At 51.0% G+C, this 66,875-nt stretch overlaps 1 protein-coding gene across 2 annotated transcripts; it reads right to left on the minus strand.

Moving 5' to 3' along the window:
* Positions 1-15,008: 15,008 nt before the first annotated feature.
* KY (kyphoscoliosis peptidase) lies at positions 15,009-58,587 on the minus strand. Of its 2 annotated transcripts, XM_046646588.1 has the most exons (11): positions 58,259-58,587; positions 54,936-54,998; positions 51,094-51,156; positions 40,798-40,872; positions 38,652-38,714; positions 35,667-35,749; positions 33,012-33,120; positions 31,855-31,972; positions 24,045-24,233; positions 22,510-22,700; positions 15,009-19,409 (listed from the first exon to the last, which is right to left on the minus strand). In XM_046646588.1, the coding sequence occupies exons 1-11, from the start codon at positions 58,392-58,394 to the stop codon at positions 18,514-18,516; spliced, it is 1,986 nt and encodes a 661-aa protein (XP_046502544.1). In that variant the 5' UTR covers positions 58,395-58,587; the 3' UTR covers positions 15,009-18,513. The 2 variants fall into 2 exon arrangements, with proteins under 2 accessions (XP_046502544.1, XP_046502552.1); XM_046646596.1 differs by lacking the exons at positions 38,652-38,714; positions 40,798-40,872; positions 51,094-51,156; positions 54,936-54,998; positions 58,259-58,587 and adding an exon at positions 37,635-37,807.
* Between the last annotated feature and the right edge of the window lie 8,288 nt (positions 58,588-66,875).

Below are 66,875 nucleotides of genomic sequence, written 5' to 3' on the forward strand. Positions count from 1 at the left end.
GTACTGCACCCATGTGGATTGGTCTGAGGGGATTTCTGTGTCTCAGACTGTTCCAAGCTTCTGCTTAAAATATGTAGGATACAAGCCCTGCTTCTGAAATTTCCTCAGTACGTATTGACTGGGATGGACAATGACGGACTCCATAGTCACTGGATGTACCTGCGGAGTCAGGAGGCGCTATGTACTTCCTTAAATTTATATTGTGTTGTTTAAAGTTGAAGTAGTTAACTGATTGTCTAAATGGTCAGAACATTTGATTGTAATGTAATCTCTCAGCTTCATTTTTCAAAAAGATATGCCAGATATTAGCATGTGTCATAACTAAATTTGAGTTAGTTTCTTAATACACATTTTGGAAAATCTCTCAGTGATCAGCGTACCCAAATGAGATGAAAAGATGAGGGTGCTGTCGTCTGCTTTTGGTGTTTACAGATAATGTGTTGTTGGCTGAGCTATCTCATTCCTCTTGGCCTGGGTTCCCAGTGAAGTTTTGCCTGGATTTCTGTGCAGATTTTCGCTGAGGAGGACAAAGGTGAGTTCCCGTTGTAGGTTGGACACTACCTTTCCAAGGAGCCTCATTTGGTCTCAACAAGTCTAGGAGGCAGTGGGTGTCATTGATCCCATGTGACAAGGAGGATTTAAGTGGCTTGTCCAGGGTTCCAAACCCCGGGCTCTTTGTAGCAGAGCTAAGGGTAGAGACTGCAGGCAGAGGACCCTGTTCCTAATCCTGGCTCTGCCCCTTATTAGCTTTATGGCCTTGGGCAAGTTAATTAACCTCTCCTCGCCTCAGTTCTCTCCTCTGTAAAGTGGGGGAAATCAAAATCCTACCCTCCTCAAAGCGTTTTTGTGAAGATTAGATTAACGTGTGTAAAACACTCAGAATGTCTACTTAACTCCAAAAAATTCTACCTTCTCTCTCAAACACAGACACATAACACCTGGTAGCCTATGGGTGATGGTTATCTGTCTGCAAAACACCCTTGAGTCCAGTACCTAAAAGTTACGGGTGAGAAAAATAGCAATAAAATAAGCTGTGTCTGTCGTTGAGAACATACGTCAAACAGTTGTTGTGAATGGCAGTCAAGTGCAGAATGGCAAGTTTAGGAGAAGAAATTTGTTGACTTGTTCTAAGGCGCTTTGAGATAGTGTACCAGAAGGCGTCAGAAAGGAACAAGCAGTGGAATCAGAGCAAAGGGGAAATGAGGGCTGGAAATGTTGATTGACAAATGAACGTCTAGTCCAGTCCAGTTGCTGGAGGCAGGCAGCAGCGTTACCTTTGAGCTTCTTAAGGGCGAAAGCAGAGAAGGGGACATTATTACTCACAAGCTTTGGGGCCGGCCTCGTGACCTAGTGATTAAGTTTGGTGTGCTTCGCTGAGTAGCCCGGGTTCTGTTCCCAGGTGTGGACCTACGCCATCGGTGGCCATGCTGTGGCGGTGAGCCACATACAAAATAGAGGAAGACTGGCACAGATGTTAGCTCAGTGACACTCTTCCTTAGGAAAAAAAAAAAGCTTTATGGTGCCCACAAGATCAAAACAGACCCTGGGTTCAAGAGAAGCGTATCTTTTTCTGAGTGTGTATGAGCATTTGGCTAGGTGCACAGCATGAGAGGCCCTGCAGCGTTTTGAACTGATGATAATAAGAGCCTGTACAGCTGCCTTATGGTGGGCTTCAGTGCGGCTGACAGCCTAAGGCTGAAGTGTAGTTCAGAGGAACTAGTTCTGAGACGGTCCCACACATGACGGCGCAGAGCTCTCGTGGCCTGGCTGGATGGAAGGGGGAAAGTTAGAGCAATGATGGACTGCAGGCCTTGAAAGCAATATTCTATAAAAGCTATTTCACCACAATGCCATCCATTCTGATAATTTGGACAGTTCACTCTTTTCGTCTGTGGGAGCCTAGAATTTGGGAATTTTATGTTGCCCATGAAGACCAGGTTTGAATGATTTGACAGTACAATCAGAAGTAAGTTTGTAAACCTCTTACGAAAAGAAAGAACCTAATCAAGGCAGTGCTTGAGTGGTGGAAGGTCCAGGAACTCCCTGATATTAAATGCAAAGTATGTACATATGTGTGTGTGCAGTCTTCTGTGGGAGAGTGTCCATAGTATTCATCAGACTCTTGAAGATATCTGTTAGCCAAAAAGAGATTAAGAACCACAACTTCAGGAACTGGAGTTCTTCCAGAAGGGGGTTGTTTCTGGGGTGGGGCCAGGGGGGTTGGGTGGAGAGAAAATTGGAGGAGCCTGACCAGTTCCTGTTGGGGCTGAGTTTTAAAGCACAGTTGAATAGTCATTAAAAATTCAAGCTTTTCAATAATAAAAAGACACCCCAATTTAAAATTGGGCTAAGGATCTGAATAGACATTTCTCTAAAGAAGATACACAAATAGCTAATAAGCACATGAAAAGATGCTCTACATCATTAATCATCAGGGAAATGCAACTCAAAACCACATGAGATGCCACTTCACACCCTCTATGATAAAAAATGGACAATCATTGTTGATGAGGATGTGGACAAATTGCAACACTCACACCTTGCTGATGGGAATTTAAAATGCTGCAAGCACTTTGGAAAACAGTTTGGCATTTCCTCAAAAAGTTAAGCTTAGAGTTACCATATTACCCAGCAATACCATCCCTAAGTATATGCCCAAAGTCAATGAAAACATATGCCCATGCAAAAAGTTGTACAGGAATGTTCACAGCAGCATTATTCATAATAGCCCCAAAGTGGAGACAACCCAAATGTCCATCAACTGACCGATAGATGAACAAAATGTGATCCATCCAAACAATGGAATATTATTTGGGAATAAAAAAGGAATGAAATACTGATGCTATAACGTGGATGAACCTTGAAAACATTATGCTAAGGGGAAGAAGCCAGTCACAAAAGACCACATATGTATGGTGCCGTTTATCTGAAATGTCCATGATAGGCAAGTCTATACAGACGGAAAGTAGATTGGTGGCTGCCTAGGGTTGGGGGGTGTGGGCAGATTGGAGAGTGAAGACTAAAGGATATGGGGTTTCTTTTCGGGATGATGAAAATGTTCTAAAATTGATGGTGGTGATCTGCACTACTCTGAAAATAATACAACTAAAAGTTATTGAATTGTATAATTTAAATGGGTGAATTATATGGTATGTAAATTATATCTTAATAAAGCTGTTACCAAAAAAAGCCTCTGATGCATAGCAACGTCTAGAAAGATTCAAGTTTATATTCAGAAAACATCGCAGCACATGCTAGTCTAAAGTGTGATATTTTCCACTCGCAGTGCATGATCAGGCATCACAGTGGTGCCCCTCTTTAGAGAGTGGGTGATCTGGCTCTGAATCACTGCTTGTGGGTGGGGCCATTCTGTACAAGTACCCTGGGGAAGGGCTTGGCCAGCAGCCGGGCGCACTGCAGGGCTCCTGCTCCCCGTGCAGCGCAGCGCGGTCTTGTCCTGCCCTCAAGGAAGGCAGTTTCCAGAGTTACTGAGGGCCCTGGCAGCAGAGTCCATAGTAACCAGCCAGGCAGAGTTTCTTGGCTAAGTATATTGTAGGGAGGGGTTGCAGGAATGTTTGGCACTAACCTCAGTGGTGAGGAGGACTGTGTACAGGACGTTTTAGAGACAGTTACAGACCACTGATGGCGCAATGTGGGCATAAGGGACCTCTGCCCTACGACTGCTCGACAAGTCCCCCAATATCACCACCAACATGCCTGGGCAAAACAGAAAGAAAAGCCAGGAGCATCACATAAACCTGCTTCGCTGCTTCAGCTCTGGAAAACACGTCAGCTGAGACACCGCTTGACACTAGTTTGCCCAGTGCCTTTATGGAGGAGCCCCTCCTTTGGGAGGCATCCAGTGTGGACGAGCGAATTGCCAGTTCCCAGAGCTGTCCTGAGTCCTATGGCACTGGCTTGGGGAAACAATGTGGACATCTTGGTGGGCCACGTCCTGGATTTGTCTTGCCCCTGATGTACAGCATAAATGAAAACAACCTGCCAGTCCCTGAATCTTTCTGCAATCTAGGACATATATTTCAGATCCTCAGGCTAAAATTAAATGCCACATGCAAGGCATGAAGTGTTTTCTACCACTGAGTCCCATCAGCCATGATTGAGCGTAGCCCTCGCTCCCAGCAGGAGCGTGTACTCCAAGTGTGCAGGTCATTGTGTCACCCAACAGAGAGGTGGCTGGGGCAGGAGTCCAGTGACTTCCCTGGTGACCCCCTCCTGGTTGACAGGCCCCTCAGCCCAGTGTGGACCCTAGCAGCAGCCTGTTCATATTAATAAGCACTGGACCACGAGTAAAGGATGGGAAAGGGTCTAGATCGCTGATACATTCAACCTGCTACCCCTTGCATGAACTACCATTTGTAGACTAAAAAGGGGTCCCCTGATCTCTTTATTTTGCTCCAAATAAGTTTAACACATTTTTTAACAACAACGAACAATTCTAGCATCTTCCCAGTCTCAGTCATTCCTTAAATCCACATTTCTCAAACTGTTTTCCAGAGATCTGAAAATTTTCAAAGTGTTAATAAGTCTTCCTTAGAAATATGTGAAAGCACAATGGAAAATCCTGCACATCATATTCCCTGGGGCCAGGATGGAATTGGGAGAGCTGCCTCTCTTCTTCCCACTGGCTGCCATCCCTCCACCCCTCTCCCTGACGGCCTCCACTCTTGCTTCCCCAATCACTGAACCTTTTGTGTGCCAGGGACTTCTGTCGCAGAGTGGTGAAGCCTAGAGACCCCTCAGAATAATGAGTAGGTCCATAAAATAGAATACATAAGTTTCAAAGGAAAACCAATTATATCGACATTCAGTTATCAAAACCTAATTAAAACCAAGACCGTGGTGTGGTATTGTATATGCATCCTTATTAACTCATTGCATACCAATACCGAGTGGCAGTTCTGTGACTTACTATGCTTTTGAAGCAGTGGCGTATGAAAACAGTATTTCAAGATGTCAGCAACAACTGTAATGAGCTATGAAAATATCTGTGATTCCTATTGGAATAGAGCCCCAGGTACTGCCAGCACTGCTGTGCTTTATAACCTCTCTTCCTAATGGAATAAAAGCTATATTTCAGTTAGTATTGAAAATAAGGATGTCAATTTTCCCATCCAAGTTCATGGAGCCCTAAATTCTATCCTTGGACCACTTGGTAGGGGTTCTGTGGACTCCAGTTAAGAATTTGGAGGATTATGGGGCCGGCCCCGTGGCCTGGGGTTAAGTTCACGCGCTCCGCTGCGGCGGCCCAGGGTTTCGCTGGTTTGGATCCTGGGCATGGACATGGCAGTGCTCGTCACACCACGTTGAGGCGGCATCCCATATGCCACAACTAGAAGGACCTGCAACTAAGATATACAACTATGTACCAGGGGGGATTTGGGGAGATAAAGCAGAAGAAAAAAAAAAAGAATTTGGAGGGTTAGAACTTCTTCGTGCTTTTCCTCGTACCTGGTTAGTCTGGTTCTCCGTGAACACTCACTGGTGAAGAGGGGGCAGTATTTGTGCTTAGTGTCACCGACCTACACAAGGGAAACTTTTTTTTATTCATGGCGTATCTTTGGGCATCTTGAAGAACCAGTGCTGTGCATTTGACAGGTCTGAGCATTCCACCTGGGTCATTGGGAGACCCTGGGGTCTTGGAAGCCCTCAGCATTTGGGGTAGGCAGGTCAAGCCTAGGATGGTCAGTGCTCCTAGCCTGGAGCTCCTCGGAGGGAAGCCAGGTTTGGCCAAGCAGCCCACAGTCCCTATAGGTGACAAGCCCAATTAGTGATATGTGGCACCATGGGTTTGTTACATGTCACCAAGGAGAAGCTGGACCACTCGGACATCTCCTTCGACAGAGCTGCAGAGGGTGCTGCTGCCCACTGTGGACAAGGGGCCCATGGCATCCTGGAGGAGCTGGTGTTCTGTGTGCCCAGGGACAAATTTTGCAGTCCAGGCGCAGCCACTGCGGACTGCAGGGCAAGGGACAGGTGGGGGTGGCTGGTGCAGGGGGGCCAGGTGTTCCTGTGGGTGGAACTCTAGACCGCCGCCGCAAATCTCAGTCTTTACAGAACAATCCAATAGTCTCTGAATCCTTCTGGACTCTCAAGACATGTATTTTGGAGCCTTGGCCTAAAATTAAATACTACAAACAAGGCAAAAAATATTACCCAGCAATAGTCAGATAATTGTAGCTGTCTGCTAGTATATCCTGCTGCCTCTCACCCCAGGCCAGCTACAGGGTGACCGCTCCAATAAGAAACAGAAGTTCTCCAAATTTTGAGTTATTTCTTAAAACTAGATCTAAAAATGTTTGCTTGGATTCAAAATCTATCCATAATAATACTGGAAACTTCAACAATACCAGAAACTTCAACCATAAATTGTCAATGAAAGAAGAGGAATTGCAATGTTTTTAAATACAATTTGTATTTAAATGTTTATTTGTATTTAAACTTAAATTTAAGTTACAATTTCCAAATTAATTCTATAAAGAGAATTATCACTACTCTGCAAAGTTTCCCATCAAAGCGAACTATGAAGAATTTAAAGACATTGTTAATTAAAAACATCTTGACTAGGAATTTTGTGTAACAATTTCAAACATAAATCCCAATATACAAAGTTAAGATCACAAAAGAAAGCTCAGGGTTTTCATTAAAAGCTTTTGAAAAGATCACATTGGAAGTGTTACATAAATTCAACGTCTTTCCTAATACTCACATTTTATTTTCATCATAATAATTACATATCATAGAGAAAATGTAATGAGTCTCATCCCATATAGACGCCCTTACATCCTCTCCTGTGTACCCAGAGGTTGTGCAAATATTATTGTCTCTGCTTTTCATGGGAAGTCCTCTCTCACCCGTTCAGCCATGAGACGAGAAGATCGTGGTGGTGAGGGCCCGGCGTGGGTTCATGTGTGTTGTAGGCCAGCCCTTCCTCCTCTTCCTTTGTGCCTCAGCTAAAATATTTCTGCAGGTAAAATCTATTTTGATTAACGGTTAAACATATGTGGGCTACTCAGACGACAGTTCATCCGTTTATTCATTCATCAAACATTTAATCAAGCAAACCCCTCATCTCAGAAGACTGAGCTCCTGCTATTCCCTGAAGATGCCAGGATAGGCAACACAGACCCCAGCTCCCTTCATGTTCGCACAACCTCTGAAGAGTTTGCATGGCGGGTGCAGTAACACACCTGTGCCCTCAACAATTTGCATCACCAATGCTAAAAGGTAGCCCAGTGCCCAGGGCGATGGGCCCAGTGAAATGAGTCTAAGAGAGGGAGCCTCAAAGCCAGCTTGCACTCAGCAGCTGTACGCCCTTGGGCAGTTTCTTCATATGCAGAATGTAGACTCTGATCCTGCTCCACCAAGCTGTCATCAGGCCAGGTGAGATGCTGAATAGGGAAGAGAATCCAGAGCTATAGTTGGGGCCTCGCAGGTAACATCAGTCACTGAAGAGGGTGGCTGTGGGAAAGATTCCACTTGGGGTCAGACAGCTGTCCTCAGGGTCTGGGAGACAATCAGAGAGGCAGGCGTGGAGCTGCCTGGACGGCCAGTCTGTCCAAAGGGGGCGCTACAACTCGTTCCCCGTGGAAGTGCTCACAGGCTTCTTGAGAAAAGCTGGCCAGTCAGATTTTAATGCAATTTTCCTGATTTTTAAACGTTGGCACCAATTAACTTTTTTTTTTTTTTAACACTGTGCAAGCTGAACGAAGTTTGCGACCTCCACCCACACCAGTGTTGGGGAGATAAGGATGCCCTGGGGCCAGGGTCCATGACCACAGGCAAGGCCACCAGGAGAGCGGGTGAGGAGGACAGCGGGAGGAGAGCCCATCTTCCTTTGTCTGTAGGCTCCAAGGGACACCGGTGCCACAGAGGCTGGCCACCCACCATTTGCTGTTCCTTCCATCCTCCAGGGAGAATGGGGCTCATTTACAGTAGAGTGACTTCTATTAAGAGCTAAAACTATAACATTTCTAGAAAAAAAACAGAAAACTTTTATGACCCTGGGTTAGGCAAAGATTCTTTTTTTAAAATGGTGGCATGGATGATGTGTCTCCCCCTGGATTTAACAAATGCTGACATTTCATCATACATGCTTCAAAACTTAAATATGTAAAAGATTGCCAAGAACTTCTTTGTGGCCCTTTCTAATTCTGTGCCCTTTCTTCTATCTCCAGAAGCATATGCTATCCTGGTGATGGTGTTAGCACTTCACAACCATATTTTTGTACTTGTACACGTCCACAGAGAACACATAGCATGATTTCCTGTATTATAATTGTATTTCTATACACTAGAAGCAAACAATTAGAGAATGAACTTAAAAATTGGTACCATTTACCGCATCCTGAAAAACACACCTGTAAAACCCAGAAATATATTTAATACAAGATATGCAAGACTCTACAAAAATCAACTAAACATTACTGGGAGAAAGTAAGAATTTGCTCCCTCATCCTCTAAAGGGAGAGATGAGAAATAGAGAACGGGGTTGGAAAGGCACCAGGTGTCCAAATACAGCATCTAACATGTCAGTATTCGACATTTATGTTATTAAAACCATGTAAATATCAATATATAGTATACTATGACTAAATTGACTCTTTTGGTACAATTTGCCTCCATAGAATTAACATTTGCTGTGTTTTCTGCATACCAAATAGTCCCCCAAACTCCTCATTGTCACTATAAAATTCCCCCAATAAAGGCAACTGCATCAGGTCACCCATTTGTTGGTCCCATTTTACTTCTTTCTGTGACATGCCTCCTGGACTGGTCTGCCCTGCTCCTTTCTAGACTGTTCCTCCTGCTGGCTGCACAGCCACATCCCATGACTGCTTCCCTTTGTCCCTCCTTTGTCGGAGCTTCCTGGCCCCAAGTGTACCCCATTCTTGGTTTATGTCCCTCGTGGGTTTGAGCACTCCACCAGAGAAATGGCTCACACGAGGCGGATTTTCTTTGAGATCTTGAATGTCTGCAAATATTTTTATTCTGCTCTCACCCTTGAGAGATTTTAACTAAGTGTAGAGCTCCAGGTTGGAAGTCGTTTTCCTGTAGAACATTGAAGGCATTGCTCAACTGTCTTCTCATTTCCAGTGTTTTCGTGAAGAGCGAAGCCATTCTGACTCCTGACCCTTTGCAGGTCACTTGTTTTATTTCTTCTCTGGAGGACCTGTTTGTCCCCAGTGTTCTTTAATTCACAATCACGAGCCTTAGAATGGCTCTGTTTTCATGCATCGTGTGTCCTGCAATCCTGGGAAATTCTTTTGAATGATGTGTTTAATAATTTAATCCTCAGTGGTTCCTGGCACAAACTAGGCACTATGATAAGTGTTTGCTAATATTGTTATTCTCTTCCTGGAACGCCTATTAGTCAGACATTTTCCTCAGCTCTGGGGATCTTTGGAGGTCCTTTCATTTTAAGGATTGAAATACTAAAATGCCTATTAGTCACCTATTGCTGGGTAACAAATTACCTTTCAATGTAGCAGCTTCAAAGAACAAACTTTCATCATCTCACAGTTTCCGTGGGTCAGGAATTCAGGAGTGGTATAAGCGGGTGGTTCTGCCTCAGGGTTCCTCATGAGGTTCCAGTCAAGAGGTTGGCCGGCGCTGCAGAATCTGCAGAAGGATCAGCTTCCAAGATGGTTACCACATGGCTTTTGGCGGGAGGCCTCGGTTCCTTACCACGTGGCCCCTCTCCAGAGGGCTGCTTGAGAGTCTTTACAGCAAGGTGGCTCACTCTCTCTAGAGCCAGTGACCTGAGAGAGGACGAGGAGCAGGTGGTAGTGCCTTATATGTCCTAATCTTGAACATCACAAGCTATTATTTCCATCACATTCTATGTGTTAGAAGAGTCACCAAGTATAGCTCCCACTTAAGGGGATGGGTTTTATGAAGGGAGGAGTACCAAAGAATTCGTGGACATGTTTTTAAACCATCACAAATGACATTGGCAACGAGAGGTGGTCATATGTGGTCCAGGTCCTTTCCCTGGAGTGCTGCCCACAGATAGCAGTGTGGGGCTTTTTCTTGGGTTGGTCAGTTTTCCAAGAGAGGAACACTCAGCCTTTGCTTGGAGGATAGAAGCCAGGCAGGCTTGGGGCAGGGAGTGGGATAAGGGCTTGGGGTCACTCAGGATGTGGATTGTATTGTTATTAACCATGACTTGTCTTCCTGTGGTGTCAGAGGTTGGTTTGCAGCCTCGCTCAAGTGCGAGATTATGCTCTTCTTTCTCTGTCTTTGGGCTCCCCTTCCCTGTTGAGGTATATTGCAGCTGTTTACCCAGCCCCGAGAACCCCCCGACTAGAGCTGGGCTTTGTGCTGGTGGCTCAGAGCTCCTGCCACATAGTGGTCCTGGAATACAGCAGATGCATTTCTGAGCCGGTGGGTGGATGGGCTCAACTGCTCTCATGTAAGGCAGTTACGTATTGGGAGGGCCTTTTAGCAGAGCTGCCCAATAATGGAATAGCTGCCTGTGGAGTAGTGAGCTCCCGGTCTCTGGAAGAATTCTAGGGGAGGCAGGGTGGCCAAGTGTTGGAGACCAGACTTCTTTTAGAGGCTGGAATCAGTGATGGCTATGATTGCATGAGAGGCCTGTGACCTTTGGATTCTTCAGGGAACAACACATGACACTTCAATATCATTCTCATAATGCTAATGACATTCATTCTCATAATAACAACTGTGGTGTGGCAGTGACGAGGGCTGACCTCACTGAGTACCTCCTCTGTGCCGGGCCTGTTGCATTCACTGTCTCGGTGTCCACTCATTCAAACCCTGGAAGGTGCTATGATCATCCCCATGTTACTACTGAGGAAGCTGAGACAGGAGGTTGAGTAACTTACCAAAGGCAGTGGGAGGTGGCAGAGCTGGGGTCAGCTCCAGGAGGCTGATTCAGGGTTTATACCAGCCTGCTGCTGTCCCACAGGTCTGAGCCCCACGTCTCCCCAACCTAACGACAGCCAGGGCTCTGCGAGGAGGGGTCCCTGGGTCAAATCAGCATTTACAGAGGGAGACTGAGGCTTCAGTCTTACACTAATGGCTCCTGACTGAGCAAGACAGCACACAAACAGGGACCAGCGGCCACGAGGGCATCTTTCCAGAGAGAAGCCCTTTGACTTCTTTTTAAAATGGACTTTCAACACTCTTGTTGAGCTTTAAAAATGTCAAGTGACGCTTTTACTGACAGAGTGGATTTCCTCCCGCCGTCAGCTGAACGTGCTCTCTCCGCTCTTTTCCTCCTGGGAGATGGCCAAGGGGATCTGATGCTGATGAAATGGATGCCAACGGGTTCATGGTGCCCACACTCGCCCCAGTCCCGAGGGCGGGACCATCACAAAGGATGTCGGGGGCAGGGACAGCCTCCAAGTGTCTCTGGCATCTTGGCTACATTTAATTTTTTATAATATAATAGCATGCTAATTTTCAGATCCCCTTGGTGTCCACATACATACAAATACATGTAGGGAGCAGCAAAGTGTGCACTGGGCGACCTTAATCCCGTGGTCATGTGGGTTCCTCATTTTCCCTCATCTTCATTCTTTGTCCACATGGGAGCTGCCAGGCGCACACTCCTAACACCTGCACTCCCTTCTTCATGCAGTCGGATTGTTCCTGGACGTTCACCCAGAGGGGTGGGGCTGCCCCTCCGCCCTCACGCCACAAGTCTCTCCACGGTGCTCCCTGCCACCCTGTTGGGGGGCGTCTCTGCCTCGGTCCCCGCACAGCCAGGGTGAAATGATGGCTGATTCCTTGTGTCACGGAGGCAGTCAGCCGTCCCCCCATGGAAACAAAGCAATCTCAGCACAAGCTGGGAGCGGCCGGTCCCCCGAGAAGAAGGGCACTCCTCCGGTCCATCGATCGGTTGCCCTGACTGCTTCCCGGTGGCAAAAACCACGAGCACTCCCAGCCGGGGGGCAATTTTTATCTTCCTGTAAATATACTTTTCCCACAGGGGCAAAGGAGCTCACTGCCCGGCATAGCCTTTTTTAGTTAGTTGGGAAAAAGAAGGAATGAATATTTAGGATGTTGTCACTCAACAGTTTTTTTTAGTCAACAGCCATATAAATAAATCCAGTGAAGGATTAATTCATTTTTGAAACGATAAATTGACGTTTCCTTCAAAAATTTACTGATCCACTTATTCTAAATGCAAGGTATTGTTTGATCATGGAGATGAAACAGCAAATAAGTTCTGCATGGGCTCCTTCTTCCTGGGGCAACATGCCAGCCTGTGTTTGTGTGCTCCAAGTGGGGATGTTGAGTGCATCCTCCCAGAGCCCAGAGCGGATCAGGAGGCCTCCAGCGTACCCTGGGACCTATGGTTTGGGAGTTGACTGGTTGTCAGTCAGTCGGTGGGCCAGGTTGCTGGGAAGCCAGTGCTCACATCTGTCTGAATAATCTCCTTCGTTATTGTGGTCTTAGCCTGATTTGGCTGCCTTTAACTCAGGATTGGCAAATACGTGGCATACCTCCCCCTTCAACCAAGCGTCTATGGATCACCAGCTAATCACAACACTCTTTCCTGCTAAGCTCAGTGTGACTTCAGAATCCTTCTTAACCCAGTGGACCACGCAGCAAGGACCAAACATCTGGGCAGCTGGTTTAAGGAGAGACATGAAAACACTCGGCTGGCCCTGTCCAGGTTTCCTTCTCATTCTCCAACCCTCATGACTCACCTTTGCCCCTGGAAACACCAGGAGCCTCAAGGCTCTTGGTCGTTTTTACTCCTCATCCTGCAGGTGCTTCTCTGTAGAGGACTGGCCTTGAGGACAGCCATGTTCAAAGCAGCCACCAGCTTGGAGCATCACTTGAGCACCATTTCCTGAAACACCAGCTCTCCTGAAGATAGTCCCACATACTCAGGCTTCGCTGGGGTAGAAAATATTTATGCGTTTTGATCTTAAATAACCAAAGATTTGCCATTTCGGGGCTCTTTCCTAAGAAAACAGGTTCTCCTGGGCAGGTGTATTTCCTGGGCTCTGTTTGGGTGGCTGTGGGGGATACTGGCAGACGCCTTTAGCGATACTGATCCACTCCTAAACAGAAGCACCAAGTTTAAGTAAAGAATCGCCTTCCAACAGGGTCCTGGGGGGGTGTGGATCTGGGGCAGGAATCATAACTAGATAGACGGAAGGCAATTCCCCAGACTATTCACAGCCAAAGAGTCTCTGACTGTCCTCTGCCACCCACCTGCCCCTTCCCTGGCAGGGCGGCCCTTCTCTGTGGATAATCTGACTTACGAGGTGTAGCTTGCTCACCTTCAGGCTCTACCACTCATCCAGCTGTGGTTCTATGAGCCATCCTACCCACTACCACCTAGGAGTGAAGACCTCGGCCCCTTGCCTCTTCAGAGTCCAGAGAAAGGAGGCGACTCTGGGAGTTTTTCCTGCCTCCCCATTAAATCCATTTTTTGTTTGAAGACCCGTCTTTTCCATCAGTGCCTGACACAAATTATGCCTTCTTCAGAGATGGCCAACTTGTTCCGGAAGGCTTTCATGGAAATCTTGTCTTAACACAACCCAGTAGTCCTGGCATTCATATAAGAAGAAACATGGAGAGTCATGGGGCAGGTGGGGGTTCATGGCATCACAGGAAGCAACCACAACAGTGGAGCTGAGAGATGATGAAGGCCTGGGTCGCAGCAAAGGCCGTGGGAATGGAGCAGACGTGGATTGGGAGATAGGTCAGATATGCGACACAGCCAGAGTAGACCAGATTCCATCACTGAGAGGGATGGAGGAGTCATTGGTGGCCACCATGGTACCTGGGGGATGGAGATATGTTTACCGGTAATTTGGGGGAGAAAAGTGACTTGGGTTCAGTATCTTTTGACTCAGGGATGCTTGGACAACACCCAACAGAGGGCATCCCAGGCGCCCCGTGACTTTCAGTTTTCTTTAGTTCTGCTTGCAGAGTCAGAGAGAAGCAACATCCTGTCAGGGACTGTTGCGTCCTCTTTGGTCCCTCTGCTGGGTTTTCTCCAGCCCCTTGGCCTCAGGCAAGAGAGGAGCCAGCAGCACAGTCTGCTGGGGGCTGCAGGGCAGGCTCTTAACACAGCAGGACCCTTCAGATGCTCTGCAACTGACACTCCCAGGTCTACCGCCTGCCAGCATCTGTTCACGGAGACACAGCATCACACACTCTCCGGACTGGAAGGGACAGTAGAGGTCACCCATTCCAGCCTCGGGGTGGCATTTGCAGACTGTTCTAATAACTCAAGAGTTCCTCCTTCTATTATGCAGGAGACTGTTTCTTCTGACATCCTCTTACTACGCTGTTATTGACATGGTCCACCACAGACCTCCTGCCTAAGGAGAGGCGTGCTGGGGCTCAGGTTTATGCCTCTAGCAGTGAGGGACACGATAAGGCCATATTTGGGAACACAAGTTCTTTTTGTCTTTCACACCACAGCTACGGAATGGTCTCCACGGTGACAGCAGCTTCTTGGAGGTGTCTAGATTTTCATTTTCTATATTCCCCTAAATGTCTAATTTATGAATAATCTGTTTAGATAACCTGCTGGCAAGTTTCTGCATGTATACGAATATCAAGAAATAGCTATATATATATATTTAAAACAATAAAAAAGTACAGTGATAGGCACTTGTGGCACATTTGTTTTTCTCCCACTAAAAACAGAAATTAGGAATTAGGATTGACTTTAAAATTTTTAAGTTAAACAAGATTCAATGAAAGAAACACTGCCTTCATGTTCTTCAAAGGCGTGTGAGCAGAGAGGGGCTGGAGCTAACCCAATTATGTTTTCTTTAATGTGAAAAAGCTATTTGCCTGACATCCCATTTGCATCTCACCATCACATTCAAAGGGCTGGGACATTGATTTTTTTTTTTTTTCTGTGGATTCTTTTGAACATGAAAGTGTTTTTCCCTGTTTTCTCCCCCCTTGTGAGAGCAGTGGTAAGAATGGATCGATAATTACATTGTTGGATAAAAATGAATATAAATTTTATTGAAAAACAACACCAGCAACAATGTGGGGAAAGCATAGTCAACAGCCACCGGCCCACGCAACTCAGTGCACACGTTATGAAAAGTAATCACCTCTCAAGAGTTCCAACTACTTACTCCAAATGAAAAGAAATTACAGACCTCAGATAAACCGATGTGGGACTCGGATGCACACCAGCTTAGAACGCTTTGCCAATGGCGGAGGGCGTGGCCCCACCGTTCACCTGTGTCCGCTGTGGACCATCTAGTGCATTTCAAGGGCTAACTGGCTTGGGCAGAACGTCCTCCTTCCAATGAGCTGGCCTCTCAAGCCCTAGACCACTGGGAAAACGCTTCTACTTTTCAAGTCCTTTGAGAAGAGGATTTCACAAACTTTCTTGGCAACTTGTCCCTCCTGCTTAACAACAGGAAAGAGTTCTTTAAGTCTAGCCTAAATCCTTCATGCTTCAGTTAATCTATTCACTTCCTTTTAAACTCAGCAGGCTGTGTGGGACGGGTTTGTCCTGGTGGGACATTGTAACATATGGGGAACTCACAATGATCGTAATCGGATTGAAAGTGGAGTCCTGCGGTGCCGGTGGCGCCTCCGAAACCAGTTGAAAAGAAGTCGCTTGCAGCCGTGGTGGTGGCCCATCTGGCCTAGCGCTTCCCCCATCCCGGACTCTCTGCATCCCCTTCTGCCTGTGGCCTGAGGGTTGCCACCCTAGGACCTGCCAGCAAAAGCTGCCTGAGTTCGCTCAGTTTCAGTCCTTCACTGGCACAGCAATGAGCGTGGTCAAAGCCGTCCCACCTAGTCCCGTATCCAGTGTTTCCGTTTCAAGATGGGATTTCCGGGCAAAGCACTCCCAAATCCTCTTACATTCCACGTCTTCTCACCATGCCGGGCTCGCCTCACAGTCTGTGCGTGGCAGCGATGTGCTCCGCGTACACACGAGGAAGCGCTGAGAGGCCACAAGAAAGCACCCAGTGAATTTAACATAAACGTCCCAAGACCATTTTGCAATTTTGGCGTAAAAACCTTGGTGACCGATTCAGCCTCGCGGAGGGGAGCAGCGCCGGCAGCTCCGCACGTTGGGCACCAGAGGGCGCCCGCCCCCTTCCACCGGCCGCCGGGACTCATCGACCGGGAAACAAAGATGGGCTTCAAAATGCAAGAAAAGATTTCAAAATGCAAACCCGAATTCTACCCTGAGCAGCACGCGTGTAAAAATTCATGAAGATTGGATTTCATTTCATGTATTTTTACTTAGGGGAAAGAAATGCAGGTGATTTTCTGACTGTGCCTGCAGCTGTCTTTACAAAGGGCTACCTGGTTGAACACTGGGGAGCGGCGCGGATGCGCTGCGGGCGCTTTGAGCGCTGGGCCTCGCTCGGGTTCTCGTGACAGCTCCTGCTTTGCTGGGTGGCATCCTCTGCACGCTCCACAATGTATTGACTAATTATACTGTTTTTGAAAAGATGTATGGAAGGCACTTATTTTGATGAAACACAGCACACTTCTTTCAGTTTATAAAATGGAAGGTGTGAGAAAAGGCTGTTTTCAGGGTGTAAAATCTCCCCTAGTTTCCGAGTCGTGGTTCACAGTGGTCCCGCCTCTGGGGCTTCTGTGCATTTTCCAGGTGCGAGGGACGTGGTGCCCAATGCCTGGATGGCAGAGCTTGCCGGATGGCGCTGGACACAGGCCAGGGCAGGTCAGCCCCCATAGGGGTGCTCCCCTTGGGTTCCAGGGCCCCCAGCCTGGTGGAGGACGGGCACCGCTGTAACGTCGATCTGGGAAAGGTCCATGCTGGTGGCAGTGGGGACCATTGGGGGAGGGACCCCAGGGAGATGCTGGAGCGAAGTGTTGGGAGCCTGGAACTTCAGATAGGCCTGGGTAACCAATGGAGGCTGCTGCCCCCCACCCTGAGCTCTGGGAGGCAGGGGCAGGGCCCCCTTGGTTTCCTCCGTAGGCCCAGCATCTAGCACATGCCTGGTACTTATTAAGTGCCCATGAATGTGTGTTGGATACACAAAGGTGAGGAGGAAGGCAGAGGCGGCTGTGAGGATCCCTGGCTGATCCTGGCTATAGCTGAGCCTGGGGGCATTTGCAGCACCAGTGGGGGGCAGAGTGCTGGGCAGTGTCAGCTGTCAGGGGCTGCAGAGCTGGAGAAGCCAGGAGGTCAGCAGGGACAATCTCAGGGGTCTCTGTGTGCTGGGAGCGTGTTGCAGCGGCCACGCACGGCCTCTCGATCCTTCCCTCTCTGCTGCCCTGCCAGAGCCAGCCTTTCTGCTGTTGCCATGGCAACACCAGCCTGAGGTGCTGCTGAGGGTTAGCTGGGCAGCCCAGGCTTCTGGGGCCTGAGCCCCACAGAAGGCGGGACCCCGGGGGTCTCTCTTGTCAGAGAAAAGGAGGGAGGAAGATAGGATAAGGACAAGCACAAAAACTGCTCCCAGGGCAGGTGGAGGCCCCCAGCTGTGGTGTTGGTGGCAGGGACTCCTGGGGGCCGGCAGAGCCCTGTTATCATGGGAGGCTCCTGGGCACTGCAGTTTGCACTATACCCTTGCCTGGCCTCCCTGCCCAGGTCTTTATTTTGGGTTGTTGACGAGGCTCCCCAAGGCCTAGCAGGCATCTTGGGGCACCCTGTGAAGGACGTAGGTGGGTCCCAGAGGCCCAGGCTCTGAGGGCGCCTGGAAGGCCACCCCAGACCTTAGACTGAACTAACTGCTCAGCAGGCTCCTCTGGAAGCCGAGCTGGAGGTCTTATCCCTTAGACTCAGGTGGCAGGATGGCCATGGGGTCCCTCCACCCCTTGGTCCCCCACCCAGGACACTCATGAGTGGGCACTGGCTGCTCTTTGCTTTAGAGTCTCCCCATAACTTTCTGTTGCCACATTCCCAGTACACACAGGGACTCTGAGGGCCCCCAGCCCCCAGCCAGGGGTGGTTGGCTAGCTTCCTCTCCACACCTTCTTTTTCCTAGGGCTCTTAAAGAGCAAGAAGCGCCCAATGAAGAGGCAGCAGGAATGTGGACGATGGTCAGGTCTGGGGAAAATGACAGTCCAACCGTCCCTGGGGTCCAGGAGGTGGTGAGAAACGCTGTGATGCTACATGAAAGGGGCGCTATGATTCCAGATGACTCAGCCTGGCAAATCACGTCCCTCTCGGCACGGAGGAGAATTCTCGAATCATGGCGTGACAAGCCTGCCGCCTGGGCACTGTCCCTGCTTTCCCACATCGACGCTACGACAACAGCATGAGCACGAGAAGGGGCACCTGGGCAGTGTGGACAGTTTACAATACCTTGGATTTACATAGCACCTGTTTCTTCTAAAGGTCCTTTGCCTCTGTCCCCTTGGCCGTTGCCACAACTGAGTGAAGCCATCAGAACACAAACATCACAGCTCCTGCGGCAGAGCAGGGAAACTGAGGCAGAGGCCTAGAAGTGATTTCATGCAGACTCAGTGGTGTCCAGGGATCTCTGCACGTCCCTTGGGCCCTCTCCGGGCAGGCCTGGCCCTCTGGGAGGTGTGACGGGACACAGGCCCTCACTGGGCGTTCACTTTATACTTCAGGATATAGGAGTAGAAGTTGTGGTTGGCGTTCTCCAGCACCATGACATAGACTTCCTGGCAGCCGGCCGTGCTGCAGCTGCCCTCCCAGTAGCCCTCGCTGTTCAGGGTCAGAGGCCACGTGTCCTGCCCCTTCACTAGGGCTTTGGCGATACCGTGCAGCTTCAGTTTGAATGGGACGTTCCGGTTGGCAGGAAGCACGCCCGTCAGAGGCTCCAGCAGCTCATTGTCCTGCCCCCAGTTGCCAAAGCTCTCGGGGAACATGGGCCAGTTCACCTTGGTGTTGGTGCAGCACAGGAGATAATTGAAGACGAAGATGTAGTTGCCCGCTTCCTGCCTCTTCTTGACGAAGATCTTGAGGGCAAACTTGCCGGCGTGAGGCAGCTGGACCTTCAGCTCTGTCCGCTTCTCCCGCTGCAGCTGGAAAATGTAGCGCCGCTGTGTCTCCTCTGTGATGAGGCCGTCGTCCCCGTGCAGGGAAGCCAGGACACTGATGCCCTCCTCGACGCCGAAGCTCACGGAGCAGCGCCCATCGCTCGTGTGGATGATGGGGTGAGGGTGGGAGGGCTTCGTGATGCCCATCTGCTCCGAGAACCAGCTGGGGCCCACGGGCTGGTGCAGCTCAGCTGGCAGCTGGACCGTGTCATCCACGTAGTTACACTTGAGCGTGTACTCCAGCACCGAGCTGTAGATGTCAGAGTTGCCTTTGGCAAAGATTTGCAGCTTGTGGGTGCCCACGGTGGGAGGGTACACTTCCAGCTTCATCCCATTCTTCCTGAGGCTCAGCAGCCCGTGCTCCTGCTTGCCATTGAGCATAAACATGAAGAGCGTCGGGGCACAGCTCTCAATGGTCACCATGGCCTTCCCGTTCACTGCGGAGAGAAAGCCGAGGTCAGGGGACATGGGTCCAGCCGGTGCTGACGTGCTGGCAAGTGCTTAACAACTGGCTCTCTGGGGGAAAAAAGTCCTGACTGGTAGTGTTTGCTCATTTCTGTGGTGTAAATACTTTCACCAGGAAATTTAAGCAACCAGTGTGACGTCACTCTGAGCATGACATAAGCCAGCTGCAGCACACCACAGGAAGGGTCCCCCATCCTCTTTAGAACCTCCAAAGGAAAGCGACCAAGAACAATAGTCCTGTTCTCCTCTCGGTCGAACCCTTCCTCTCCCCTCACTTCCTCTCCAAGGCAGCTCAGTGGCAGAAGCCGTCTCAGCCCTCAACTGCTCAGGGTCCCTCCTGATCCAGCTCACATCTGAGGTGGTTGTGAGGTCCCCGTGCCATTCACTGCCCAGCACCTCCACACAGCACCCAAGGGGTCCCGTGAAAACATCCACCCATCACCCCTGGGCTCACGTCTGTGGGTCACATCAAACTGGAGACCAGTGGAGAGGCCTGCCCCCTCCTGTATCCTTCCCGGGGCCACAGAGCATCCTCTCGCATCCTCCAGGGGCACACTCCCTCACACCCCAGGGCCCTCACACACACTCTTCCCTCCACTGCCTTCCCCCAAGCCTGGATAAGACCTCAACATGATGTCCTGACTGCAAAGAAGCCCTTCCCAACTCATCAGACCAGGCTGAGGCCCCAGAAGCCTCTCTCCCAGCCCTGCAGCTCCCTCAGGGAACTCAGCCCCATTGTAAGGAGTTAGTTTTATGCAATGTCAGTCCTCGCTGCTGGGCGTGGGCACTACGGGGAAGGGCCAGCCTGCCTCCTCTCCTTCCTTGTCTCAGTGCCTGGCCGGGTGCCCCAGAGGGTCCTTGGCAAAGGCGAGCTGAACGGCTAGGAAAACTTGAAGTAAAGGGCTGGCGACCCTGGGCCTCTGTAGGAGCCCGTGACCTGCTCTGCACCCTCTCTCTCCTCCCCTCAGCCCTTCTTAGCTCCCGCTTTCCCTGGCTCTCATCTGCCCCTCCCGTGTCCTCCTTCCCTGCCTCTTGCCCCCCTCAGTTTCCCTCTTCTGCTTCCTTCCCAGCCCCACTCTTCACCTAACTAGCTCCAACAAAGAGATATTCTACATATGCATCATGAGTCCAGAATCAAATTTTAGACTACTGCACATTAAGAAACCCAGTGTTTCACAGACGAATGGATAAAGACGATGTGGTACATATATACAATGGAATACTACTCAGCTGCAAAACAGAACAAACTCATTCCATTTGCAATAACATGGATGGACCTTGAGAGAATTATGTTAAGTGAAATAAGCCAGCGAGAGAAGGATAATCTGTGTATGACTCCACTCATATGAGGAATTTAAAACTATGGACCAAGAACAGTTTAGTGGCTACCGGGGAAAGGTGGGGTGGGGGGTGGGCACAAAGGGTGAAGTGGTGCACCTACAACATGACTGACAAACATTAATGTACAATTGAAATTTCACAAGATTGTAACCTATCAATAACTCAACTAAAAAAAAAAAAAAAAGGAAACCCAGTGTTTCCATTTCTGTGTCTCTCGAAAAGGCAAACTCTGCTCAGTGGCATTAGTCTGACGCTGGTGCACCCTGGTCCCTGCTTCCGTGTCGTTCTGTGGCCACAACAGACAGGACAGGTTTCCATCTGACGTAAGGCAGGAAACGCATTCGAAAGAGAGCACCCTCGTGCTGTCATTTTGGGAGCAGGAGCCGCCAGGTATTTGTAGTTTTAAAAAGTATTCCAGAGCTCAGCAGCCTGGTTCAGGGAACCGTCGTGAGGTGGAAGGGACAAGTCAGCTGGCACTAACGTGGGTGCCCCTGTGCTCCCCGGGGTCCACGTCACCCCATCGTGTGGAGTGGGGATCCCTGGGGTTCTGGGCCCATCCACAGGCACCCCTGTGCTAACAGCCAATGAGAGCTCAGCCTTCCTTCCTGGAAGGACACAGGCCCCCTGGTGGCAGAGATGGTGCAGACAGGCAGTCCCTGGAGGAAGATGGGGGTGCACTGACCCCCACAGGAGTCCGGGCTGTGGGCCCAGCCCCGGACCAGGCCCCAGGGCCTTGGAGATGCATAAGACACGGTCCGCTGGAGACAGCTTTGCGAGGCCCACAATCACAGTTCTGGGCCCCCATATGCCTCATAGTGCACAAACACACCCAGCTAGCTGCCTGCGGCCCCCGTGGGAGGCAGGGAGCACATGTCAGTCCAGGCCAGCCTTGGGGACAGCTCAGCTTGGTGTCCTGCACTGCCTGGCCCCAGGGAAGCTGCCTGCAAATGGCTGATCCTGCCTCCAGGAAGGAGGGGAGGAGCAACCAGCAGAGTCCACAGGCATCCGGGAGGTGAGAGAAGGGCACTGAGGAGGTCATGCTCTCTGGGGGACCTTGGCTCAGAGGATGGAGGGCTTGCTGTGCCCTTTCTGGAACACATCCGCCCTTGTCTACCACGATGACGATGCTCTCCCCCAGCTCCCAAGACCCAGCTATGGACCACCTCCCTAAGAAAGCCCCCTCCCACCCTCTGTCCTGGGAGACTCCCGGGGCTCCCGACCAGCTGGTTAGCCTACATACACACAGATCCCACCTCTGCTAGGCCAACACACACTCTCCGCCAGGAGCTGGGAGGAGAACACGGCAGGCTAGTGAGCTTCTCGTGGACACCTGGCCTGGGAGGTGGGTGTGGCCAGGGTAGAGGCAGGGTGCTCCCTGCGGTGTGAGCTGAGAGAGACTCACCGAGGGCACTGCCAGCCCGGCCCCCTGATGTGGACTGTGAGTGCATGCAGCCCCCAGGGGCCAGGGAAACCCATGGACTTCCTCCGCACCCCCCTCTTGGTTTATGCTTCTGGGCAGACTTCTGTCCTTGGAAATGTGACCTATGGCCACATCCTGCCCTGATGGCCTGACGGCCTTGGCTGCCTCAGTAGTCCCCCAATGCCTGCACACACGTATAGCCTACACAGAGCTGGGGCCCTGGCAGCGCAGGCCCACGTGGACCAGACCTAGACACGCGAGCAGGCGGCCCTGTCCCTGCTGCCGGCGCCCTGGCCCCTGCCCCCGCTCACCTGTTTTGATCATGGAAGTCTCCGGGTGGGCACTGAGCATCCCCTTGTTGTAGAATTCACTCTTGTGATACATGTTGTTCTCAAACTGCCTCAGGGATTGAGGAGGTTTCAGCAGTTGCCAGTTCTTGTTGTCTGGAAAATGGTCCTCGATGAACAGTGCGGGATGGGTGAGGAAGTAGAATTCATTGTAGCTAGAACGGGGAGAAGCCGGTCAGTAGCCAAGCAGGGTGAGCAGGCCCCAGCTCTGTGGAGGGCAGGCGGGCTCTCAGGGGGGTCTCTGGGGCCTTGTTCTGGCTGACACACCCACAGGAGGGGTCCCACCGACTGAATGAGAAGAGGCACCACGTCCGATCCTAACGTGGGCACTGGAGCCTCCCGCTCAGTGTCTGCTTCCAGAAATGGGAGCTGAGGCAGGATCTGAGGCCCCTTCTAAGAGAAGGCCACAGCCCACAACTGTGTCCAGACAGAGATGTGAACAAGCGGAGGCACGGCTGGTGGAGCAGGTGCCAGCCAGTGAGAGGAGGGACAGCAGGAAGGGAGGGTGCAACAGCTCTGTCCATCCCAGCTGGTCTTGTGCCTGAGGAGCTGTGGGGGTGAGAGGCCCTTCCGCGGTCCCTGGGGCCCACTAGATGTGGCTGTCTGAGGTCAGTGATGGGGACCAAGGGAAGAATGGGGACTCATCTGAGATGGGGAGGTTCCACTCGGCCCAAGATGAGCAGCACCCAGAGCTGACAGAGGCAGAGGGGGTGTGTGAGTGCACAGCTCTGGGTGTGGGGGTGGTGCATGTACTTGTATTTGTCCCATGTGCAAGACTGTCAAGATTTAAACTGCAAAAATCAGAGACAACGCTCTCATTTTCTGGATACAAAGGAATCTGAGCTGCAGATGGACAGCACGACCCAGGAGGAATGTCACGGCCTTAGCTTAAGGCCGGGGTTGGCCAGAACCCTGGAGGTCAGACCTGCTCCAGTCTCCAGCACCCTAGCCCCCCACTCCAGTGTGGCTCACAGCGACTCTGCAAACTGACAGCACTTCCCACAAACCATGACCCCCTCCTCAGAAATGAAATATGGCCTCCGACAGCCCAGAGAGGAGGAGGAAGCCCAGCCTCTGCGGGAGCAGGAGGAGAGAACCCTGGCATCCGCGCACAGTAACAGTCAACGGCCAGAGGCCTGGAGGGAACCTCCAGGCAGGTAAAGGAGCTTTTGGGCCCTGCCTTTCCTCACATGTGGCCAGGGCCAAGTGCTAAAGCCTTCTAGCACTCAGGGGGAGGGAGGTGGTTGGGGGGCACACGAGGAGCCAGAGCAGGGATTAGGTGGTGGAAGGTGAGGTGGCAGAAAGGTCTGGGCCCTTGTAATTGGGCTGGAGCGAGCTCACTTGGGCGCAGGAGGAAATGGGGGAGCGGCCAGCAGCAGATTGAGCTGCCTGGCCTCCCTCCCCTCCCGCCAGGCCTTCTCCACCTGCAGCCTCCTTCATCCGCATGCCTCCTCCGTTTCCACCGCCCAGACACGCAGCACGCGGAGACTTGTACTCACAGGAAGGTGAATTTGGAGGTGGCGGAATCCACCAGGCCGCTGCCCCAGGTGCTGTCCACCAGGTGCCATCTCCCCTCCAGATACACGGCGTTCCAGGCGTGGTCAAACTCTCCGGAGAAGCTCTGCCCCGTCTGGTAGCCAAAGCCCTTGGAGTAGCCAGGCACCGTCATGCACTGCACTCCAGCGATCCTGCGGGGGGAGAGGGTCTGAGAGGGGCTTCTGCTGGCTGGCCCCCTAGAAGTCTGTCTGTCTGTGGCCCCAGGCCTCGGGTAGGTCTGCTGTCCGTCAGTCCTTCTGTGCCTCTCCTCTTTCCTGCCTCTCACACAGCCACATGTGTACAGCCTGAGGGCTCTTATCTCCAGCACTGCGGGAGACCAGGGGCCGGGCTGGCCGCAGTCCCCGCTGTCTGCTCCTCCCTCAAGACTGTGCAGATGGCTTCTGAAACGTCTCTCCCCAGACCCCACCTGAGTGCTGGGCCAGCAGCTCTTCAGGAGGAAGGGGCAACAGTGAGGATTGCCCCAAGAACACGGAAACCAGGGAAACAGCGATGTTTCTGAAGAACCAGGGCGGCTCCAAACACGTGGCTGAGGAGCTGGGTCCAGGTGACACGGGGGGTGGGCATCAGGGAGGGGTGCTAGACACGAGAGTGCTGAGGAAAGCTGAGCCTACTTCCCCCGCTATGTCCTGCCCAAGGACATCTGTGTGGGGACCCCTGGGGCAGGCCAGTGGCAACTTTAGCCCTGACCCGAGAGGACTGGCCCACGGCCAGCATCGCTCAGGTCCGACTGCCAGGGCCACACGGTGCATTGTCATCTGCTGACTGATTGCCCTGGCCACAGGTTCAGAGTCCCTGGGAACTGTCCTTTGGGAAATGCTGACCAGTCAGCTGGAGCCTTCCGTGTGCTCCCCCACTGCTCACAACCAAGCTGGCATCACTTTCTGAGACCGGGACAATGGGGGTGGGCAGGTCACCACTGGGGACCACAGAAACCATGAGCAAGCTGCTATCTGGGCGTTTGTAGCTGAGACCCTGAGGCCCAGACTTGGGCTGTGGGCACCACCCTGAGGCCAAAGCAAGAACGCAGAGAGTCCTGCCGTGGCCAGCTGGCCATCTCTCCAGCAGCCTGACCCCTCACAGCAGCCGAGGGAGAGACTGCTACTCTGGCCTAGGAGACATCCTGTGCTAGCCCTTCTGGAGCCTTTGCGTGAGTTAGAAAAAGGTGCCTCATCTTCAAGACACTCTCCTTGCACACTCTCCTTGGAAGATGGGTGTAGTAAATACACAAATATGTGAGATCAGCCTGCGCACGGTGGCCCCTTCACAGGGCTCCTTCGAGCACCGCAGAGCGCCCGGGCGGAGGCTGTGCTACGCTCAGATGGACCAAGGCTGCACTCCCGGGTCGCCAGGGTTCCTGCAAGGAGGCGGCCCCTGGTGGCCAGGATCCTTCCGTGGACCAGGTCTGCAGTCTCAGTTGCTCCAAACAGGAGGGCCATGGAGCCTCTCAGAGTAATGGGGAGAAATGGCTACTTACTCACTATAGGAACGGGGGGAAATGTTCCCTCTAAAAACGATCACTTAAGTTAGTAGAATGTTAGATTAAATATTACTTATCTTTACCCACATGTCATTTGTTGAGAGAGTCAGTGAGGCAAAATGGAGAGCCTGGGGGTTCCCAGACCCCACCGCACCATGGTGCTGCTTGCGGTGCACACAATGACCCCATCCCCCATGACCCTGTCCCTGTGGGGCCTGCATCCCCCTCCCTGCAGTGCGGGCCCCTCTGCTGAGGTGCCTTCTGGGCTCGGATGTCCCACAGTCCAGCGCTTCTGCCTGCAGCTTTGCAAAAGGAAGTCCAGGCCTCCAAGGCTGTCCAAGAAATCCCACGAGAACAGACCAGCTGGGCCTGCGGGAAGGGTTCTGGGAGCTCTCGCGGGCTGGGGCAGAGCAAGAGAACCTGCATCCTGATGTTCAGCTTGTCTGCTAGTAAAGACCAAAACCGACTCCTGGGGCAGAAGGGCGGCCCAGAGGCAGGAGGCCCCAGGAGGCAGCAGGCTGAGGAGACCTCAGAGGAGAGAAGGGGCAGTGGGGAGCCCTGGCGAAGCCCCTGCCTCATCAGCTGCCACGCTGCAGAGGACAGCCGGAGGGATGCAGGCCGAGGGGGCGTTCTCGGGATGCAAGATCTGAACGTGTTTATAGTCTTAGAGAAACAGCTAGCAGGGCTTAGAGAAACAGCTAGCAGGGACGGAGGGGCGAGGCAGGGCCAGGAGGGTGCCTGCATACACGGAAGAGGAAAGACGGGGGAGGGCAGAGTGAGAGAGACTTTGCAAAAGTCACCTGGTCTCTTGGTATTGGGATTATGTGTGATTTTCTTTTTCTTCTTTAGACTTCTCTATATTTCCTAAATTTTCAATAACGATTATGTGTTAATTTTAGAATTTGAAAAAATCCATAAATACTACTTGAAATTACATTCTTTGATGAGTTACTTTCTTTCTTGCCCAGAATGTCTGTGCATGACAATTTCTAGGATGATATGGAGTATGGATAAGGGGAGTCCTGGGAACAATGAGGTTTAGAAAATGGCCTGCTTTGCAGTAAGGTGAATGGATTGAGTGGAGCTGTGGACCTCTGGACTCGCTGCCCACTGATGCTCGTCCTCCGCTCAGAGCCACCTGGAGTCAGGAAGGAACGAAGAGCACCGACCGTCCACGTGGCCTCCAAGATTGTGGTAAAATGGAGCAGGCGCTGACGGGGGCAGCATGGCTGGCTCACACTCTGCCTGAATGTCCTCCTAGGAGAAGCCATGTCCCTGGGCAATGTGCCAGGGGGGTGTCCTCCCTCTGAGGGGGTGAAGTGGAGGGAAGATTAGAGAACCAATTAGGGGAGCAGGAGTGAGAGCCCCCGCCCCAAGTCTGGACAGGGCTGAAGGAGGGAGAAGTGAGAGGCAGGACGTCCACCTGGAGTGCTCCAGGCTGCAGTGGACATCACTGGGCCGAGCCAGGGGATCAGGACTCTACTCCCAGCTCTAACCGTCACCTCCAGTGTGACCTTGCCAGCCTCACCATGGGCCAAAGGAAAGGTTGGCATTAAGTGATCTCTGGGGGTCGATTCTCCTCTGACAGGCTGAGGAGAGCCTGGGAGGCTGTGGGGAATGCCTGGGGCAGAATAAAGATGAAAAAATAGGCTCAGCTGTAAGCTATGCCATGCTCGATGTCATGTGAGGGTATTTTATTACCTAGCAGCAATGTGCAAGATGAATTGGACAAAGAAGTCACACTGTAAAGCATTATTATTAATAATCCGTAATTCTCATGCAAAATTGTGGGACTAGTAATTCCAGCCGCTGGTTGCTAGTCAGGATGACGCAAGACCATTTTATGTCATCAAAAGATCACTGACCACACATACTATGTGCAAAGCACTATACCAGGCATGAGCGAATAAAATACCATTATGCGAGGCTATGCTAAGCTATGCTATAATATAATAACTACTGTAACATAATAAAATAAAATACTCCAAAAATAAAGCTCACTGGCTGCCCTAGATGTGCTCATGGTTGGAGGCGGGGGCAGATATGTGAGCCATCGCTAGAACGCTGGTGATAAGCACAGCCCTGGGGAACCCAAGGGAAGAGGAATTTGCTGGAAAGAGCTGGGAGAACACTGAAGAAGGGGCAGGGGATGAGAAATGTTTCCACGTCCGAAATAGCTCTGACCAGTCATCCTAGAGCCCAAAATATCACCCAAGGAGATCTAATAACTTCAGACTGCAGAATCTTGGCTTTTACTTTTGACGTTTTTGAAAACCCCAATGCCAGTGATATTAATTGAGGAGGTGGTGGATCCAGACCGTGACCGTCATTTTACACAGAGATGGTCCAGGCCCCGCCGTAGGATGGCTGAGCTGTTTGGGGAGGGCAGTGCACCCTGCCCACATCAGGTTTTGACCAGAGCCGACCCCCAACTCTGATCACGTCTCCGGGGATGTCTGAGCCACAGGGGAAAAAAGGGAGGGGGAGAGACCGCAGCTGTGGGAGAGGCAACGAAGACCACTCTTTTTTTGGTATCTTATTGAAAATATTGAGATTTCTAGTAGTGAAATGAGGAAATATGTTTTTATTAACTTTAAGCCCAATAGTCACTTTAACTGGGCAAGCATATGTGAATTAGAAATTTTAGGGTCTTGCTATTCCCGAAACATTGGTCCTCAAGAAGGTTAACATTACTGCAATAAAGCTAAATTCTAAACTGACAAAAAAAAATGGTGTTTTCTATACTGCACAGAACAAGCATCGCCATGACTGTGTTTCATAATTTACGTAGTTGATTTCCTATAAATTTGACAGCGTTTTTCTCTTTCTGCTGTGTGCTCCCCTTTCTCTTCTCTTACACCACCCTTATGGCAAGGTCAGTACCTGTAATCACAGCAATAATTCTTTCTCCAGGGCCCTGTTTAGAGCCCCATGAGATGTCACCTCAGGGACCTCTTCTCTGACCTGTGATGAGTCAGCTGTTCAGAGAGGGAGGCTGACTTGCCTGGGGACACACAGCCAGCCAGTGGCCTTATCAGCACCAGGGCTCAGTTGTCCTGATGCACAGTTCTGAGGACTTTGCAATTCACCAGTCCTTTTGTACACCAAAATTTGTTTTAATCTATAAACTTATGGGTGGTGTACAGAGCGAAAGTAAAGGAGGGTTTGCTGTAGTGACATAATTGGTCTTTGCGAGCATTATCCTTCGGTGTGTCTGTAACGGTGGGGGGAATTTAGAGGTCCTTTTTCTGAGGCCCTATGTGACAAAGTCAGGTTTGGGGATAATTTAAGGTTATTCGATGTATCTGCCTCTCCCAGGAGCCTTAGACACTCACTCCCCAGCCTCTGCGGCCTTTGGAGCCAAGTGATGCTTTGGGATTATCAGGGACATCATGCTGAGTGGAAGCATGCCACTGCTCTTGCTCTCTGTGACAGCTGGAGGATGGATGGAAAACCGCTGACATCTGAGTGGTGACAACCAGTCCCCTCAGCACCAAAGCCTCAAACTGGTAATAAGCTCCTGGCTTTATCAAAATTTCTGGAAAATCTGCTACCTGGTGGTGGTGGAGATGTGATAACCGGGGAGGGGGGGGGGGGGCGTGGGGGGATGTTCTAGAGGCTGACTCGGTGGCAGGAAACTGGGGAATTAATCTTGGCCCCTGAGTGAGAATTAAGCAAAATACATTAAGCTTGTGGGGAACTGAGGCAAAAGGAGAGACCTCAATGCTGGACGATAGAAAGTCAGAAAGAAATGGGACCAGCAGTTACAAGCAATAATACCAACAAAAAACCTCACATCAGTTACTTGGGAAAGACGATGAGGAAAGGAATGATGTTGCAAAAATATCTGAATTCCCCACCAAATTACTTTATTAAATCAGTATTTAATGAGGCCATTGCAGAGAGGCGGAATGGACTGGCAGAAGTAATGATGGCCATGTGGGTACAACTCTTGCTAAGAGGCCACTCTGACAACTAAGCAAGAATAAATCAGCAAGTGTGGATTACATGTGTTCGATTATTAAGGAATCAGCTAACAAATTTACCAAACCTTCAGCAGTTATTTTAAAGGTAAGGGGAATTAGGAAAGTGATGCATGCATGAGGCTACTGATCTTTACAGCAAAAGTTGAAGGAATTCAGGCAACTGGGAGGTATTGGGCAATGTGAAGAAGCTTGCACATGGTAACTGCCAGGTTGCAACCTAACTTTAAATGATGCAAAATTTTGGACTGTGTTTTAATGATCAGCTGCAGGCCAGAATATGGCCATTGTTAAGCATCTGAACCAGGCCAAAAAGCTGACAGTTTCATTCAAGGCAAGTGTCAATTTTCTGAGTCTATGTGGGTTTACGTGATGGTAGCAAAGTTCCACAGAGCAAAACCGCTCTAGTACTCAAGAAAGGCAAGAAAGGTTTAAAAAAAACCCCCAAACTCGGGGTTTAACTTGGGGTTAGAAAACCCAAAACTGAATGTTCTCCTTTAGTCCTGCAGTCCTGCCACTAGGCAGTACAGCCCCCAGGGTACAGATGGGGAAACTGAGGCTCCAAGAGGTTAAGTGCCCTCCCAAAGGAACAAAACTAGGAAGTGGTAAAGCAAGGACTGGAAGTTAAGGACAGGTAAACTGAGGACTGGAGAAGTCTAGCACTCCTTCTGTGCCATGCGGGGAAGCTTGTACTGGATAAAGAAGGATACATTCTGCGACTTGAAAACCCTGAGTGTTTTTGAATTTGCAAATTCAGATGAAAATAATTATGTTCTGAATGATGCTAGGCACAAATAAAGCTACAAACAGATAGACGGTTATTCCATTATTTACAAAGAGAATAAGGCCTATTTCAGATGAGTCTTGTGTATAAGGTGTGCTGACGAGGGAGGGAGAGCTGGTGGGCTGTCCTGGAGTGGGGCCTGGAAGGAGCAGCGGGGAGAAGGGAGCAGCGAGCATGAGGAGCTGAAGTGTGGGCAGCGTCAACGGTGCAGGGCTGGAAGGGCAGGTGACGTTAGATTTTGGAGGCCTGGGGAGCCTGGGCAGGGGGGTGGTGAGGATCCCAGTGCCTGGAGAGGCCCAAAGGCACGTGGGGGCACGTGGGTCTGGGGTGGGGATGGTGCTGGGAACATGCAGGGTGGAGAGGCTGCTCTGGCAGTGTGGATGGGGAGCGGAGGGGCCAGCATCTTCTGCACCCTGATCTGCCCTGGGTCCCTCTGGGGCTGTGGTCTCAGGGATGGGCCTTAGAGGTGAGGGAAGAGAACAGAGAGTGAGCAGGAGGGTTGGAGCAACATAGGGCCAGGCGCCTGTCCATGCTTGGCGGTGGTGATGGGGGTGGGAGGCCGTACAACTGGGGGTCAGGCCAGGAATAGGCTGTGTGCCCCCCAGGAGCAGGATGTCTTGCAGCTGCCCGTGCAACACTGACACATCACAGCTGCTGCCTGTGGACTCTAAGTGTTTGTTGCTACGCTTCAGTCCTGTGGGCTGACAGCTGGGTGCCTGAGAAGACCCTTCCCAGAAGCCTGCAGAGACACTGGGCAGCAGTCCATCCACCCCCCGTGGAGGGCGCTTTTTAGTGGCCCACAGGGCTGGCCGATTACTTCTTGGGGAGCCCAGCAGAGCTCAGAGAGTGGGCCCAGGAAGCTGCAGGGGTCAGCGGGGCTCCCCTAGCCTTGAATCTGTCTCGAGGTCACTCGGAACCAGCAATAAATTTCCTTACCAGCCACGTGCCTGCTGTCACCCCTGCTGGCAACCTGGCCAGTGCTCACTTCCAGAGCAATGACAATGGAGCCCAGAGGCTCCAAGAGAGAAGCTGCCTCCTCGTTATTCAGCTTTTCCAACTGACGCATCTTTCCAGGTAGGAGAGTGTTTGTCTCCCCCGAGAGAGAGGTCCCCTGCGCCAGCCCCGAGGACAGCCTTTCACAGTCCCCTTGGCGACAGCAGCTACCGTCCTCCCGTTCCCAGACCTGCCATTCTTCTAACCTTCAGCTGCACAGAGATGGGAGAAGGTGGAAAAAGGGCCTTTTATAACGAAATTATCTCTGTGCATTCATCTGCCATTATGTTAATGCATCGCGAAGCCCGGCAGATGGTACAAAGTCAATTATGCTGGTGTTAAAAAGGGAGAAATTGACCTTTTCAGGACTCACTTGGATTCCAGGACAGAGTTTGCAAACTCAGGTTTCAGGCCTGGCATGTGGGCGAAGGCATACAGTGCTTTGGAAGGGGAAAGATGTGGGTCCGCGTGGTCAGCCCTGGGGCTGCCTGCCTTTCCCCAGACTCCTCTCGTACCTGCACATTTTCTCAAAGAGCCCGGCGTAGCCGTCACAGTTGGTCTTCTGGGTCCGCAGGATGTCAGTGGGTTTGAAGGCCTGGCGGTCCTTCTCCTGGGCAGCCTCGATGTCGTACTCTGGAGGGCAGAGGAGGAGGCCGTGAGAAGCCAGGTCCTGGGAGGCTGGTGCAGGGGAGAGGAGGGGGTTCCACTGCCCGCAGCACTGCCCCCGCCCTCGGCTGTACTTTCTGCATCATTTGGGCTGGCCTCCCTCAGGCCCAGGAGAAGCCACTGTGGGCTGAGTGGGGCAAGAGCTTGCCCAGGCTGAGCTGCTGGAGTTGGGGTGGGAAGAGGTGGCCCCTCAGGCACTATGGCCCGTGTCAGGTGAGTTCATCCTCTCAGCTGCTGCATCCTAACTCCTGCTCTGGGAGGACGAAGGAAGAGCCCAGTGGCAGCGGGTCGGGAAAGCCCTACTGGTCATAATGTCACAGGGAAAATACCGGGTCTGCCTCACCACCTGGCTCCTCCATCGACTGCAAGGGGCTAGCAACCAACATGGGGCTTGGTTTGACCTGCTGAGACTCCCAAGGCTGTCCGGTGCCGAGCTGTGGGCAGCTGCACAGGCCCAGGCCCCTGAGGTGGCTCTGAGAAGCTGGAGACTGGGCTGAGATCGTGGCCAAGGTCGCCGATGTGGGAATAGGGAGCAGGGACAACAGAGCCTGCCCTTCCTGGTGCTGGTACTTTAAGAGGCTGGTGGTGTTGCAGTAACTTTTCAAACAGCTGTGACTCCTCCCCAACCGATGGTCATCCTTCTTGGAGATGACCTTCTGTCCTGAGTTCTCATCTCTGTGGAGCAGGTTTCCCAGGAAGCCAGGGCTGAGGGAAGGCTGCCCCTGGATGAGGGCCTCAGCTCTGGCCACTGGCTGTGGGCAAAGGGCCACAAGGGATCCCCCAGCCAACGACCCTTCACGGAGAACATTAGCACAGGGCGAGCTTTACCCTCCTCGGTTAGTCTTTGGTTATTCAACCCAGCCATCTGGGAACCCCTCTCCTCCACCTTCCATCTCACTCCACACACTGTGATCGAGTGAGTCCCAGAGACCCTCCCCTGGGAACAGGGGCCAGCAGGAAGTGGCATCCAGGGATCCCAGCGCAGTAGCGCCGCAGGTGGGCCTACCTATGTGGTGGCAGATCCAGATCCAGATGGCACGGACCCTCTCCAGGTCACTGTGGGCCTCCTGGAGTAGGTCGCTCACCAGCTCATCCAGGCCACTCTTGACTGTCACCTGGGGAGTTATTGCTTAATGGGTACAGAGTTTCTGTTTAGGGTGAGGAAAGCATTTGGAAGTAGATAGTGGTGATGGTTGTAGAACACTGTAAATGTAATTAATGTCACTGAGTTGTACACTTAAAAATGATTCAAATGGCAATATTATGTTATATATATTTTACTACAATAATAAAAAAGAATAAATTAGGTTTTCTCACAGGGACCCTCAGGAGGAAACAGGGTTGGTGTTGCTGGAAAGGCAGCCTGACCATGTTCAATCTTTGCTGAGAAGCCCGGGTGACTGGGGGTCAGTTCCTGCATTAGTTGCCCTGCCTTCCTCAGCCTCCAGCCCAGGGTACTCCCTGGCCTCGTTGTCTCCTGGAGCCACTGCCCATATCTGAACTCCAGGACTTTCTGCCTCCGACATGCCCAGCTGCCCCCACTTCCTTTTCCTCCAGCTTCAACTCCATAGTCCTGTCTTTTCCCCTCTCCTGGGGCCTGGAACAGCGCTGACACATGGCACGCCTGCACTGTGACAGCCTGGCTGACTCCCGACTTAGCCCCAGACTTTGGCCCTATGGCTTCTGCTCCTTTGGTCCCATCCTCTAGGTGGCAGCTTGCTCCGACCATCCACTGCTCTGTGGCTGGATCTCTGGCCTCAGCTGGGCTCCTGGCACTGCTCTCTGAGCCTGGCCAGCAGCCTGTCCCATCCCCTCTGGCAGCCATTACAACATACCCCACCCTCCTCAGACTCTGGACACTCGTGCCCCTCTCACTCCCCTCACTCTGGCAGATGACCTGGTCTCCGGCTCCACGAGGCCCTGGTGGGACTTCCTTACTTCCTGCTCCCCATCTTTCCTCTCTCTCACCTGCTCAGCAGCCTCTCTGTTGGCCTGGAGTCCAGGCCTCCTGCCTTTGGAGGGCCTGCTCCTCCTCAAGGCATGCCCTTGCTCGCCTGTGTCCTGCTCCCCCTTCTGTCCTGGCTGTCCCTTCCCTTCCTGTCTGCCTGTCTCTTCCAAGCGGCCCCCAATCTCTCTCTCAGGACACCCCACGCCTAGTCTCCCCTTCTTTGCCGGGCTCCTGTGGGGTCTCCTCTCCATTTGTGCCTCAGCCAGACTCCAGCAGGCTGAGGCCTCCAACCCTCCTCTGAACTGCCCCTCCGGAAGTAAGAAGTGCCTCGGTGCCGGTGCCGGTGCCCATGTAGTGAAAACGAGTCTGTGCTACCCTCGCCTGACCAGACTACACAGCTCCCCTTGGGAGCCCCTCCCTGCACCTTCCAGCACACTGATCCTTCCTGGCCTTGCCCAGCCTCTTTGGTGGCCTCAGACCCTGTGGACCTCCTGTCCTGCCCTCCCCAAGATGACACCCACCCAATGGCCTCAGCTCTTAGCTAAATCTGATGGCTCCCGAATCAGTGTTTTGGGCCCAGACCTCTCCAGGCTGGAAACAGCTCCCGGCTCGGATACAGCTCCGGCCCAGTGGTCTTTTCCACTGGACGTGCCACAGGTCCTAGAGCCCATCGCTCCCTAAGCAAATTGATCACTCTCCCCGCCCCCCAACTTGCTCCTTCTCCCTTGCTCCCTGTGGTGAGGAATTGCCCCACCCTCCCTCCCTCCCTCAGTCCAGCGCCCCGGAGCCCCTCTCCTGCCTTCCGCCTCACTCCATACACACTGCGGACCGCGGCCTTCCTCTCTGCCTCTAGCTCAGCGCTGACCTTTCGGGTCCTCTCTGTTCTCAATGTCCTCGCTTATCCAGGTCATGCCTCCTGCCAAGACAGCCCGATGTCCCCCTACTGACATCCCTGCCTCTAATCTGACTTGATCCCTGCTCTATCCATCCACTCACCAATTCAACAAACAAGGATCCTGAGTACCTACTATGTGCCAACCACAGGGTGGTCTTTCTCAGACTAGACAGTCTCCCTGTCTACTGTCCTAGGATGACTCACTCTGATGTCAGCAATGGGTCCAGATCCTTGGCCCTTCCTACCAGACTGTGTGGGGAGGCTCTTGCCTGGCTCCCAGGACCCCAGTGTGTCCCTGGTGCTTCAGCTCTTGTAGCTGCCCTTCCTCACCCTAGATGTGCCCAGACCCAGAGGAGTGAGAGCTCAGAGCCCATGTGCCCCAGGGGTGAGCATGGCTGTGGTCACAATGGGGGCTGGCCATCTGCATCCATGGCCAGCCCCAATTCTCATGTTCTCTTCTTTCATGGTCTGGGGCTGGCATGGCTCAGCAGTAGCAATGCCCAAATGGGCAGGGGGAGGGCAGGATAGGGCTGGCCAGAGGGGCCTGCCAATGGGGCGGCCACAGGGGCTGTAGTCTGGGGTGGGAGTGCCAGGATCGTGGGTAGGGTAGGGGGATGGAATAGCCTTTGGTGCTGGGCAGGGGCCTCTGCCTTGGGCCTTCTGTCCCCCACCTATTTGCTGTGAAAGACACCCATGGCCATTCCTCCAAGGGGCTCAGAACACTCTCAGGAGGGGTCTGGGGAGAGGCTTTGCTACCCTGGCTTGGGGAACTCCAGCCACGCTAGGGGCCCCGTGGGGAGAGGGGCTGGCTCTCCTACCTGTGAGGCATAGGTGTCCAGTTTCTCAAACTGCCGCAGGTCCAGGGGCATGGATTTCAGGCTGGACCGATCCCAGGGGTAGGCTGGAAACACAAGCAGGCAGCTGCTGAGACCTGCTGACGAGGGCTGCCTGGCCCAGGCCTCATCTTTTTGAGGAGCTATGACTGCCTGACCTTTCACATGATTCCCAAAGTCTGGAACACTGCTCCCAGCACTCTATTTCCTAGAGGGTTTCTTGGTCTCATTGGTTTGGGAACTATGGCGACTCCTCTGGTCCTCTTGGAGACTCACAGGGAACGTGAGCCTATCTGTAGCCCCAAGGGGTCAGCGATAAAGAGACTGATCTCACCTCAACAGGCTTGCTGCCCCTAGTCCGATGGGTGATGGAATCCCCTTCTCCTCACCCTTGGGTTTTCTGCAGATTCCCTGTTAACTTTCCCAGGAATGAGCGCTCTGTGGAAAGTGTCCAGGCAACGTTGCTAGCCCCTGATGGGCTCAGGGTGGGAGGGTCCTGCCACAGCATGGTGCCTGGTGGAGAGGGGCTACAGAGCACCCTGGGGGTAGGAGGAGGGTGCGGGAGGGCCGGGCCATCTGGGCCCCCATTGGGGGAGGTGGGTCTGGCACTCAGACAGGTTTCCTCCCTTACCCATGGTCAACTGGCAATAGAAGACCCCAAGAAAGCCAAGTGTGTTCTGGCAACAGGCACCCAAGGTACCGTGGGGGAGCCCTTGAGGCTGTGCCTTGTAGCCATTCATCCAAGTCTAGCCTTTCTCACAGGAAGCCTGGACACAGGACAGCCCTCATCAGCTGTTGCAGGGCTAACTGACCAGTGGTCAGACCAACAGATGGACAGACAGCAGACCTCTGTCCCAGCCCAGAAGAGAGCCTGGGCTTGGCCAGGATCCTTCTTATTCAAGGCCCCCTGAGCCAGGCTGACCAAAATCAGGCAAATTTGGTGGGAGACAGGGAGGGGGTGAGAGGAGGATGGGGCGAAAGGGGACAATCCCCTGACTCATGTGGACCCACCCACCTCTCAGCCTGCCATGTCAGGAGACTCTGAGTGTCGGGTGAGTGAGGGGAGCTGGTGGGGCCCCAGGGTATGGCAGCACCTTGGGAAGAGCAGAGTGACTGGGCAAGTGCCTGGTGGGGCTGCCTGAGGCCAGGGTTCTAGTCGGGGCCAGACCTCCACCTCACTAGGGGGCGCTGGACCCAGACACTGGGCCTCAGGCGCATATCTACGGGGCTCCTGGGAGAGTGAAAGAGATGGTGGGTCACATTGTAAGGTCGTTGTCACTACTCTCCGGGGCTGTGGGGTACAGGGTGGGGGTCCTCGCAGGCAAGTGCGGGAGCAGGGGAATGAAGCTTCTCTGCCCCGTGGGGGGCTACAGCTGCATTTGTCCACATCCCTGAGGGTCTCTTACTCCCGTACTGTAGACCCAAGAGATGTGGTAAGAGGGTGGGGGGGGAGTTACCACCAGCTCTGGCCCGAGCTGCCCCACAACCCGCTGGGAGTGTGGGATGAGAGGCAGTGCTGGTGGTTAGGCAGCTGGCCAATGCTGGCCACCGAGGAGATCCCTGCCCACAGTCAAGCACTTCCCCACTGTCCAAGGTCTGTTCCTATTAGGAACCAGGTCTTCTTCCTTCTCAGCCTCACTCTGCTCCCCTACTTCCTGCTGACACACTCTCTGGGGGGGTTTGGTCTCTTTGACTGGAAGCCCCTGACTGGGTTCTCGCCATAGCACATCCTCTGACATATCCAGGATCTGAGGGCTGTTCCTCTCTTGAGACGGGGCAGGGCATGCTGTGGGCAGGCAGGCTATGGCTTCACCCAGCAACCTAGCATTTTCTTTCTTCATTTTTCTGCTCCTTCTACAAGAACCAAGACCTTTCCTGGACTCCCCTAAATCCTTTTGGCCTGTACAAGCTTACATTGGAGCTCCCTTGAAGCCCAGCGCCATTGTTGCTCACCCCTCGGGTGCTGGAGCTGGGATCTCTTGCCTCCCATTACTTAGATCACCATCAGTGCCCATCCTGTGTGGTCTGAGTGCAGCCCCGGCTCTGCCAGCCCTTTAGAAGGAGTGAAGACACAGCAGCTGGCCCTGCTGAGCTTCACACTTCTCAGCGCCCCTCCCTCTGCAGAATCTGGGCCTGCCATTCTCTGACAAGGACCATCACGGCGACCTAAGTGGATATGAAGTGGGCCTACACAGTTAACAAGTTTCCACTCAGAACAGCTCTGCAAATGAGGTCTCCCCTGACCCCATTTAGAAGAAGGATGGCATTTCTAAAATGGGACTGAAAACCTGATTACTGGTTTTACCTTTTTTTTGTTTCCATGTTACAATATCTGAACATTAAAAATAATTGTAATGATTTATGCCTCATTAAATTTACCTTTTGAGCAGATTATATAAGATCCAAATATGATTTTGCATAAATACATTTAACGTACTAGTGGCGTTAACTAAAATTATTCTAATTTTCAAGCAAAACAACAGGAAGAAGTGCCAAGCTGCACCAACCCTTAGATGCCATCTGGTCTACTGAGGCCCAGAAAGGCGAGTGAGGGACAAAAGCAGGATTCGAACCAAGGTCATCTATCACCCAATTCAGGGTTTCCTCCTCTGCCCCACTCTGCTTATTCACAAGCCTCCTATCTCACAGATGTTTGGCATTCCATTTAAAGTTAACACAATTCTGAATTCTGTTCTCAATATGTTTCCTGAAATGGGCTGCGTTGTTATTGGTGGGTTTATCCTGTAGTTTTGGGATCCCGTCTGGTGTGTGAGCTTTTCACTTCTCCACCTGTGTCCATGGCAGACATTGCTAATCAATCATGATACTCCTCTCCCCCTGGCCCGTAGCAGCCCCAGATCTCAGCACAGTGCCCTAGGGAGCCATTTCCAGTTGATGGATGATTGGCCCATGAGGCTAAACCAATTCGCCATCCCGGAGAATGGCTCTCAAGAAGGCTCCGTAACTTACCATGGGCGTCTTTCCCCCCAGGCTGCCGGGGTCTTGTGTTTCCATTTTTATCGCCTTGTAAACCTACAATATCCCAAAGGTCAGAAGTAGAGAAGACACTTCAGAAGACATAGAAATGCAAGCACAGACGAGTTTCTGTGTGGTGATCCTTGCCTCTGACCCCTCATCTTCACTCTCCTTGACTCTCCTTCTTGCAGCCTTCTTGCTCCCATCCCCACCCACCACTGAACTGCTGCTGCAACTGCCCTGGGCTTCCTGGTGAGGCAGAGGGAGGACCAGGAACCAGGGAAGGGATGATGAGAGAGAGGCCTGCAGTCTGGAGCAGAGGTGGAATTTGCTCTGACATCAACACTCTGGATTACTCAGTGAGCCCACCTGGAGCCTGATGCTCCTGCCCTCATCTGATCCTCCTGCCATCTCGGAACACAGCGGGAGATGCTGAGAGCACCAGCGAATTCCCTGCCAGAAAACCCCGGACAAGCACTGACCGAGGGCAGACAGGAAGTGGGGAGAGGGGAAGGCAGCTTGTGTGGAGCTCGAAACCCAGAAAGACCAAGTAATTATAAAATTATTCCTGGGGAATGTTCTAGGGCAATCAAATCCTATAAATCCAGGACTGTTACGGCAGAATGGTAACCAATTGTTATTAGACTCTATGGGCAACAGGAAAGAAATTTTTCCTGCTTATTTGAAACAAGATCAGGAAGATTCGGGTGGGCCCCTGTTGGAACCAGGAGGAGCTAGGGAGTGGGGCTGCTAAGGTGGGTTTTTTCTGCCCTTGAAGCCACTGTAGGCTGGAAATACAACAATGGAGGGTTGCAAATGTATCTAGGCCATTCTGAGGAACAATGGGCTTTTGTTTCTTGCACCTACATTTTGTTTCTGCAGTAGAGTGACAGGGGGTCAAAACAGTAGCCAGCATTTACTGCATCCTTACTGTGCCTGCCTTGTGCTTTATACTGACTATCTCATTTAACCTCACAACAATCCTATGAGGGACGTTGATTTACTTTCCTCCTTTTATAGATGAGGAAATTGAGGTCGAAAGAGAGGTTAAGCTACTTGCCTAAGGTCACAGAGCTGAGATCTGAACCCAGCTAGTTGACTCCCAGGGCCTGCCCTCTCTCCACCTGACTGCCCTCCTGAGGCCCTGACAGCCGAGGGCTGCAGGACTGGGCAGCCTTGGAGGAAGCACCTTGGCCCACAGAGTGGACACGGAGCGAACCTGAGCCTTGGCTGTTCTGCAGCCTCCATTCCTTGGCCGGCATTTCCCCAGGCCCTCTGTTTAGCCACAAGATGGACAGATGCAGGGAGATGACCGAGAAGGGAGCGGAGGAGACATCGTGGACCCGGGCCTGGGCCTGTGCGCACTGCAGAGAAGGCAGCCAAGGACAGTGGTGAAGAGCACAGGCTTCAGTCGGTGCTCTTAACTGACCCACTTCTGACCCACTTCCTAGCTGGTGACTTAGACATTATTTCACCTCTCTGAGCCTCATTTTGCTGATTTAAAAAGTGGGGATAATATGAGTATGTATCAAAGGGGGTTAAAAAATTAAGGAGGGGCCGGCCCGGTGGTGCAGCGGTTAAGTTCGTATGTTCTGTTTCGGCAGCCCAGGGTTTGCTGGTTTGGATCCTGGGTGCAGACATGGCACTGCTTGGAAAGCCATGCTGTGGTAGGCGTCCCACATATAAAGTAGAGGAAGATGGGCACAGATGTTAGCTCATGGCCAGTCTTCCTCAACAAAAAAGAGAAGGATTGGCAGCAGATGTTAGCTCAGGGCTAATCTTCCTCAAGAAAAAAAAAATTAAGGAATGTATAATGCTTAGCACAGTGCATGCCACTCTTTAGGCAGTCAATAAATGGTATGTAAAAACAATACCACCACTCGTGATGAAATTCATTTTTAGCTAAATGCCTTGTGTTACTCACACCTAATTACAGAGACTTAAGAACAGTGGTTGTTGGGTATGGAGAACAGAGTCTCCCAGGATGAAGCTGTCATACCTCTGCCTCTTTCCAGTGTGAAGGTCCAGGTCACTCCTCTACTTCCCCCCGGAAGATGGCCAGGCTGGGCTCTGGCCCTTCCAGCTGCCTTCAATCCTCCCTGCCAGACTTTCCCACACAAGCAGCTCTGTACGTACGTACATTTAGCCAAGGAGAACTTCTTGAGCAGCTGGGGCATGGCGTCTCGAGGGTGGACCTCCACAGTCAGCTGTGTCCCTGCAAAGGAATATGAGGTGATACTCTCAGCCAGATGCTGCCAGGAAAGGGTGCAACATCTCATGACAGATGTTTGAACAACAAAATTCAATTGGTTTTAGAACTGTCTTTTGAATATGCAAGTAATTCTTATTTAAAAATACACAAAACCAAAAAATAAGCAGAGAGTTTCAAGATCCGGGCAAGATGGAGTAAACATATTCCACCTTGTCTCTCCCACGGAATGCAACTGTAGACCTGGGGAAGAATGCATAGGGCAATGAATTGAGGACTCGGCAAAGTAAACGATAGAAGGGAAATTGGGGAAGATTAGAATTGAAAGCATAACCAAACTGGAAGGGAGTCTACCTTCCTCTCCCCCTAGGGGGTTACCTAGACTGGACTCAAAGGCAGCCCCAAACGCAGAAGTGCACACTGGGGTGCAGAGAAAAAATGCTCCAAGAGAAGCCCTTCCTTCCGGCCTTTGGAGGGACAAAAGGGAAGCTTTAAGAGTCAGAGAGAGTGGGAGAAATCCCCTGTTGTTTTTTTCTGTGTGACTCAGCCCCCAGGAAATCCTGTTGGTGGCAGTGCAGCAGTGCTTTTGGTGCCAGGCAGGCACCTAAGTCTGTGAGGGAGTGTACCAGAGAAGCTATGATTCCCAAGAGTGTGGGGCAAACACTCATTGTTTTTTTTCTCTCTCTGTTCTCCACTGATTGACTCCAGATTCAGACACAGTAGTGAGAAGTGTCTGGCAGAGTAGGGAAACTAAAGCCCCAGCTTTAGGGCTGGAGGAACAGAAAGTGGGTTATAACAAGGAGGGAGCTCAAGAAAGCAATTCCATAAAGTTACAGATGAACTCCTGTGGTCACCTCTGCATGGATGGATAGCATCTACGTTGTGCATGCATGATCTTATAGTAAACATCATATCGCAGTCTTTGAGAACTACACGATGGGGTAGACTAATTCCCAGACTGCTCACTGGTTGTGTGTGAGCAGGGTAGATCTGGATAGCATTGCAAAGGCCACAATCCATAATTACTCAGCTTAGGAAGACCCAGGAAAATCTCAACTTGAAAAGGAAAAGATAATCAACGGATACTAACCCCAGGAGACACAGATTTTGGAATTATCAGACAAAGCCTTTAAAACAGCTATAATGATCATGCTCTAACAAGTCAGAGCAAATAGCCTAGAAATCAATGGAAAGATAAAATATTAGCAAAAATTAGAAAATATAAAGAAGTAACAAGTGGAAATTTTAGAACTGAAAAATACAGCAGTTAAAAAATTCTCTGGATATACTCAATAGCAAAATAGAGGTGACAAAGGAAAAAGTCAGTGAACTTGAAGAGAGAACAATAGAAATTATCTAATATGAACAACAGAGAGAAGGAGTGAAAGGAGTCTCAGGGAGCTGTGGCACAGTACCTAAAGAGCTAACATTCGCGTCACTGAGATTCCAGAAGGACAGGAGAAAATAGTATGATGCAGAAAAAGTATTTGAAGAAATAACGACAGAAGAGTCAATGAAACCAAAAGCTGGTTCTTTGAAAAGATCAGCAAAATTGATAAGCCTCTGACCAGAGTGACCAGGACAAAAAGAGGTAAGGCACAGATCAGGAATCAAGACACCAATATCAGGAATGAAACGGGTATATCACTACAGACCAGACCCGATATATATTGAAGGAATAATACAAACAACTCTATGCACATAAGTTCTGCAGCTTAAATGAAGCGAATAAATTCCTCGAAAGCTACAAACTACCAAAATTCACCCCAAAAGTAGATAACCTGCATATTCCTATATCTATTTTTAAAACTAAATTTGTAGTTCAAAATCTTCCAAAAACAAATAAACAACAAACAAACAAATAAACGCCAGGCCCAGATGGTTTAACTGGCAAATCCTAATAAACATTCAAAAAGAAATTGCAGTAATTTTTCACAAGATTCTTTAGGAAACAAAAGAGTAGTGAATAGTTCATGCCCTTGTTATGAGGCCAGCATTAATCTAATACCAAAATCAGAGAAAGACAGTATAAGAAAAAATCACTACAGACCAATATTCCTTATGAACATAAACACAAAAATCCTCAACAAAATATTAGAAAACTACATCCAGCAATATAGTAAAAGAATAACACACCACAACCAAGTATGGTTTATTTTGAGAAGGCAAGGCTGGTTCCACATTTGAAAATCAATGAATGTAATTCACAATATTAGCAGCCTAAAGAAGAAAATCCACATGATCATATCAATTGATGCAGAAAAAGCATTTGACAAAATTTAACATCTATTCATGACAAAACCTCTCAAGAAACTAGAAATAGAAGGGAACTTCCTTAATCTGAAAAGAAGCATCTACCAAAAACCTGCATCTTAACAGCATATTTAATGGTGAAAAGTGGAATGCTTTCCCCCTGGGATTGGGAACAAGTCGTGGATGGCCACTCTCACTGTTCCTCATAAACATTGTACTTGAAGTCCAACCTAGTGCCATCAGTTAAGAGAAAGAAAGAAAGGTCATAAAGATTATAAAAGAAGAAATAAAACTCTCCTGTTCACAGATGACATGTCTGTCTACATAGAAAATCCCAAGTAATCTACAAAAGAAGTTCCTAGAACTAATAAGCAAATTTAGCACGGTCACAGGACACAACGTCAGAACCCCAAAATCAATTATATTTATATTGCTAATAAATGGCTAGAAATTAAATTTAAAAAATACTATTTTCCATAGCTCCAAAAAATGAAATACTTAAGTATAAATCTAAAAATAAATTGTAGGAACTGTATGCTGAAAACTAAAAAATATGATCAAACAAATTAAAGCAGACTTAATAAGTGGGGAGACATACCATGTTCATGAATTAGAAAGCTCAATATTGTCAAGTTGGCAATTCTCTCTAAATTGATCTATAGGTTTAATGCAATTTCAGTCAAACTCCTTGGAGGAATTTTGTAGATTGTAGATATAGGCAAGATGATTCTAAAATTTAGATAGAAAGATACAGGAACTACAATAGCCAAAGCAATTTTTTAAAAAAGATGGAGGACTCCAACTATCTGATTTTAAGATATATTATAAAGCTACAGTAATCAAAACAATGTGATATTTACAAAGGGATAGATAAATAGATCAATGGAGCATAATAAAGAGTTACAAAATAGACCCACATAATTACGGCAAATTGATTTTTTACAAAAGTGCAAAGACAATCTAATTAGAAAATGAGTAAAAGAACAGATATTTCACCAAAGAAGAGATTCCAGATGGCAAATAAACACATGAAAAGATGTTCAACATAATTAGCCGTTAGGAAAACGCAAATTAAAACCACAATGAGATATCACATCTATTAGAAGAATAATAATAAAAAAGTGATATAATATGCTGACAAGGTTGTGGAGAAATTGGCTCTCTCATACATTGCTGGTGGGATTGTGAACTGGTTCAGCCACTCTGAAAAACAGTTTGACCATTTCTTATAAAACAAAACATACACTTAACATAAAACCCAACAATTATACTCTTGGGTTTTTACCCCAGAGAAATGGAAGCTTATGTTCACACAAAAACCTATACACAAATGCTTATAGAAACTCTATTCACAATCACCCAAACTGGAAACAACCTAAATGTCCTTCAATGGGTGAGTGGATAAATACCCTGTGTACATCCATATCAAGGAATATTTCTTAACAATGTAAAGAAACTCTCAGGAGTGCTGGGAGGATGTGACTACAGAGTCCACACAGAGAACTTTTGGGGTGACAGAACTGTCTGTATTCTGATTGTGGTGTGATTACATGCATGGGTTAAAACTCAAGAATGCACACCAGAAAATTCTATTTTACTGTATGTTAATTTAAAATAAAATTTAAATTAAAAAAAACCCAAGTGAACAAAAAAGCCCAAGCAGAATTAAAGCAAAACAAAAACTTGAATTATACAGAAAGATACAAAATAAAAAGTGAACATCCTCTTTGTAACTTCCTTCTTCACTAACATCTTTACACTTCAGTGAATGTAGTCACATGTCATCATTTTAAATGGCTACGTAGTATTCCATTCTATAGACGTTTTTATAATCCATATAAGCAATCTCTTTCTGTTGGATATTTAACTTTTCCCAAATGTTTTGCTATTATAAACAGTGATGCAATGAACATTCTGATACGTATCTCTTTACAGACTTTTCAAATTAGTTCCTTTGAATTAATTCTTAAATGTGGATCAAACGGTATAGAGATTTTTAAGGCTTTTGTTAGATACTGGCAAGTTATTTTCATGAATGATTTTATCAGTTTATGATCACATCAACAGTGCAAGAGAAGGCCCATTTTGCTCATTCTTGCTGTGTTTGACTGCAAAATTGGCCACAATACTTTGTGCTTCCTCCCAATGAGAGGTCTTTTTTTCCTTCCCTTGAATTTGGGCTGGCCTTGTTATTTGGTTTGGCCAATTAGCATGTGGCAGAAGTGGTGTTGTGCAAACTCTGAGCTTAGGCCTCAAGAGACTTTGCAGCTTTTCCTCCCATTCTTGGGATTCCAACCACAACTGCCATGTGAATGGACCCAGGCTAGCCTGCTGCAGGATGAGAGACCACGTGGAACAGAGTAGAGCCATCTCAGGTGAGGCCATCCTAGACAAGCTGGTCTCCAGCCAAACCACCAGTTGACCACGAACACATGAGCAAGTCCAGCCAAGACCCGAGATCAGCTGGGTGTGGCTCACACAAGAAGGCCCAGCCAACTTGTAGACTTGTGAGCTGGTAAATGCTTATTATTTTAAGCCACTGAGTTTGGGGATGGTTTTAATGTAAAAATAGGTCACCCATACACCCACTGACATTTAATTCTTATCAATCCTTGAAATTTTTATCAATGAATAATTATATCTCGTTGTTTTTGTGTATTTCTTTAATTTTTAGTATAGTATTTTTTCATAGATTTATTTGCAATATAAAATTCTTTCTTTGTGAATTGACTATTTTCCTATTGATGTATTATTTTTCCCTTATTGATTTTGTAAGAGCTTTTTTATTAACCCTCTCCCTGCTAAATGTGCAATTATTTTTCACAGAATAACAATACTGACTTTCTTGTGTAGTTCATAAACTTGCTCTGTATGCCAAACAGGATAATTCTCAAATAATTCAAAAGATACAACATGGCCGGCCTCCTGAGGCATTACTTTGAAGGGTTAACATTCATTTTTGAGTGTGGCTCCAGCACATTAACTGTCAAAGAAAATCAGCCTGTGACTTTACAATTAAGACTTCAAGCATTTCAGAATTCAAAGTGTAATTCAGTTCTGGTCACAGGATTGAGTGCCATTGCCAACAGCAACTCTTTCCTGTGTGTCTTCCCATGATGCATGAGGCGTGGGCCTGTTCTCCTTTGCCTTTTCACTTTCTCCCCCTGATACATTCTGAGGTGTTCTTCAAAGCCGGTGCCAAGCGGTACTTGGCTGCAAGATGCCTTGTGAAAAAAGGATTTGAGAAACAAGCCCTTTCTCTCCCCTTTTGTGGGTTGCAATACACGCTCTGAGAAGTCCTGCAGCATAGAAGTCTATTTGACCCAGTACTACTGCGTGAAACACAATTTGGAAAATGCTGGACTGGGACAATCTCCATAAGCTTCTAGAAGCTGCAAAACTGAACAACTTGTTGGTTTAGGGCTCAACAGCAAACCTCTTCCCCAAACTCCTCATAACATCCAAGTATTTCCAACCACTCCCAATTCAGCCATATCTTTTTGTCAAAAAATGAGCGAGCTGAAAACGGAGATACTGGCAAACGCCTTTGAAGGGTGGGCATTGAGGCAGTCTCACACTCAGACAGAGCCCTGGCCGGGAAGCTCCACCCATCACCATTTCTAATCCCTTCTCTCCTTCCGCACTTCCTCTTCTCTCTCCCCTCTCCAACAGGGGCCAATGCTCCACATTCGCCTGAGTCCCACTTCCTGGCTCTCTCTCCAAGCAGTGCTGCCTGTCGGCACGCCCTCGGGGAAAACGGCAAAGCTCCCCACTCCCCAGTCTGGGTGGGACTGTGATTCCCCATCCTTTACAGGGGTGTAAGGGCACTTCGGGGAGGCTTCTCTGCTCCAGGAACCGGGCCTGGGTGCGCGGTCTCCAGGCAAACAGCAATCACAGTACAGCCCCATGCTTCCGAAAGGCATGGAGTGGTAAGAGTTTGCCAACCGTGACAGCCCTGTATCGAATAAAACTCTGAAGGAAAAGATTTAATTTGACCAATCTCCAATGACAAAGAGTGGAACATCATTTGGAGCAAAATTTAAAGTTAAGACCTAAATCCTAAGTGCAGTCGGACACCATTAGACTAATCTTAACAGTCACAGCCAAACCCAAAGGAGGCCCTTCCTGGGACTTTCGGCCACCTGGTGGCTCTCTCATGGCACCCCTTCCCAGTTCTATCAGTTGTCACCCAAATATCATTTCTGAAGCTGCATTTTTGGCTGTTTTAGTAAAAGTGTATTCGTGATTGTTTTCTGCCTCCCCTAAGGAGTGGCTCCCAGGCCCTTTTCCCACACGCCATGGGCTCTGCTTCCCTTTCCCTGCCTCTCAGAAATGGAGAAGCAGCTCCTGTGCGTACTGCCTCAGGCCTGCCTATTACCCAGTCAGGAGAGTTCTCCCGCCAACAGCTTCTCTCCAGCTCTCTTCAGGTTTGAATCAGGATTTGTGTAAAGGCCTAATTTGCTCAGAATACCTAATGCAAAGATGGCAAACAGATTTCATGTTGTTCATTAACCCTGACTGATTGGAAGTGGCTGCCTGGAGCGCTGATCAATTAGCAAAGACTGTCAGGGATGTGTGTGTGCACGAATGCGAGTGTGCACACACACGAGTGTCTATGTGTGTATAGGGGCTGTGGGATTCATGTCAGATATTTGCCATCATTGATTTAAGGTGCTCATTAATTCTTTCTAGAACTGGCTGCCACATTTACACCCTGAATTCTTTGTCCTGGAATGTTTTCCTGCAGTAGCTGAGCATCAGGAAACTTCAGCTGAAGCGTTTATAATTTCAAAAACCCCCTTAAATAGCCCCTGGATAGGTGTTCAACAGAGATGTGCTGTGGTTTCTGCCCAGGGTGTAGTAGTCAGCTTTAGCGCAGGAAGTGGTAAGCTCTGACATCCCGGAAACAGCAAGCTGGATGGTGACAGCGACAGCCCAGCTCTGAAGAACCCTCATCAGGTACTGCTGGACACAGTGAAAGCCCCGCTCAGCAGCTCTAGTGATGAGATGACAACTGACCGTGCCAGGGCTCAGGGCTGAGACCACTGGGGCACCAGGCGGGGTGTGTGACGAAGGGCGTCTCTTGCAGCCCTGAATGACCTCCGCTTCCCCTGGGCTCTCAAAAACGCAGGGCCACTCACGATTCCTTCTGCAGAATGGAGCTCCTCAGGGATGTCCCAGGTCTGGAAACATGACAGTTTACTCTAGGGCATGCACGATCAAAGAGGGCAGAGTGTCTCCATGAGGATAAGAGCGGAGGATGACCCGGCAGGATGAAGCCTCAAAAGGAAACTGGCTCCTCACGAATGACTTTCTGGGTGAAGTCACGGGGGTCCAGTGACCACTCTGCTCTCTTTCAGCCCACACACCCATTACAGATTAATCTCCTGAAGCCCCCTTCCCCATGAGGTCCAAGACTCCAATCATCTTTTTGGCAACACGTGCATGAAGTCTACCATTGATGATGAGGTGAGGAGGAGGGAAAAAGCAAAACCATTCTGGCTGACAAGTTCTGACTGAAATCTTGGATTTCTTGTTGGGGGAGGTATGGAAGGTATTGCACCCTACTTGGCCCCCCTAGATTGGTCCCTGCCCCGTGTGGAAGGAGGTGGTATGATGGAGTAGCTAAGCACTGGCTCTGGAAGTGCACACACATTGGTTTAACTTCCAGACCTGGCACATGCTAGTTGTGTAACTTCAGGCAAGTTACTAAAACCTCTCTGGGCCCCCATTTCCCCGTCTGTAAAATGGGGATAACCAACCACACAGGTGGTTGTGGGGATTAAATGAAGTGAACCACAAAAGGGGCTTAGGTCAATGACTGGCCCACACCAAGTGTCGCCCCTGTGGCACTGTTATTACTGTGATATAAAGAATTTCCGAGAAAGCTTCTCTGGGGACTTGTGTGGTCCTTAGAACCGAGCTCATGAATTTCAAGGCTCATTGGATGAGAAGGAAAATGGCACATGGAATAACAATGTCCCTGGTCACTATTGTCTAAAGTGGTAGGCATGTGGTCGCTGGCACTGGCCCCAACCTCAACAGAGCCAGAGCTGAATTCTTCACATTCCTTCTCCAAACTGCTCCTCCTGAATCTCCCCGTCTCCATCCTCAGGTCCCAAACCTTAACTCCTCTCTTTCCCTTATGCCCTAGAGCCGCGCCATGGGAAAACCTCTCTTGCCTGCATTATCATGATGCCTCCTAAGTGGTCTTCTTGCTTCCACCCTCGCCTTCTTCTGTTTACTCTCCACCAACTGGAGGCTGTCACATCTAAAACCATGTCTAAAACCATAACGTTTTCCAATCACACTCAGAACAGAAGCCAGCACACAGGCCCTGCAAGACCTGCCCTGTGTCCTCTCTGACTCACCTCTACTACCCCCACCTCACCCACGCCCCTCCAGCCACAGTGGCTCCCTCCTCCCTGAACAGGCCAGCAATGCTCCTGCCTGGGGCCCTCTCCCCGGTGCTCCCTCTGCTGGAAGCTCTTCCCTAGATGTCCACCTGGCTTGCTCTCTCATCTCCTCCTTTACTCAGATGTCACCTTCTCGGGGAGCCTTTCTCAACTACTCTATTTTAAATCGTCCCCCATGGTAGGCTGAACAACGGCCCTTAAAGATAGCCATGTCCTAACCCCAGGAACCGGTGACTGTCACCTTATATAGCAAAGGGGACTTTGCAGAAGTGATTAAGAATCTCCAGATAGGAAGATCATCCTGGATTATCTGGATGGGTCCAATGTAATCACAAGGATGCTTATAAAAGAGAGGCAGAGGGAGATCTGATACTTATATGGGGAGAAGACAATGTGAGAATGCAAGCAGAGACTGGAGTGATGCCCTGCCTCACCACCTGCTAGTGCCTCTCCGCGGGATGCTGGCTTAGCCCGTCTTTCAGACAGCAGTTCCCCGAGAGGCCCCGAATGTTCCAGGGCCTCCAGAGATGTTCTATTTCCAGGAGCCACCACTGCTCCCTGGACGTGATTAGACAATTTCTGTACAGCTTAGGATATCAGCGCTGAGAGCAACCGTGGGGAAATCTTAGGGCCAAGCCTCTGAGAGCTTGCAGACACCAGGCTTTGAGTCTTTAGTGCAGAGCAAGAAACCACAGCAGGGGCGAGGGGAGTGCGGAGTGGGGGGTGGGGGTCTCTAACCTGGCCTCACCTCCAGCTGTAGCTGTGAAGCCCTCCTGTCTCTACCCCACCGTATTCTCAGATCTGATCAACTGCACAGTCACCACGGTGAGGCCCTCACCTGCCCTCCCGGAGCCCCCAGAACCTGTCCCGGCAAAGCGAGGATTCCCAGGAAGGGCCCTCTCACTCCCCACTGCTGAGTTAAACCCCTCCCTGGGTGGAAGGCCCTGGAAGGCTGAGTGGTGGGAGCAGAGGCGAGGGAACCACCATGACTCAGAAGAAGGGAAGGCTTGGACACCATGAGCCGGCAGGAGGAGGCCGGGTTCTGGGGGCTGTGGAAGCAGAGCTGTGTGAAAGTTAACAGCTGAGGCCTTGGTGGTGGTTGGGGAGGTCAGACTGCCCCAGCTCTGCCTCCTGCTGGCCATGTGATCTTGGACACAGGACAACCTTTCCAAGCCTCAGTTTACTCAGGTGTAAAATGAGAATAGTAAGAGTACCAATGATAGGATTGTTGTGAAGTTCAATTTACACGAGAATAATCATGTGAATGGCCTGGCAGGGTGCCTGGCACATGGTTAGCACTCAATAAATGTCAGCCATAGTGATGACAACAAGGGTGTGATGATTACTCCAGTGGGTTCTGCGGCCCAAGGACTTTATTCCTCGATCCCACAACACTATGCGGCCTCTCACTGCTTCCCATGGGATGGGGGAGAGGGAAAGGGGGCTCCAACATCCACCGGCAGAGAGGACCCTGCTCCCTGCAGTTGGCACTCTGTACTGGCCGTCTCTGGCTCACAGCAGCCGAAGGAGAGGTCACGGGCAGTGTCAAATCCCTTACCTTGGTTGTCGTAGGAAGTGATGATCTGGGTCTGCTGAGGATGCTGCTTCTCTGCCAGGTTTCCTATTTAAGGAAGACAGAGAGACCGGCAGTGACTACTGGGATCACAGTGGAATTTTCCCTGGGCAGAGCAGAGAGCTGTGTGTGTCTGCAAAGAAAGGCAGGCCCTTTCTTTCAAAGAAAGGGTGGTGGCCAAGCTCCTCCCAGGCCTGGCCCAAATGCATGCACACCCCCATGGCGTGCACACCCCCACAGTGTGCACACCCCCATGGCATGCACATCCCCACGACATGCACACCCACATGGCATGCGCACCCGTGAATCAGCACACTGACACACCTGAATGCAGAGGCAAATGCCTGGGAGCCCATGTGCACACACCCTCATACCTCTCAGCGGTGCCAGCACGGGCTGGGTTTCTTCCCAAGAAGCTGAGGAAGTGTCCTGTGGGCTAGGTAACCACAACTCCTGACTTCAGTGTCGCCAGGCACAGTTCCCACAGTGCACAGGGATGCCCCGCTGATCTTCCCACCTTTCTGTGCAGCGGGCTGGAGGGCCCTATCCCGATTATACAGCTGAAGAGCCTGCAGCTTGGACTGGTCACCTTTTTGTCAGGGAGGGTCAGACCTGGGACTTGAACTTCAAGTCTCTTGACTCCTAGCTCAGCCTGCTGCCTCCCCCTGAGAAGACTAAGCGGGTAGCCTTCCTGGTTCAGCTTGACAAACATTTGCATGGCAGCCCCATGCGAAAGCTCTCTCTGCACACTAGCGATAGGTATGTCCCCAGGACACAGAGCTGTCCTCAGAGCCTAGTGCAGGCAGGCTGCTGTGGAGAGATGCCCAGTTCCTGTGATGGGCATGAAGGGGAACCTGCAGGCTTACCTGCCCCTCCTACAGGAGGCACCACCTTTCCTGCATCTCTCCCTTCACAGCTACTGCAGTAGCCTGCCCTCGCTGAGACTGCCCTTGAGCCTCTGCTTCAGAGGGGCTCGGGGAGGGGCTGGGGAAGGGCCAGGGTCATGGCAGCAGGAGGTTCCCACGCCACTATCACCCTGGCCTGCCATATTCTCCCCTGGCCACCTGCTGGTCTGCAGAAAGGCTGCCACTGGAATTGACCACTGGGACCTGTGCCTGAGCCTGGAAACAAGCACGCCTCTGAGGTGCCGGCCTAACCAGGCTCCATTCAGATGACATGCCCTGTGTACCCGACCAGATCTGCCACTCAGTGCTTCCCACTCAGTTCCCAGTGGGCTGGACTTAGGATCCACCTGGCAGGGTCCTGCCCTGGAGAAGCCTGCCTGCTCCAGCCTTCTCCTACAAGCAGGCCCAGCCAGGCCCCTCAGCCCCCCAGGGCATGTTGGTCAGTCGGCTGAGGGCCACGTCCACTGCGTGCGCCAACCCAGGGTGATGTGGTATGCTGGGTTGGAGCTCCAGGCCAGACTCAGGCGAGGACAGGGAGGCCACCTCCTGCGGGCACAGCTGGCTGCAACTCTGCTCCACTGGCCGAGGGAGGAAACAGGATCTGGGAAGGGAATCCTCAAGGAGGGTGATTGGCTGGCGTAGCTGCTCTGGGGTATTTATAGTCAGGGCTGCACAATTGGTTTCCCTGTAGCTGTGGGGTGTCAGTCCCTTTGCTGCTAGGCAGACTTCAGCCAGGACCAAGGAAAGCAGCCAATCACAGCAGGGAAGGCCTGTTGCTGGGCAAGCTAGTTGGGGTTGCTCGGCCCAAACACCTGCTGCTTGGAAAAGTCTGGAGCACTCCAGGCTCCCCCTCCCTGCCAACGCCCAGGCCCAAGGAGTGCATAGGCAGCAAGAGGGGGGACATGTGCCCTTTTGGATCAACCCCACATTCAGCCACATTTGTGCACACTCCACCAGCACAAGCCGTCAGCTGCTTCCTTGTCAGATGAGAGCCATCCAGTTTCCAGGGCCGGGCTGCCTGCAGGTAACCAGGGCTGGGGGCCTTGGGCACCAGCAAGGCGAGCATGTACCCAGAATCCCGCCATCAGAAAACACAAAGAGAAGCTGTAATCTTAATTTCTGCGTGCATGCAAACATGCCATTTGAAAAATGAATAAAATTTTACTTTAAATTACATCTATGGGTGGAGTGGTGGACCCATCAACTTTTCCAGGCTCACAGTCTCTGTAGAGCCCCTCTCCAGCATTTACCTGAAACTCTCTGTTCTCAGGTAGTTTTGCAAGAACTACTTTAATCACCCTCTTTATCGGCTGCACATTGCACTAAGACTCACTTCATGTCTTCTAGAATAGTTTTGTGTGTCCTGTAATAGTTACCCTGTCCCTTTGTGTTTTGTTGTATTTTTCTAACTTTCCCCCAAACCAGAACCTTAAAGATGGCAAAAATAGGATGAACTCAGTGTGTTTCTATCCTCTTCTGATGTAATAACATGCCTAAGAAGCCACAAGATGGATGTCAGACAACTCAGGCAGGAAGGAGAGCCGCCACCAATGAAGATGCTGCGTCTCTCTCCTCCCATTTCGGCCTGTTCCCCCACTCACCCACTCGCACCCTGGCCCAGCACGCCTGCCTGCATGGGCTGCTGTGCATCTCTGTGGCTGATTCGTCTCTGGAGGCCTGATTCTTAGTATAATTCTCACCAGCCCACAGCAGAGCTTTGCTGACTGCGGCCAGGGCTGGTGCATCTACTATCTGAGGGCCCTGACAGCAAGGTTAAGGAAGCTGTTCTGCCCATGGATGCCCGTCAGCTGGGACTCAGAGGGGTGGTCCTCAGGGGGGTGTCTTGAGGATGACTGGTCCCCATGCACAAGGCAAAGGACACACCTTGGCAAGCTCTTCACTTTCAGGGTGTCAAGACTCGACTGTAGTGAATGGCCACCCCCCTGAGGGCAGGGATTCCTGACTGTCTTGTCACTGTTTCATCCCCAACAATCAGAATCCTGCCCAGCACAGAGTAAGCACTGTAGACCTTTATTGAGGGAATGAATGAATGAATGTACTTTGGAACGTCATCCTTCCCGTTTGTTACTGTCAGAAGGATGGCCGAGCTTGTTCAGTTGTGGTCCTGTTTCCCCTTCTCTGGAAGGTCATAGAGGTGGTTCCTTCACCCTGGCATGAAGTGATTCAATCCTCCGATCTGGGGTGTGACTGAGCCCCCTACTGGGCCCTGGGATTGCAGATCTGATTCTTATTAGAACCCTCATGGGCCCACGGTGCGGTGTCACTGATGTTTGCTCCTGGAGGCTGAGCTAGAGACTCTCTGGTGGGCACAGAATAAGGGCCAGCACGGTCAGTCCACACATAGCGTGCCCAGAGAGCTCTCAGCCTGCAGGGCAAAAGACACCTGGCACTAGTGAGAGGAGGCTTTGGAAGCTGACTTCTCTCAGATCTTATTGTATTCTCCGTCCCGGGCCAGCAGGGAGCTACAGAACCCTTGACTGGCATCTCCCCAGGCCTCGAGTAATACCGTCCCCAGGCAGGCTGCTGTCCTCTCTGCTGGGAAAAATTTTCAAAAGATGGATGCCCGCATGGTGTGAGCAGCCCCGCCTCCCGCAGGAACACACCCAAATCTCACCCACCCAAATGACACAAGTCCTTCCCTACAGCTCAGCCAGCAAACAGTTGGGTGCTCAAGCTTCCGGCATTGCTCCCCCAGCAACAGCCTCAAGGACCTGATGCCAGGGAAGACTTTCCAGGGTCACAGTGGCCCCAGAGGCCTGGATGAGTCATAAGCAGCCACTTTCTGGGTGGTTAGATGTCTAGAGCCAGTCTTCAAACACGTGACCCAATCCTTCCAGTCCTCCTCCAATGAGCTGAATTCCAGAGATTGAAAGGAAAATGAAATGAAAAGAGAGAATTTACCATGCAGCTCGTTCCCTTCTAATTTCTGCCATCTCCGGAGTCCGTTTCCGATGCCCTGGAGCCCTGAGAAACAACAAGGACTGGCGTGAGTCTCTGTGGAGAAGAGACTCAGGCCAAGGGAATGAAGACCTGGTGGCAAAGGGTTAAAGGGAGGCTGGTGGAGCCTGGCTGTCTCCGGATCCGAGGGAGGCTGCCTGTGAATGAGATGCAGTTTGGGGAATGAACCCTTAACATTTAAAACGTTTTTAAAAAATACTAAATCAGTAGTTTTCAAGGGTGGTGGGGTCGGTTATTAGGATCATCCAGGGAGATTTTCCACAATACAGGTCCCATTTTTCACTCTCACATCTCCACTGCATAAACGTGGAAGTATTATTGTAGAAGACACTTGCCATTCATTTTGCCTGCCTATTTCTGTATGTGGGGAATCTTCCACTTTTAAGATTCTTGATGTGGGGTGGGGGTGGGCAAAGACTGCCTATCCGAATGGGAACTGAAAGTGATAGCTGCCCCCTATCCCAGCCTCCCTTGCAGCTAGAGCATGGACATGTGTGGCCCATGCATGGCCAATCAGAAGCACCCGTATCCAACTCTGTCTTGGGACCTGGTGATGCCACAGTGAAGGGGATGGAAGCTCTCTCTCTCTCCCTGGTGGCGGCTGGAAGTGGTGGCTGCAAGGTCGAGTTCCCAGCCCAGAACTGGCATACATTCTGGCAGCGTGAGCAGCTGCAATAAAATCAAGTTCCTGGCATGGAAGGAGCATCTAGTGCTCCTTGGTGGCAGTGAAGGTTTCCTTACCAGACGAGCTCTGCTGTGCAACTAATGGCACTGTTCCTAGAAGCTCAGCCTCAAGCCTGGTTCTCCAGCCCTTTTAGCCACTCAGAGGCCTCTGTCGCTTTCTGACACCCTTCTTTTCTGCAGAGTCCTCCACAGTCAGTGTCTGGGGCTTCCCACTCGAAACCCTCACTGACACACTGATGGAGTGGAATGCACATGTCACATCGACTTTGGGGATAAAACTTAAGACCTCGAAGCTCTTTCAGACTCGGTGCAGGCGGCTTAGGCTACCTCCTCCATGGCCAGGGGAATACGCGACAGGAGTTGAGGGCTTCCAGGCCCGTTTTTGAAAAGTTCTGCTCTAAGGGACTGGCTAGGAAAATGCTAGGGCCCCAGAGGAAAGGGGAGAGGGCACCTGCTGGCCTTGCAGCCCACATGCCTGTGCACACACTCCTTGCCTCCTTGTTCCTCTGACTCTTCTCTGCCACAAGGACACAGCAGAAGAGCCACTTGGCCACATCTTCACTCAGTCCTCTGTATAGTGACAGTATCTGAGCTTCACTCTTTTCTGATGTGGAGCTCAGGCCCTTCTTTGCAGAACCAAGGAAGATTCACTCCCCAGCCGAGGGCCTGGGGCGGGGAGGAGACAGGAGGAGACGCCTGGAGGTGGGTGTGGGTGAGTTTTGGATTTGTGCACCATCAGTCAACAGAAGGCCTTGGAACAAGCTAGTTTTGTTCAGTGTTTCCCCTCCTCCGGTCATGTCCCAAGGAGTGGGCCTGCAAGCTGGCATAGCCAGGGGTCTCCTGGACATCACCACTACCCAGACAGCCCTGGAGGCCACGCACTGTCCCTCTTCTCTGCTCCGGTGCAGAACTGTCTGTGAATAAGTGACACAGGTCTCCCCAGTGCCATAGTGTTTAGGAGAAATGTCCGTCAGGAAAATATTTGGAGAAAAATATCAGCAGAAAAGGCTCAGCAAGCAGGGGTCTTCTTTCCCTGAGTCACGGTCATGAGTGTGAAGTGCGTTGGTCTGGAGCCATGAAGGTTTTGTGCTAGGCATTGGATACTTCTCGGAGCCGTCCTGATCCCTGGCATTTCTGGGGCTTCTCTGTGTTCTTCGCCCTCCCTTTCTAGTGTTAGAGCCGTTCAGAGAGATGTGGTCAGAGGCGGAGAGGGAGGTGGGGCTCGTGGGCTGACCCAGAGCTGGGCCTCATGGGGGCCCTCTGGCCTTGCCACACACTGGGGAGGCCATCTGGACAGCGTGCGTGTAGCAGGAGCAGCCTCATTTCTATCAAGTAGCCAATGGCCTCTGCCAATTTCCTTATTAAATACCCTGGGCAGGCCATTTTCCCTTCTCCAGGAGCACTTCTGAGAACTACAGGACCAACTAACCTAAACAACACCTGGCCCTCAAATCCCTCCTGAGACTGGAGTGCCTGTCAATGTGCTCAGCTCTCCAGAATCTATTCTTTCTCCTGCCTGACTCCCCAGAGGTCACCAGGAGCTATGCGGCAGCTCCAGCCTGTGTGGTTCATGGGGGCAAAGCCATTCCTGGCACCATTGCTCCAGTGGGGCAGGTGGAAGGTAGATGTTCAGTGTGCACAGGGGCTCCGGGAAAAGAGGAGCCTGGAGCAGACTCCAAGGAGCTCTGCAGCTGGAGGGGAGGAGGGAGGCAGAAGTGTGTGGGCTGTCAAGCATCACTCCCAAAGAACTGGTGCACGTCAGCCTGATGCATAGGCACACCAGGCTTGGCCTGGGTTCCCGAGAGCTTCTTCATAGACCCAGGAGGTTCGCAGACGTTTGAGGGGGCTTATTTAACCTCTGCTATCATCCATCTGTACTCTCTTCACATGTCCTCTCCTCTGGAGAATACAGATGCCTGGGTCCTACTTTCCACCATCGCTCCATAAATGGTCACTGTATATATATAGTCTCCCCTTCCCCAGAAAGTCTGTAGCACAGGTAAAATGACTAGATAAGGGCAGGTGGGGAGAGCAGATTTCAAGCTTACCCCTGCCCAAGGCTGTGTGCCTTTTACATCTTTTACGCCTTCTACAGGAGGAGGCTGGGAGAGGGCTCAAGAAAGGGGAAACAGAGGCTGAGTTGTGCAAGGACACTAAGGGAGCTCCCCATTTCGAAGTCCAACTCAGCACACAGATTCCCCTGGGTCCCCTGTGCCCTGCACTGCGCCGTGTGGGGAGCAGGACTCGGCCACCCAGGGGTCAGTCCTGAGGCTCTGGCCCCCTTTCTCTAGGGCGTCTTCCAACCCTGATCTGCACCCTTCAGAGTCTGGAAGGAAACTGGCTGCCCGGGGTGACAGAAGCACCCACAGGCCTGCACAGGGAGTCAACCCGGGGCAATCACGCGGCTGCGCGTTGCCACGGGACGCCAGAGCCACAGCGCGGAGGCGCAGGCAGCCATGGGGAGAGGGTCGGTCTCGCTGACCTCGTTCGGGGGCGCGTGGGGCTCCCCCCGGCGGGCAGGCCCTGGGGCGAGGAGGCCGAGGTGCCCGGGGGTCCAGGGGCCCATGCCGGGCGCGCTTTACCTCCTCTGCGCTGGAGCAGCGCGCCCGGGTCCGCCTGCCTGTCCGAGTGCGCGCCCTGCGCGGCCCGCCGCTTCTCCGAGTGCACGATCAGCAGCATGTCGATGGACACGGAGTTGCTGTCCTTCTTCAGCTCCATGGTGCCGCCTCGCTCCGCGCCGGCGCGCCGCTGCCGCTCGTGAGGCTGCTGCGCTGCAAATGGCCCCGTGCGCGCCGCTGGCCGGCGCGGGAGACGGCGAGGGCGCGGGAGAGGGCGCTCCCCCGCCGCCGGGCCGCTGGGCGCCGCGTTTCGCTGACTCTGCCAAACACGCCATTAGAGCCCGCCTGGGAGGGCGCTACCCTAATGAAGCGGCTCTAAGTCACCTTTGAAAGGAAATCCCCGGGCCGAGCCCGACCTGCACCCAGGTCGCAGCCGGCAGGGGCCGCCCGCTCCAGAGCCTCCTGCCCGCGCCCCCGGCCTCCTACCCTGTGCGCTTGAAGCGCTCGTCCCGGCTGCAGGGCTGCCGGGCGCTGCCTCATCCCCGCCGTCTCCGCGGGGCTTCCCGAGAGGCCCGAAGCGGACCTCCTGAGAAGGCCACGGCAAATACAGAAATCGCTCAGCGCTGTCAACAGGGAGAGGCAGTTCAGGAAAAGCAAACACAGCAAGGGGCTCAGACTGAATTGCAAGGGATGGAGAAGTTGGCCAAGTTTTGGCCTTGGCCCCACTCCTTCCCCAGGTGGGTTTTGGAGGTCGACGGCTCCCTCTGAAGAGGAACATGGGTGAGATGTTGGGGTCAGGACCTCCCCACCCCATTATGGCCCCACCAGAACCTGGAACATGCCCACTGGCGTCAACCTAACAGTTCTCTCTGGGCTGAAGTGAACGTCTTAACATCTCTGTTCCTTCCAGCAGCCTGGCTCTTGCTCATGGGGAGGGGAGCGGGGAGGGGGGAGGCTGGGTGCAGGGAGCAGCTTGCCCCTGCCATCAGGGAGCTGGACCTGACAGCCCATCTATTTTTAGCGGCCACAGCAGCAGGGCCTTTGGCTCTGGATCTCAGGAGTGTTTATAGAGGCATCTGCCTGGTAGCCCTTGGCACAGTGGGTCCACCTGGCTGGGGCCAGTGCCCTAACTTAAGTTTCCACCATTAATAAATACCATGCACGTGGAGGCCTTTGCTCTGGGACCCTCCTCACTGTGGACTGTAGTGACCTCACCTTGCAGCGTGGCCCCTCTGCGCTCCCACCTTCCCCTGGGAGGCAGACTGTATGGCACAGGCCTGGGTTCCAGGCCCAGCTCTGACACTTGATGCCCATGTGACCTTGGATAAGCCATTTCCCCTCCATTTTCTCACACTTATCATGGGCATCATACACATTCTCACAGGGCTGTTGTGAGAATGACGTGCGCATGAGGTGCCTGGCACATGGTAAGGAGCCTCCAAATGGTAGCTGTCATTCTTACTTCATTTTAAGGGTGAGGAAAGGGACAGGTGACAAGTCAGTGATGGAGCTGGGAGTCACACAGCTGCACCCTCAGACTCTGAAGATTTCCCCGCTGACTGTGGCTCACAGCTTGGTTGCCTACAGGCAACTGTAAAGGCCACCACCTCATTGCATCACCACTGTCCCCTCGCCCACTGGGCATCTGATGAAAGGAGAGGCCACTGGCTTCTAACAGGGTTGACTGGAGTCCCTAGAGAGCTGAGCTGCAGGACCAGTGGGTGTGGGTGACTCCCAAGGCAGGTTTCCTCATGCAGCGAGTCCTGTCCTGTCCTGTCTGCATGTATGTGTGCGCACATGCACGCTCACTCTCTCTCTCTCTCTCACACACATACACACACGCGAGCGTGTGCACACACACACACACACACACGGCTGGGAGGCTGGCTAAGCCTTGCTGCTCTCTTGATGGCTGGGGAAGTAAGAGCTATGGATTATTCGAAGCTCCTGGGGTCTCCAAGGTTGCCCAGGCAGCTCTCTGGTCCCAGTGTCCCCTCACCTGACCTGGGACAGTGGGGCCTACCTCCTCCGAGGGTGCAGATCCCAACAGAAGCTCTTGTGCAGCACCTTTCATTCCTGAATGGGGCTGAGAGGGGGTACAGGAAGCTGAAGCCCCCTTACCTGACATTTGCGTTCCAACCCCTCACCCTTATTCCCCTGCTGGAGAGGAGCTTGCTCACCATGGCACTCCCTCCCAGAGCTGCATCTGGGGGAGAAGATGATGAGCTGGAAACGTGCCAGCCAGAGGTCCAGGAAGACAGTCTCAGGGCCTTCTGCCTCTCCAGGATGTCTGAAAACAAATCCTTTGCAGCGGGGCTTCTCATCCATGGTGCTATGGACATTTGGGCCAGAGAATTCTTTGTTATAGGGGGATGTCCTGTGCATTGTAGGCTATTTAGCAATATCCCTGGGGCCAGTCTACTAGATGCCAGTAGCTCCTCCTTCCCAGTTGTGGCAACCCAGAATGTCTCCAGGCATTGACATATGCTCCCTGGGGGACAAAATTGTAGTGAGAACATTGCTTTGGAGCAAACTCATGAAATAGGAGGCGTGTCATCTTGACTGCCATGGGAGATGCTGCTGCTGCTCGATCCCCATGCTGCCCAGACCCTGGACCCACTCCCCAGAGGCTCCCACCCATGGTCCTCAGTCCAGCAGCTGGCTTCTTAGGGCCTGTAGAACTGCTTGCTGCCGGGTGCAGGGGCAGAAAGATGAGATCATTTCTTCGCTCCCCTCCTCTTCCTGTCCCTGGCCTCTGTTGACTCTTCCCTTCCTCCCTACTACTTGTTTTGGGCTGAGCGGGAGACACCATGGGAAGGTGGGAAGGTGATGTGGCTTAGAGCAGTGGAGATATCCAAATAGGAGAGGGGGAGCAGGAGAGAAGACTGAGGCTATGTGATGTCGTTTGGAGGATCCTTGTGCTCAAAACCCCCCTCCAGTTGATCCCACAACCAATGAGACAAAGAACAGACCCTCAGCCTGTGATTCCCACCCTGCCTCCAGCCCCCTTCCACAGGCCCCTATCTTTCTCTTCCCTGCCACCCACGCATGCTGCAGCCGCGCCATGCCCGCTGTTCTCCAAAAACATCTGTCCTTTCTGCTTCTAGGCTTTGCTCAGACTACTAGCCCCTCCATCCTGCCACCATCTTGAACAACATGGGCTTCAAAGACCTCTATTCTGACCTAACTAATTAATCTACATCCTTGTCTTAGGATCTGACAAACCAGGGGATATCTCCACTCTTGGGAAGAACTTTAATTATTTTAATCACAATGAATTGGAAATTTCAGGACACAAAAGACAGAGAGCAGTCAAAATGGCTGTGTTGTCATCTTTATCCTCCATCACATGTAACGCTCCGACACGTCCAGCTGTCACCCATGCTGCTTCATCCCTTTGTTTGATGGTGGGATTTCTCAGTTGTCTGAATGGTTCTGAGCCCTGAGCAGACTTTGCTGCCTTGGAGCTGGGGTGTGGGCCACAGGGGGAGGCTTGCTCCTGGCAGTCGAGACCCTCACCAGAGAGGGACGTATTGTGACTCATGTTGTTGTATTTCCTCAGAAATGGTGGTTCCTCAGGGACCACCAGCCATAACTCTTTCACCTCTCTTGAGATCCCAGGAGGCACGTTTCTGTCTTCTCTATAGCAGGTGATGTGTAGACATGACTTGCTTTTCTCCGTTAGTGCAATGAGGAGTGCACGCAGGGGCACGCAGAGAGTGGGGCCACATGGTGAGGAGCAACAGACAAGGCCTAGTCTGTTAATTCCCTTGCTTCCCTTGAGATGGGCAAACCGTGACACGGGGGCCAGACCGCTTTCCCAGAAACCTTTTCCACAGCTGGTGTAGGCTTCTTGTGGTGTTTTGACCAACCTTGGCTCACCTCCACTCCTGAGTCTTTGTTATTGCTGTCACTTCTTCCTGCTGCCCACCTGAACAGCAATGCCTGTCATTATTAGTGGGAACTGGACACCAAGGACTGGTCATGAGGGCAGGACTGGTGGTTACCATGGGCACGATCAAAACCATTGCCACTGGAGACCAGCCTTCTGCAAAGGGTGCCAGGCAAGGGCAGTGATGGTATGAAAGGGTAGTTAAACACCACACCTGTGCTGTGTGAGAAAAGGAGCCGCTGCGAGTGTGGGGTGGGGGGCCTAGATGAGGTGGGGAGCTGGGCTCGGAGCGAGAGCACAGGCAGGTGCCAGATGCTAGTCGGAGAAGGCTGTGAGACACAGGGCCTCCACGCCAGCTGGACAGCAGACCCCAGCTCAGTCCTCAGCCACAGGTGACCACTCTGGCTGAGTGGGGCCATGGGGCTCCATAGGCTGTCCATGAAACAAGTCGCTCTGCCAAACTCATGCTCATTATTGAAAATCTAGAAAATGCAAAAGCTATATAAAGAAGAAAATAAAACCACCTGAATCCCATCAGCTAATCACTTTTAAACATTCTGTTATTTAGCATTTCCTTCCATTATTGCTACAACATATACAATAAATGTGTATATGTGTATATACAAACATATACATTTAAAAAATATAATTGAGATCACACCATATACAGTTTGGTATCATGAGTTTTTTTTTCCCACTCAACACATAACAAATAGTTTACTAAAAATGCTTTAAAACCCAATTTAAAAGGCTGCCTCATCACCCATTATATCGACGTGACATAATCCATTTTTCCATTTTCTTTTTGTTGGACTTTTGGTTTGTTTTGCATTTTCCACTTTTATAAATAATGTGATGATAAACATCTGTGCACTTATACCTTTGACCACGTATCTGGTTATTTCCTTAGAATAGATCCCTGGAAGTGGAATTACTGAGTCAAAGGTTGTGACTATTTTAAGGCTTGAGATATATATAGTCAAATTACTTTCCAGAAAGATCGGGCCTATTTACAATCTCACTAGCTGTATATGTCAACCCCCCTCCTGCATACCATCACAAGCATTGTATATTATCATCACCCAAACCTTTGCCATTATATTATTGATACATGGTAACTCTTCCTAATTTTCATTTTTCACTACCACTGAGATTGAACAATAGTTTTTACATAAATTTACGTGTGTGTGTGTGTGTATATATGTGTGTGGGTGTGATGTTTTTGGATTTGTATCCTTAGTTCCTTTTTCCTGCTGGAATGGCACACACATTTAAATATTAGTTTGAAAAAAAGAATGCTCTCCCAATCTACCTCAGATCTTTTCTATCTCATAGCAAAGTCTGTGGTGAAGTCACCGCCATACCTCAGACCATGTTAAGCTCTGTGAGGGCCAGGTCATGGTCTGCCTTGCTCCCAAATTCCCCCTCCTCCCCCCACACACTGTGCCTCCTATGAGCATTGCACACAGGTGCCCAACGAGTGTTTGAATCAAATTGGACAGAATGAAGGCTCCCAGCCAGTCAAGACTTCTCCCATTAGCCTGGAGGGCTAACCGCTTTCCAGAGATTCGCAGCATTTGCTCTTCTGCCTTTTTCTCGCAGACCTTCAGGGAATGGAGGAGAAGGAGGTTAAATGAGGACAAGCAGCTCTGAAGGCACCTTCCCCCGCTGCTGCCAGAACCATCTGGAGCATGAATTTGGGGAGAGCTTGGTTCTGACAATCCTCTCAGTCCCGTGCCGCCGCCTCCACCCCCACCCCAACCAGGAGCCATAAGCCATGACTCCTTCCGTTAAACACAGTTTCCGTTCTCAGCTTTCTGGGATGCCTTTCCCTGATTGGCCCACCAGCTGTTCCCTGTTTCAGTATTTCTGTCCACGACACCTTCGTTGCTTTCCCCTATTTTTCTGTCCATGGCTTATTACAACCCTGTCTTCTTGGATATAATGATGTGCAAATGTGTGAAGCGCTACATTCCTAATTCCAAGTGGTCCGAATTTTGGAGTCTTTATACTCCGTGGCATTCTTGGCCTTTTCCTGCGGATGGAGATGATGAAAATCAATTTGTCTCTCACCACCACTTCCAAAATATCTCGGGCCATGCCAAGAGAGGTATCCAGTGGCACACGAAAGCCCATGAAGAGATTACCTCTTTGGCTTTGCCAAGTGTTTATTGCCGAGCTATTGAAATGCCCCTGCATATTCCTCGAGCCGCCTCTCTCTGCGATGGAAACAAGGAGTCCTTGCACCCACTTCATGCTTCAGAGTTCGTTCCATGGCAAGTCACCTACTTCTGGACAGAGTTCTGCATTTTTACTTCCATGAATTTGTGTCATCATTGCCATAGCCCCAAACGGGGCTGATGCCTTTAGGCCCATTTTATCGACAAAGAGATAGAAGATCAAGAAATCAGCTCACGCAGTTTTCCCAGTGAGTCAGCACTGGCTTCTGGACGGGCCCGTGCTGGCACCAAGCCTAATGCACTTGCCATTCTGCATGTTTTAGTGAAAAGGGCACAGATGTCTTTTCCAGGCACAGGCTGAGATTTGGAATGGCTGCCTGCAGGGCCCAGGCCAGTGCTCCAGGTAACACACATCCCCTGTGAGAGATCTCTCTCGTGGGTGGTGTGAGGTTGTCTAATGAGGTGGTGGGAGGGCCATAGAAAACGGCTTTGGAGTATCTGATTGAAAACACAAATGAAGTCAGAACAGCCTTTGATCATTATTGTAGACCCCTGGGAGGAGTTGGGAGGAGGTTGGTGCCCACCTGCCCCAAGCAGGACAGGCCCAGTGGCCTGGATCCCAGGGGGCACAGGAGAGCCAGTTTTTAGTGTCAGTGCAGACTCCAGGCTTGCCCATCCCTGGGCCAGAGCCTCTAACAGGAGACACGGGTATTTTTAGTCTCACGTGTGCAGGCACAGGACAAGGCGAGCTGGAAGGGAACAGCTAATGAGCCATGGTCCTTATTAAGTCGGCAAGGATGAAATGAGGGGAGGGCAGGGAGCCTGGTGGAACTTTTGCACATGCCTCATTTTTGGAGAACTCTCTTTCCATAATTCACAGAGAAAGATTGAGGTCAGGGTGATTATGCACAGCCCCAGTTATAGAAACGTGGAAGTGGAGTATCTTCCCCTCCTGCGGTCTTCAGTCCCCTCCCCACAGGGGAGGTCCCACTCTGCCCTCCGGGTGAGCAGTTTGGACAGGAGGGATGTTCAGCTTTGGGGCTTGACTATCAAGACTCCTGGGGTGGGGGGTTCTCAAAAGGACCAGATTAGAAGCCAATTCCCAATGTGATCCTTGCAGCCTCAGGAGATAGTTGAGCGTTATCAACTGTTATTCTGATTTCACGGATGAGGAAATGGAGATTTAGAGAGGTTCAGGCACTTGGGCAAGACCCCACAGTTGGGAAGTGGTGGAGCTGGGATTCAAACTCAGTGTCCTGGATCAAGTTCTACTATTGGCTTCCAACACATTCCACTTTTCTCCAAATGACAGGCAGTTGGGTCTAAGACTCATTATCCTTGTTATTTAACCCACAAACATTTTTTCTGTGCCAACTCTGTGTCAGGAACTCTAACACTAGAATGAGGTAGCGAGGATGACACAGTTGCTGCTCTCAAGAGCTCTTGACTTAGTGAGGGCAACACACAAGCACCTCCCAGCTGAACCTCTGTGTGGCCAGCACGCAAGCTTGCCCCGTGGGAGAGGCAGAGGGGGAAGTGAAATTGGCAGGTTTCCAGCCTTTGATGTTGAGCATGAGGACAGTCAAATCTCTGCTAGTACAGTCAGTTCCCCTCCTGTATAGCATCTTCCAAGGGTGAGACTCCGGGGGGATGGCCCAGGGGGCAAGCGTGCTCTCAGCCCCTTCCCCAATCCTGTGACTCTGAGCTGTGTGACGCACTCACTAAATGAGGGCTCGGCAAAGCCAGAATGAAGGTAGCACCTGGCCCCTGCTGCTGTCAGCCACTCCCTTCATCCCCTGCCACATCTTTATGTTTTGAGAGCAGTGGGAGACAGAGGAAAAACACTGATTGGGGATGAAAGCAGGGAAGTGAATTCCTTGCACCTCCCTTCCCAGTCCAAAGCCTGCCATGGCATGGGCCTCTGTCTGTCTGTTTATCTGTCTACCAATCCATCCTTTCATGTACTCTTTTATGTCCATCTATCCGCTCATCCATTCACATTCTCATCCATCCATCTCACTTACCTATTTGTTCACCCATCCCTCAATCTCTACCTGGACATCACTCCTCAATTCATGTGCCAACCTCATCCCTCTATCCCTTCCATCTAACATGTTCCTTCCACCCACTCATTCATTTATTCATCCATTCATTCCCTATCCCCATACAATTACCAATTCCTTCATTACATCTAGAACCAGACACTGTGTTCCAGGCCTTGTGTCTGGTGTTGTGGGGACACAGAGATGAACGAGACTCTCTCTCCCAGTAGACCTAGAAAACAGCGTGCGTATCTATTTATGAAAGAAACAGTGAGATTGAAGAGGGTCCTGAAAGGAGCAACAGAAAGAATATGGCTGATGGAGAAGAGAGGGGCTAAAGGAGAGTCAGCTAAGATGCTTAGACTCTTCTTTTGGGGAAGACTCAATAGAAAGAAAGAGAGAGAGAGAAAGGAAGGAAGGAAGGAAGAGAGAGAGAAAGAAAGAAAGAGAGAAAGAAAGAAAAAGAGAGAGAGAGAGAAGGAAAGAAAGAAAGAAAGAAAGAAAGAAAGAAAGAAAGAAAGAAAGAA

This window comes from Equus quagga, chromosome 1, assembly GCF_021613505.1.
Source record: "Equus quagga isolate Etosha38 chromosome 1, UCLA_HA_Equagga_1.0, whole genome shotgun sequence".
Taxonomy (NCBI): Eukaryota; Metazoa; Chordata; class Mammalia; order Perissodactyla; family Equidae; genus Equus; species Equus quagga.

Excerpts from the sequence above, each read along its gene's own strand:
- KY (XM_046646588.1), bottom strand. The coding sequence starts at position 58,394 with ATGGAGCTGAAGAAGGACAGCAACTCCGTGTCCATCGACATGCTGCTG. Across the intron at positions 35,750-38,651 it reads TGGGGGGAAAGACGCCCATG|CCTACCCCTGGGATCGGTCC; the intron begins GTAAGTTACGGA and ends TTGTGTTTCCAG. Across the intron at positions 33,121-35,666 it reads TGGACACCTATGCCTCACAG|GTGACAGTCAAGAGTGGCCT; the intron begins GTAGGAGAGCCA and ends ATAACTCCCCAG.